Genomic DNA, 72,089 nt, shown 5'->3' with positions numbered 1-72,089 from the left:
GCAGGGTTTTCAAACTCACTTCTATTGCCCTCTTTGAAAAGGATAGTTGTTTGGACAGGGAGCTCCCTGGGCTGGGGTCTCACTTTTTTGTCCTTGTTTGTAGAGCACCTAGCACAGGAGTGCCCTTGCTACTGGCTTAGGAATCTTTGGGATTCTTCTACTATGCTTTGGCAGTGCTTGGGGAAGAAACTGTTCATGTAACAGAAATACCAAGAAGAATCTGCCCCAACACCTCTTCCCCTGTGAGAGATTCTTTGTGGGTTTTCTCATACCTCCAAGGCTTGTGAGCATGATTTTGTCCCATGTCAAGGGAAACTTGAACTTCCCAGTGCTGAAGTTTTTCTCCATTTTTGTCTGGGTCAGCTTCCCACACGTGTGAGTCTGAGTGGAGCCATTTCAAGGCTCAGTCTCCATAGGGTGCTAACCATGCTGAAGCTCTTACCACATCCAAATTCTAGTAGAGGGCTCTGAGATGGTCCCTCTTTCCCCAAGTTGCCTGCTTGTACTAAATACTGAGGCAGCTCTCTAAAATACTGAAGGAATAAAGCATGCAAGGCAGTAAAAAGAGGCAATTAAACCTATAAAACCAGGGTTTACAAGGGAATTTATAGTGTCAGAGGCTTTTTATAGCTTTTTTAGATTAGTTTAAATAAAAAAGGGGGAGAGAGAAAGAGGGAAAGGGAGAGGGAGAAAAAGAGGACCTGAAACTTGAGGAGACTTAAAAGTTCGGAGAGAGGCTTTTAGGAAGCACAGAGGGGTAATAATTAGAGGCACATTTTCCATTTCACTGTCTTTGCAAATTGACATTAAAGAAGAAGAAAAAAAAGCATGCATAGAACAACAGGCAGTTTACATTGCTCCCACTTCCTCCTAGTAGCATTTGATTTTTCTGTTGCTATTATTTTGTTTTCTGGCCAGATGAAAGCATCTTGTCATCTGGGCAAAGAGACTAAAGTGAAAGAGCAATCTCAGGTAAGGTGAAAGTTAGGTTTGGTTTTTTTCCCCCTTCTGTTGTGCTTACTTGCTGGTAAAGTTCACTGTGTGCCTTGCAAGTCTGGGAGCTTGTGTTCAAGAAGTGAAATGGAGCCAGCACCTGATTAAGGCAAATTTGGTCAGGTATTTGGTCATGTGAGATGATAGACCCTGTGTTTTAAACCTATTTCACTGGTTCATCCCGCTTCCTTTTGCATTGCATGTACACAATGTACACGCATTAGGCAAGTCAGCTTGAGATTGCCTTTTGTGTACCTAATTAGACCCATTCTTGGCTTTTATCTGTTTCTGTGTGGAACTAAGGAAAAGGAGATTCACATCTATGAAATCCTGCATCCTTCTCTGTGGAAGCATCTCCTTTATTTGGGCCTGATTTCTTCACCATCACTAGAACACACGGTGCTTTTAAAGTGGTGTTTTTCCTTTGCTCCATTCATACAATCATAGAATAGTTGAGGTTGGAAGGGACTGCTGGAGATCTTCGAGTCCAATGTGCTGCTCAGATGTGCTGGTCAGCTAGATGGAGTTGCTCACGACCTACCCATAGAGACTGAGGTGAAGAAGGCATGGAGTAACTTGGTCTTTTCCATGTCCTTTTTCAACATGACCCACATTTTCCCAGATGTTACTCTTGCTGCTGTACCTGTAGAAGCCCTTCTTGATGCTCATCAGTTCCCTCACGGTATTAAACTCTAGATGGGCTTTGACTTTACTATCCCAGCACATTCTGACAGTGCATCTACATGCCTTCTGGGTCACCTTACCCTGCTTCTACCTCTTGTATTCTTCCTTTGTATCTTCAGGTTTTGTCAGGAGCACCATGTTGATCCATGCAGGCTTCCTGCTGCCTTTGCTTGATTTCCTGATTGTCAGGATGGACCATTCTTGAGACTGGAGGAGGTGATCTTTGCAAATCAACCAGCCCTTCTAGACCCCTCTCTTCTGCAGGACTATATCCCCTGCAGTTCTTCCAAGTAGATCATTCAAAAGGCCTTAGTCTGCTGTCCTGAACTCCAGGGCTGTCATTCTGCTTTTTGCCTTCTTGTCGTCCAGCAGTTTTGGTCCCTTTAGCAATGCCCCAAAATCTGTGCTCTGTGCTGGCATGGACAGTAGTCTCACCTTGTACATGTGGCCACTTCTTCCTCACATGAAGGGAGAATGTCTGCTGGCAACCTTGTTGTCATTGCTATCTTATCTGCATTAGTAAAATTACCCTTTCCGTGGTGTTTCTAAGATCTTTCCCACTGCAGCATTGCTAGGGAGCTTTGAGTGCTAGCTTTGTGAAATACTTTGCTTCATTCCTTTACACTTCTGTCTTTTCCAGATAGTGTATGCTGTGTTCAGTGTGGTAGAGTATAGATCCTGGATGGTTGCTAGAATCTGCAATTAGTAAATTACTAATTTACCACAGCAATTCATCATCCTTCTGCTGTGTAGCTTTTTACATAAACCTACCTGTTCTCTAAGGCAATATAGATAAAGGACCTGTCCTTTGAAAAATAAACTTACAGCAAAATAGAAAGCAGCAGCCTGCCCATCAGATCAGCTTACAGAGCTTATGTGGGGACATGCTTGCTAACGGCGAGGGGGCTGTGAGGGAAGTGTTCCACCATCCTTGAGCAGAAGGGAAGGTTGCCCATGATAATCTCAGCTCATCTGAGTTGATGCGTTCCTTTTGTAACAAATAAAAAATACAGGGTGAAGGGCAAGCTGGAGGTACAAAACCTAAAATGATAAAAGAGAAGGTAGATAAAGAGGAAAAGACTGAGATTTGATACGGGGCCATGCAGGTCCAAAGAGTTACTCTTGCCAACTTGCAAAAGGTATGGACAGCTCTGAATTGTATCTCTACATGATTTCCCATCTGAAAAAAATGTGAAAAGAGGGGCGCAGTGAGACAAAATTGCCGGTGTCTGATCACATTTACATTGGGGTAATTATCTTATTTGGAGATGTTACCATTTTATAATGAGATTAGAATAAAGCTCAGTATTTTTGAAGCTGAGCTTCAGTTTTTAAAGTCTGCAAATGTGTGCTATTGCAGTCACATGATAAATAATTCTGAAATCAATATAGAAAGCTATTAAAAATGTGGTTTTGTCTCTGTCTAGTATGGTACATTAAGATACATGTATCATTGTACACTGTCTTTCCCTCTCTCTCTGTATATGTATGTATGGGCAGAAATTTTAAAAGTACTCAACGTTGGTCAAACTGTCCCCAATGGAAAATAAAACACTGACCTCAAATAGCATCACATTTTAGGTAAATGATGAGTGATTTTTAAAATGCTACCCTTAAGTATATATTTAAAGAGGAGTCACTAGAGCAGGAGTGAGTCTAACTTCCCTGATCCTAAAGTTCTGTTTGAGAAACGATGATGAGAGGCAGAAGATGGCTAGGCAGAGCTCACCATTTCGTTCGTCCCACTCCAGTACTGCTTTGGCATGTCTGTTGCAATCTCCCAGCAGGGATGGCTTTTTTTTTTTTTGCAGTCTGAAGAGCTGTTCAAGTAAGGAAGTAAGCCCACAGTGACTGTTTTATATCTTGCATGTTATCAAATACGTCAAGAAACAAAAAGCTGGCTGCATGAAGCTTTCAAAATAAAAGAAAAAAAAGCTTCACATTTGCTAGTTGCTAAATACGACTTTTGGTAAGCACTGAAGTCAAACAAACAATTGTTACGAGTGAGAAGATCCATCTGCTATCACTAATCTTATAGATTGTTCTGTACTCTGATACTTCAGTATTTTAAATAACATCTAATGGGCCAGAACGTACAAAGTAATCGATGTTATTCAAACTCCACAGTCATCAGCTGCAGGTGTATGCGATCCCAGCACAGTAGGCTTGGAGCCAGAGCCTTGGCTCATTTAAATCAATGTCAGCAGTTTACAACTTACTCAGAACCTGGCCCCATATCATTCCAAGAGAAAAGAAAATTCTTGGCCAGCAAGTAGTCTTGGGCTGTTCTAAAAAAAGATCCTTCATTGATACCATTGGGATGCAGAGCCAGGAGGCAAACATCATTATGCTACTTCAGTGCTTAGACACAAGGCTGCTCAGGCTCTTTAAAACTTGAGCGCACTCTTTCTGGGGTTTGTCAGACCTTAGGAGAGAGGTGACCCCACTCTAATAGACGAAAAAGCAACTAGCAAAGAAAAGGAAGCCTGTACTTCATGCGTGTTTATTCTCCGCTTCATGGTTGGCAACACCAGTGCTCCCAGAGACCTTTGCTGGCAATCCAAATTCTCCTGGCAGGCTGCAAGGTTCAGAACCCCTATGGTGTGCTGAGCCATGCGGTCCCACAAGCAGCATTGATCCTGAGTAGCACTCCCAAAAAAAAAGACATACCTGGCTGTGCTGAACGCCTGGCAGTCTGTCTCTCCCGTGCGCTGTTACCAGTCGTGGCTGCAGACTCATGGTGGCCAGGAGAGTACGTGGTTGGCCTGAGAGCCTGGCGGTCTGTCTCTGCCTGTCTCTCTCTCATTTTGTTGGCTCCATATATTATATCAAATATCTTTAAAGAGCACAGTTTGAATGATGGAGCTTATAATTCCATCTCGGGAGTTCTGATGACTTGAGCTTGGTTCTTGTGGTTTATGATGTCACCAGGACCCATCGATGGAGTCGTAGCCCCATAATTCACCGTTGCCCTGTTATTTACTCTGTGCAATAAATGGCTGCAGTTTAATCACCAGAGTAAATTGCTGAAGCATCTTTGTGGAAACTATAATGTTACTGTAGCAGTATCTATGGCAACAATGATTCAGTAGTGGTGGCTAATGCAGAGGGAACCATAACACTTAGCCCTGTGCACCCTGTGAGAAAGGAGTATGTACCAACCTCAGAAAGATGAGAACCTGAGGGCCAAATCCAGACATGCTGTAAGCGAGTCCATTAATTGCTATAATGGTACATGCACTGGATATTATATGTAGTCTCTGTGAAACTAGGATGTGGATCCAGACTTTACCAACCTTTACAGACTTGTGGCGCTGAGTTTATGCAAAGAGATTTTTAGGAAAAAACCCTGACTCATCTGTCGAGATGTAAAGCAACAACATCTTTTCTGCATAGTACTTGCGTTTTGCCTTTTCCAGCTCAGGTAGAAAAAAGAACTGAGGACACGTGAAACAAATGGGTCTGAACTTCATACAATTAATGTCTGTGTTTGGTTTCAGTATGGGTAAGAGAAACAGGAGGATTCTTATTTTATCTGAACTGTCTCAGCTCTTCTTGCCTGTCATAACCTTGTATCTGTCTCCTTAAAAGGCCTTGTAGGATCTTGTGTATCAGTGTTGGTGGGGTATAATGTTCCTTGAACTAAAAATGAAACACTTCTTTTTGGCAAAATACATTTGCCAACTTATTTAATGTCATCCAAAGATGCCTAGTGGTTGCGGATATGGAGTTGGCATTTGAATAAACAGAGGGCTGCAATGTAGTTATCATAACAAAACATTATTATTTATTGTTTCTTACTGAAGTGCTATTTATGACAAGGTTTTGCTTTCCAAATCTGAAGTTTCCATTCAAGCCCCAGATTTTCTGGGTTCTCTTATTTATTTATTCCCTCCCCCCTCCTTTTTTTCCTCAAAAAATCTAAGCTCTAACTAAAACCACTATGTTTTCTGATTCTAAGAAAATCTAATACTAAGAAAAGTAAGACACTTTTCAAATATCTCTCTCCTCCCCCCTCTCTTCTCCTTTACTTCTCCCCACTTTCTGTATTCATTAATTTTCTCTTTGGGAAAGAAATAGGAGAAAAAGTGTTCTCTGTTCATCCTCTTTCAATACCCTGTGAGTGCTTGAAATGCTCAGCTCTTTTTTTCTCATTTCCTCTGCCGAGCCGCCCTAGAGAAGTATTGCGGCACATGGTATCAGTGCCCTGACAGTCTGCTGCTCATGGTAAATGTCATTTTACAACGTAACTTTTTTTTTTTTTTTAACCAAAGGTTTATGATTTTCTACAAGGATCCATTGTTTTAAGCCATGAAACCAACATGTGTTTCTTGAGATATCACTTACCTTTCAAGCAAGTAGCAGTTGAGTTTTGGTCATCAGACTTGGCTGCCTCTGTAGGCATACAGTTATTCTGTTCTGGTAACCTGATACAGTACAATGAGTTAAGAACAGAAAGAAAAGCCTTTTAATTTATGGTGGGTCTCAGTTCTAATCATGTAGTTGCTTAGACTCTGGCTTTATCGTGAATCATTTTTAATGACAGTTGAAGAGAAAAGAGTTGAAAAGCAAATCTTACCTTTCTCATCACTGACAGCTTTTCATAACTTAAATCAGACTCTTTTATGGCATAGTCTTGCAGTACGGGTATTATGCAAATGAAGGGCTAAACTAAAGGGCTCTCCAGCGGGAGAGCGGAGAGGCTTTTCCTTCCTAGCACAAGTTATATCTTTACAACAGCAGTTTTCAGAGCTGCCTTTAAACAGAGAACAGTTTTTCAGTTTGTGGATTCCTAAACATTGTCCATGGAGTCCCTGATAGGAAACTTGTGTTTACTTATAGGAAATTTTACTTTCTTGGTCACCTTTCAGAAGACCATTAGAAATTCTCCAGGAACATCCCTTGTCTGTGTAGGCCAGAAGGTGAAAAACTTAAAAGTTGATGGAAAATGCCCGCATGAATTTTAATGTAGCCGGAATGTCACTCCTTCCCTCCACTGCGCCTGGTGGCGTCTGCGTGTAAAGAGCTCCGTCAGCAGGTTTGCAGGTCTCTGGTTAGTCATTTTCTTTGGGGCACATGCTGTTGGTGGCAGTCAGCAAAGAAAATTATCTGAGAAAATTGCTGGTTTGGCATTAGCCTGCCAAGAGACCTGGCTTAAGGGGTCATCCTTCTTCAGCAGAGCCCATGGCTGTGCATTCAGTAATCAAAAAGTAGAAGTTCAATGCTGATCCACTGAGTGTGGGCAGGAGAAGACACTGTCAGGGATGCTGATGTGGTGCCCAATGGAGTTAATAGAAAAGATGCTCTCATTGCAACCAGAATGTAATTGGATCCTGGCAGTATCCTGCAATGCATCTGCATGGCGAGTTCCCATCAGCACTAATGTGGCTTTCAAAAAGCTAATCTCTTTTCCTGGCATGGCCACTCTTCCCCTTGGTGGTGGTGTTAGCTCCCCCATCTTTTGTGTCCTTGGCCTAGCAAGTCTTAGAGTTGCTCTATTCTTAGTGTGCTTCTACTGGCTGTGGCAAGACCCTGTGCCAGGCTGAAGCTTTTCACAGTGTTACTGTGAAACAAAACCAATCCGTTTCATGGACCCTAAGGGAGCAGTGAGATGCCCTGCATAGTATTCTGCCTCCCACGATGCCACGGACTTCACATGGCTTCTGTCATTCTTGTGTTTTCTCCATGACCTCCAACTTTTTCCTGTTTGCAGATATGTCTCCAACTTAGGCTGGCTACATACTATGTTCTTTCTGACATATTTTGACAAATTCAGTTTGATGTTATCCTGGAGGTCTTTCTAGACTTAATTTTATGATTGTGGAAGGTCATCAAAAGGGCAGTGCTATTTAAAGACCAAATTGTGTCACATTTACTCATGGGGCTAGTACTCTTCTTGAAGATGTCCATTCATTTAAATGGAACTAAACATGGAGTAAATGGCATTCATTCTAAGCGAAGGCACTGAAGCCTGCCTTACTCATCTCGGTGGGCTACTCAGAGAGTAAAAGTCAAGTCCTTGTCCTTAACGTGGATTTTCCAGCCCCTGTTGCTACAAGGTGGCTTTCTGGCCCCCTCTAGTGACTGGCCACACAGAGTTTTATGAGCAAGATAAAACCTTTGCAATCAGAAACAGCCATTTTCACTCCAGCGGTAAATGGCTTGAAATTTAGAAGTGGCATTTAAAATCGTGACGTACTGAATTTGTTCCCCTTTGCTCACAACCCTCTCAGGAGCGTCATGTTTCCAACTTGGTGGGACTTAGGAAGTTAGAAACTGTTCACAGTGGTTAAGGGTAAAACAATACATACTGATATTAATATGGTGACATGGCCCCAGTTACACTCCCATTAGCCCAAAGGTTCATGTTCATTAAGAGAAGCTGGATGTTTTTGGTGTTACAGATACATTACCAAAGAAACAGCTGTGAGTTGAAGGGGATATCAAAAGGACCAAAGTGTGAATTGAGATATATAACCTTCTGTTGAATTACAGTGGAACCTGGAGTGAGAATTTGAGTTGGTATTGAAAAGGTGTTTTCAAAAGCCTTTCTTTTTCGTATTCTTTTCATACTACTGGAACTGCAAAAGGGCATCTCATTTAAAAGATGAATTAGAAATTTTATACTTTTTATGCCTCTGTATTTTTGAGAAGCAGGTACTTAGCACATGCCTGTTTCCTTGGGGAAGTGTGCAAGGAACTTGTGGAGCAGATTTTCTACTTTTTGGCTAATGAGGAGCCAGACAGTTATTTAATCTGAGAAGCTGGAGCAAGGTTGAGAGCCTGGGGGTAGACCTCAAAGTGCCATAACACTTTCAGCTTTAGATGCTCTGAGATCCTTTAGAAACAACTGCCTTGATCTTTTAGGGTCCTGGTAAATCATTTATTCTGATCAACCACTTACAAATTTCCCCTCACCCATCCTATCAGATTAAATGACTCATTATATGGCTCCCTGGCTTGTGTACATAGCTCACTGATCATAACCCAGCAGATAAACTGCAACAACACAGAACTTCAGCAGAGCTCCCAGAGCAGCCTGGTAAACCTCCTCAGTCAGGAGCAGCCTCAGTGAAGTCACAGCTGAAATTCAGATTCCTCTGACAAACAGGGTGTCTGGAGCTGGAGGTTTTGGATGGGATTCCACCCCCCCACCCCCCATGTTACTGCACGTTGCAGACTGCAATCAGGATGCATGCTGTTGAATGCACTGCAATCCGCTTTGCTTCTCCCTCCTCCCACAGTGCGCCTTTCTGCTCTTTGGCAATCTGTTTCAATTCTCCTTCACTTCAGCATGACCAGGGTCCCCCAGGTTACCCAGTGATTCATCTCTGTGGAATTTGGGAGTGCTGCTTCTGTGCTCCTACCCAGGTTGGCAAGAGGGTTATTAAAGCATTGGAGATTAACCGGAACCTCCTTTGGTGAATATTTAGGCTAAGAGCACTTGATGCCAAATGTGTTATTTCACATGTGCATTCTGAGGTTAATACTGCACCTCACATCTCTATGCGTGGTTTTGAACACCTTTTCCAACTATGATCATATTAGAGGATTCCTGATGCTTTGGGAATGTACATGAGGAATGACTTCAAGTGGAAGCGTATTTGGATTGTCCTATTTCTATTTCTGAAGCCCTCTCAAGGAAGCTCGCTCTCTCTTCTCACCCCATCGCTTCCAATGGGACCGAGTCATTGCATTCAGTGTGCGCACAATGACACCTCAGAGAGACTTGGACTGTTCTCTTGTCTCACTTCCACTCTCTTCCAGGCTGGATGCACACCCTGGAGGTATGTAGTTTGTCTCAAGATATAAGACTTCCCCCCTCAAAAACTACATTACTTCAACAAGCCACAAAGGGCTGGCACGAGGGAGAAGGATTCTCTTGTTAGTGCTGCTTTCCTCAGAGATCTTTTCTGTGAACTCCATGCAGCTGGAAACACACTCTCCCTCTCCTGAGCTCACATGTGTGCACGTACAGGTGTTCCCTCATGCAGCAGTTTAACTGATGTGTAAGTACACAGACACTTGCCTACAGATGCACAGATACTTTTCCTTTGTTGTACTCATGCATATATGTAGAGGCAGAAATCCTCTTATTTGAGTGCATACAATCACATCCATGCAAACTCCAACCTGATCTTTTATACATGCATATTAGCGCTGCACTATGCATGTGCCCTCTCTCTTGCAAACATGCATGGATGGATACAGGCCCGAAGGGACCTCTTGAGGTTTAGTTGAACCACCTGGTCCAAGCAGGCTCAACACTGAATTTAGAAAAGGTTGCCCAGGGCTTTGTCCAGTCAGATGTTTAAAGTCTCCTGGGTCAGAGATGTGATAGCCCGATTTCTTTTTCCCTTATATCCAGGCAGAACCTTCACTCCTTCAATTTTTGGCATTTCTTTTGACCTTTAATTTATGTCTTTTGCTCCCCTGCCACATACCTGAGCAAAGATCCTGAATCTGTCTTCCTATACCTGCAGTGTTATCAAGAAGGCTGCTATTAGGTGTCCCCAAAAACTTGTACAGGGTGGACAAACTCGCTTGCCTCAGCTTATCTTCATTGGTTCTGTGCTTCAGCCCCCTGGCCATCTTGGTGGCTCTCAGTTGGATTTGTTCAAGTTTATCAGCCTCTTCCTTGTACCTGTGGGCTCACAACTGGGTGTAGACCAGATGGGGTCTGAGAGCTTACAGAGGAATAATTGTTTCCTTTGATCTGCTGGCTGTACTCCGGTTGGTACAGCAGAGCATGCTGTTAGCTTTCATTGCTGCCAGATTCCTCTCACTGGGTGTCCATATGCTCTTGGCTGGAATTGGACTGATAACAAAACAGTAAATAATAAAACCAAACACTGATCTTCACTTTTTACTGGTCTGGACTAAAATATAGTGGATCTGAGGTCTCAAGGAGTTCCATGACCCTCTTCAGGAGATCGTAATCATTGATCCAGCTGTGGGAGAACAGGATGGATAAGGTGGCCTGGTAGATCTCTTGCATGTCTTCTATAATTCTATGATAGTGATTGTCTTTGCTCTTCTTTTTGGTCTTGAAGATCCATTGAACATTTTACCTTCCCCATATTTGGAGAGATTCAGCCATTTGAAATCGCTTCATTTCCCAGTGGCCACTATCCATACTGGTCACAACCATGTCTGCCTTGTCCAAGTCCCATCTTTCAGAAGGAATACGAGATAGACATCCACAGTCACTGACTGATGATCTGCCCAAGGACAAACAAGGCTCCCAGTGCTTTTATTAGTGCCAGTGCTCCTGCAGCAACATGGTTCCCAGTGGAGGTAACAGCTGTGCACTTAGAGGTTGTTGTTTGTGATTCATCCACATCATCTACAAATCACATGTTTAAAACCTTGCAGTACTTGATGTGTGGAAGAATTTCAGATTCTGCAGAGACTCCAACCTACCTATTACCTTGCGAGGCATGCGATGAAGGTAAAGGGTTTTGTTTTTTTCAGCTGACTCTTGCACCCCAGTTGGGAGAATCCCTATTTATACACTTTTCAACATCAAGCAGAGGGATCCTGAGCGGAGCCCCTCAGGTGGATGGAAAAATGGAAGAAACAACTGTAAGGTTTGCTTTTAAGAAAAAATCTAAAGGAAACTTTTACTTTTTCCGGCCTTTGCCCATTTTTTCACAGTCAAAAACATTTGCCAAATTCTGCAAATGCTGCAAGATAACCCAGATCTGAATAATACAGTATTCTCATGACTAAAATATTAAGCTAAAAAATTCACCCAATATCAGATTCTGTTCTGTTTCTGATGATTTCTCATAACGCTAACTATGGTAAAATCAGAACACTGGCAAGGCGGGCATTAAGTGATGTGGCTTTATGGCTGTCACAGTTGGTTCAGTTTCAAACCAGGAGAAAATCTGGAGCAGAGTGTAGGTTTTGGCATGGTGTTTTTGAGAGGTATTCTTGCTTCGTTAGTTCTTACTTTTTAGCTGGGGATCACAATAAAGGCTGAAGACCTGACTACTCCTCTTAGCCAACTCTTTGTGATGATTATTCTTTTTCTTTGCCCATAAATCAGCCTGCTTGGGAGAACTTATCCAGGAACTCTCCACTGTTGCTGAAGGAGCTAAAGGTTTAAGACTCTCATCTGTCCCAAAAAAGCAGGAAGCAGAGGAAGGCAGTTGCCATGTATGAGGTAAGCACAGCAGCCTGAAATGGCTTTCATTTTTTTACTCCACTCAGTGCAAGGGCCACTGGTGTGTACATGCGATACTGGTGGTTAACCAGAGGTTCATAGCACAGTGACCTGTGAAAGCTTTCAGACATGATCGTATGTGGATATGTATTTTTATACATCTTTTTTTTAGCTACCTGTGGCTCATTGTTAGGGAGGCTGGGCTCTGGTACTAATTATAGATTTGGTCAAGACCAGAATTTGATGGAATGGCTTAAGATTGATGATATCTTAACTAAAAATAGCAGTTGACCTCTGTTACGTGTTTCCACATCTGTTTACTTTTAGGACTTTAGTAATAATTATTTGTGAGTTACCTTCAAATATACACAGATGCAAACAACCTTCTATTATATGTTCATGTGTGCAGCCTCAGTGGGCATGCGCATAAGGACATAATGTATGTTTGAAGGGGGATTTCTTATTTGGTGTGTACATCCTCCCACTCAGCCAGCCCTGTGGAGGTGTTCATGGGCAGGGCTGCAGACCATGCTCATGTATGTCAGGATATGCCTCTGTCATGGCACAGTTTGTCCAGACTTTGGCATATGTACATTTTAGGACAGAGTGAGCACTGCCTGATTTGGGAAGTGACGCCTGTTTTGCATTAAGGGGCCAAATCCTGACTTTCATGGTGAAGCCAAAAGCGTAAGCAACACAGTTCCTACTGAGCATATTGCCTCTGACTGACAGCTTGGGTGCAGGGGGGATGACTGTCTGGCCTTGCTCTCTGTTGCTCTGAAAAGAGCAGTTGGTGCCCTTGACTAGCGAGTGATGCCAAGTGCAGCATGTGTGATAGTGGCCCGGTCACTCATCTCAGCCAACCCTCCGTGATTTTGTTTGTGGCCATTATCAACCAGATTGCTTTAGAGACAAGCTTCTTTATGAGATTTGTATTGCTGCCTTATAGGGACTTAAGGTTTAAATCTCTCATCTGTCTCCTATAAAGCATAGAGCACAGAGTTAGCGGTAATCCTGGGGATGTCTGCAGGTTCACATGTGGCAATTTGTGCTCCGTGCGCAGTGAAGGTAGTTTCATGCTTGTGCTGCCCGTTGGCCTGGGTGTATAGCTGGGAGGGGGAGTCTGGGTGCGTGGTTGTGTCGGTGCATCTGTTTGTGAATGTGCGTGTGTGTTTCTGAGCTGTCTGGGGAGGAGGGAATGTGCATGCGGCGCTGCAGAGGTGTGTGTTATTCTCACATCCTTGCTAGCAGCAAACAATGTCATGTCCCTACCTGGACTGCAACATGACATACACCTTAAAAACAACAGCGACAACAAGCTACAGAGCCACAGGAGAAGGCAGAGCTGCTCTTTAAGATCTTCGGTTAGGAAATCCTGCCAGCTCCAGCAAAGCATTCTGGGATCCAAACCGGCTTTTGGATTGGGACTGGGAGAGTGAAAGAGAAGCAGTAATTTGTTTGCCATTGCCCTCAAGCCAGGAAATCCAAACCCCAAGCATTTCCCAGGCCACAGCACATTCAAGCCGAAAGAGAGTGTCAGCGAATCGCTCACACGTACAGACAGAAACACACACCCGCCCGCACACGCGCACGCGTGCACGCACATGGGGAGAACATTAGGGGCAGAGAATTGTTCCAGCACCACTGTGGTTAAGATGCTGAGACCATCTCGAGTTTTCAGGCCATAGCTGTCAGGATGCTTTGGTATATTCATCACCCCCCACTCCATGGTGATAAAAATTTACACAGCCAACGAAACGAAGATTAATTTCATGTGAAAAGCTGACAGAATGGCCCATGTCATTGCTTTATTTGTGCCAGCACTCAGTAACTCGGTGCAAGTTCCATTGAGGTGGCAGACACCCCGTCCCCTTGAGCCATCTCTTCTCCTCTCTAATGATGCCACCGTTTTGACAAAACCAAGCAACACAGCCGGTATGTGCGAATTTAGAATTAATTTTCTTCAGAAAGGTCAAGTATGTTAATGAGCTTTTGGCTGCCTGTGTTTTCTTGCTTGTTTTTTTCCCCTCTTAATGGGGGAAGAGGAAAAAAGAAGGGGGAGAATAATAATTACAGAAATAAAAATGAAGGAAGGAGGAAAAGAAAGAAACTGTGAGCTTTTGGAAGAGGCAGGATTCAGTGTAGTTTTTCTTGGTTTCTCCTTTTCCAGGACTGAGGCAGACTAATTGTATCAGTGCAAGTCTGTGCAGTTTGCTTGAAGCTGTTGAGCAAGGCCAGGGATGTCATGGATAGCAGAATTGGAGTAACCTGGCACAGAGGAGGTGAATTGCACCTCCTTTGCACTCAGGAATTGACGGCAGCCCTGTGTGTTGGCAGCTGCCTTCGTTTTCCATCACAGAATGGCTGAGCTGTGCTCAACACGGGTCTGTGTGTGCTGGGGGAGCAGAGAGCAAACGAAGGTGAAGGAGAGAAAGGGTTCATGGGCTCAAGCTCTTGTGCCCATTAGTGAGAGGAAGCTGGGGAGAAAGCTCAGCTGCCCCGGGAGAAATGCCAGGGCCGGCTAATTCATCCAGCTTAGAAATGTGACAAATAGGCAGTTTAAAGAGAAATTGCCCCCATCTCACGAGACTGGCATGAGATGTTTGAAGTAACTGTGATGCCAACTACTTCTCATCCCTGTGTTCCCAAAATTCCTGCAATTTGCCACTCTCTGGCATCCTCATGTCAGGAGTTGCCTTGATTTCTCAAGGGGTTGGGTGGTGATCGACATGAGTAAAGGTGGCAGAAACAAGACGGTATGTCAGGGCACGAGGGAGTGAAGCTGCACTCCTGGCTCCATCGCTCACGTGTCACACTCGCCTGGGTAGGACTCACCTCACCTAATTTTAGCCTTATTAAGCAAAGTATCCAGACTTTCTTCTTAACAGAGAATGGTAAGGAGGAACACGTATCCCACCTAATTTAAGATGAGAGAAATTCCATTCTGGCAAGGAGTTTCTTTCTCCATTGAATATAAAGTGAACTTAAACAATTAGTTTGGACTGAATCCCTACCTTTTAGAGGATTAAAATTATGGGGCGTGATTTCCCCCTTATTCTCTTCTCCCTGCTCCCATTCTGGCTCTGATTTCCATACGTAGTCTAATCCAACAGGCAGAGGAAATCCAGCGGGTCTCACAGAGGCTATATTGGCAGTATAAAATCAATGTGTTTCACTCTGGCTTGCCCAGGCTGGCTCCATGCTTATCCACTGTTGTGGCAATACAACCTTTGGCTGTGATCTGGTCATTTCTCCCTAGGTTTGCTGGAGTAAGCCCAACTTACGGATTCTTGGGCATTGTCCAAAAAGCCTTTGTTGACTTTGGAGGGTATATGTGTTGCCATCCTGGCTACAGTGCAAGGAGAAATGAAGTGGAATGTAACACTGCCAGTGTCACACGTGACATATTTAAGGGTGTTCTTAATTAGATTTTTTTTTTTTTTTTTGGTTTACACCTTACACAGCTGGTTCTGTTGTATGAGTCCTTGTGCAGTATGGTCCTTACGTGCTCGCCACATGAGTCACTGCAGCAGGGCTGCCTCAGACTCATGTCTGGGGCATGAATTTCAAAAGCACTCAAGTGACCAAACTTAATGATTTTCAGCTGAGTCCTAGTATTGTCCTAAACATGGAATTCCTACCCATAAACCACCGTGCTGCCCACACTCTCCCCCCTCTTTCCCAGGCTCTGTAGTGTGCATGGAGGCACGTTCTTCTCTGCTGACCCTGCTACAAGGTAGAGTGCTCTGGCAGACAGGCGGGGTGGGGAGTTGGGGGTGCTAAGCACCAGAGGAGCTTGTGGGATGTCTCTCAAACATGCTTGCACACACTGTCTCAGAACATGCATGGGCATCATCAGCACTACAAAAAAATCAGTATGTATTTTTCCACTGTAGAAGTTGTGTTGTTAAGTGGTTACTTTATTCATCCTTGGAGATGGCTGCATTTCTGTGATGGAAGGAAACGATTTGCTAAACTCGGCTAATGTCTTTGTGTAAATTTAACAACAAATAATAAGTTGTACACAGGAAGACTGGGGTACAAGAGATATTTAAAATACTTCAGTGACAAATTATATTTTGAGTACTCAATTCTAGCAACAGAAAGAATATTTGAAGCATATTTGAAGAGATTGCCTCATTCATGAACATTGTGAAGTAGGGCATCCCTGTTCTTTCTGTCCTGTTGTTACCTGGGATGTCAGAAGAGGACAAGATTTATAAGAACTTGAGTTCTTAGGGGAACTTCTCACCCAGTAGCTCCCTGGGGCTTTAGCTAAACTGTGGGATATTCAGTGTTTCCCAACTCTTGTGTTGAGGACTGTCTTCTGTCTTCCCAGATGTGAGATGTGGCTGTGCACCATTTCTGTTTTCTCCCCTCCCACGCTCTGGTTTCCGTAGGAAGGAATCCTGGGCATGTGAGTCAGGGAGCTGTAGTGCTCTCTGGTCATGTCACTAGTCTGAATGATTCAGGACTGAGACTGCACAACACACCTACCCCATGATTTACATATAGCCCTTGGGACACTCAAAGCCATATTTTCTCAACATGCCAAGTTCTTGAGAAAATCCAACCACTCGTTTTGGTGCATAAATAGAAACTTAACCCTTAAGAACAGAAATGGAATCTATGAGGTGCATCAGGGTAGTGAGTCTGCTGTCCCCCTCCCGTGCTCCCCCTATGTTTATAGATATCATTACCAAATGACTGGAGTGTGGTGTCCCTTTCATCCCTGTGTTGCAGTGATTGCTTGGACCATTTTCTCTCAGCTTCTGTTTCTTTCTCTCCTTCTGTTTTTTTCCCCTGTGTGAGAGCACTGGCGCCTACGATGGAAGGTCACCAGTGAGGTTAGTCAACTGGCTCCAAGTATTAAGACTTCCTGCTCTGCTACAAAGAGCTGCCAAGTCCCCCCTCCCCGCTGCTTACCACAAAAACCAGTGTTTGTCTCCCTCTCTGCCCTTCTCGTTCCTCCTCCCTACCAAGAAATTCAGATGTCTATCCAGCAGACAGAGTGGGAGGGCAAGGCACCCAGACTACCTTCAGATGCATTTGCTTGAGTCCCCAAAAGCAGTAGGGCCGCAGGGTGATGTTGTCTGTGTGGCTTATCAATGTGCTTATCAACAGTGTCAGAAAGTGAGCTATCCCAGTCTACAGTAGAGATGTTCCTCCAGAGTCTGTGGCAGGTTCCTATGGGGAGCTGACCCAGTAGTTGGGCTGACAAAAGGCTTTTATTTCCACTGGAAAATTCCATCAAGCTTTTCTACCAGCAGACTGAGGGGATGATGGATATCTGGGAAAGAGTTCATTAGAAGTAATTAAGAACATGATTTCTGCCAGTAGATGTGAATCAGCTGTGCAAGGACTTGTGGCTTCCTTACAAAAGTAGTAGGGAGTTACAGATTGATAAGAGTTAAAAATCTCTGCCCTAGGCATGAACCTGGGGAAAGACAAGAAATCTCCTGTCCCAGATGAAGTAAAGTGGTGGCCCCAAGGCTGCCATTGTCCTCAGGGGCAATGTGGCGATCGATGGGTGAGCAGCTATGGAGCAAGAAAAGAGAACTGCCTTTCACGGCTCTGCACCTGGGCATGTGGGGAGGAAGCCAGAGAAGAGAAAGGGATAGAACAGGATCCCATCAGGAGGAGAAGAGATAAATATGGTGGGAATGGGAGAAGATGGGATGGCTGGGAGCTATTTTTGTAAAAATTGAGGGGGCAGGCATGGATACTGCTCCAAAAAGCACCATCAAGGTCAACCACATTCCAGTGAAAACATAATTTTCTTTAAGAATAATATGAAAGCCCTACATACTAATCATTCAACAGGATGAGAAAAAACTGCTTGCTCCACCCTAATACGTGCTGGGGTGAGGTTAAAACCTCAGCTCCTTGGGCAGGAGGCTGCCAGTGCTGCACACACAGCTTTGGACTCCCTTAACGTGATGAGCGCATGTGGGGTGCTCGACTTTGCAGGGATCCTGCTGTCGAACTAGAACAGAAGCAGCTGCTTTGAAGAACTGATTTTCATCCTTCCAGCCATGGCTGAGTCCCTGTAGCTCCTTCTTTCTGCTCATAACTCCCTTTTTTAAAGATGATGTAGGGGACTTCCTATGGTTGTGCAAGGCTGCCAGGGACACCAGCCATGAGCTCTTTGTCTTCTCCCTAGGAACTCTGAGGCTGCAGTAGGCATACCTTGAGGAGTTCTTTGTGAGCATCACGTGAATTAGTCCCACTCTGCCAGTTTATGCTAAATTGAGACCACAGAGACCTTATTTAATTACTCCATTTGTGTAGGTGTAAATATAGTTGAGTCCTCCATAAACATGGGTATTTATTCATTTAGATTAATTTTAATTTTCTTTAAGATGAATTCATTACCAGTGAGAAAGCCAAAGCCTCACTATTAAAAATCCAAGTCTGGCTTTTGTTTTGTTTTTTGTTGGTTGGGGTTTTTTTTATTACAAAATGAAACCAGTCTTAACTAATTTCTAATTATGGTCTTGGTGTTGGTCCTTCAGGGTGCCACCATCAGCACATTAGCAGATCTGTCTTCTGGGGACTCATGGCCAGACATCGACAAGGAAAAGGTGAGAAAAGCATTGAAATAGGAGGACTGAGGGGAAGCTATTGCCTTATTTGATGGCACCCTGTGTTAGCTGCTCCTTTGGTTATTGGGGTTGTCGCTTTCCAGGGACACATTGCTGCTGCTAAGGGTAAAGTGAGACAAGTGAGAGGGACAGAGGTTACATATGTGAGCTACAAGGATGTCCCCGTTTTTATGCTGGGTAGAAAATCAGACGGAGTGTATTTGCTCCTGCCCTGAGGCTAAGAGCAACAAAGGAAAAGAGCAGGGGATTTATCTAGCTACAGTCTAATATTCCTTTGGCTACAGCAAAGGCTGCAGCACTTCCCGACTATCGGCTGGCGCTTTCACTCACACACATCTGTGATTGATGGGCAGAGAGTATAAACACCTCATTAGTGCTATAATTCACTGGGTAGGGCTCAGACTGTGCTGTGGGAGGGAGGAAAAAAAAAAAATAGTTGAGAAAGTTTAATAAAGAAAAAAAAATGGAAGAAGGAGAAGAACGGATGTAAAGGCCACACAAATCATTCCAGAGAGTTATCTGACCTGCTTTGAAAACTTTAATTGCTGATAATGGACAACCTGTTGGGTGGTATTTTATTAACACTAATAGATTTTTACGGGATATTTCTCACATTGCTCTCCCAGAGCCTGAGGAATACATTAAATATTAAAAGTTAATGCTCTTGGTTGCTGTTTCAAGGATGCCCTGCTGATAACGAGCTTTCCCGCAAGTTAGAAACCAGGAGAAAACATGAGCTGCTTTTGCCACTTACGGCCTCTGCAATAATAATGAGGAAAATACTTGAATCTTGTGTGCACCTCACAGCTGAGTTGTTGAAGTCTGTCTGACCTAAACACTGTGTAATGGCGGTGCCCAGCCCAGAGGTGGTAGGTGTATCTAATATTCAATCATGAATGTGCAAGAGCTGGGTCCCTGAGTCCCATGCTGAAAGCAAATGCTTCTAACCCCCATATGCTGCTTTACATTTCAGTTATTCAAAGCAGAGGCCTGAACTGACAACCCATACCTGTTTCTCAAGAAAGCTTGTGTCTGAAATGGATGCTACATGATATTTTTCTTTAATATGCCTAATCTTTTTATGGAAGTGTTGTTTCCACACTGATTTGTTACAGAAATGACCCATCTACCTGGAACAAAACCAGAAGCACCCCCAGAAACAGCTGCAGAAGCTTACGAGAATGTGGGCAGCAAGGAGTTTCCTGGAGGAGGCTCTTGGCATCCCATACACACAGCAGAGAACCCTCAACATGTGGAAAAAAAGGTCAGTTATGTACTGTAAGGAGATGGATTCAAGCAGCAAAGAAGGAGAAGAAATTAACGTCAGTGTAGGGAAGTTTGCTGGAGGGAAAGTAAATTTGAAACAGTATAAGCAGTAACCAGCTTATGTGGTGAGTCAGAGTGAGGTCTTGCATTAGAATTGAAAAGTCATAAAACACATTTCTGCTCACGGAGGAAACCTGGACTTCCCCTTTAGTGCCTTCTTAGGACTCACCAGCCCTGTCAGCAGTCGTGGCCTGGACCTAGAAAGCAAACAAATTTGTTTTTGCCCTGCCTCAGTTAATTGCCCATGGCGGCCTGTCTCTTTTGTGTCATGCCATCTTCTCTTGTGGCAGCAATGGTCTTGGTTTTGGATCTCATTCTGACCGCTGTTTATGCAGCCACCTTCTTGTGCCAAACCAAGCTGGACTGGATGGCCACATCCATGCTCTCTGGAACAGCACTGGTACAATCTTGGTGAGCAACACTGCTTTCCAGGCCTGCTTGGCTGCGGAGCAGCTTCCCAGGTTTTTTTGTGCAGGCAGCCAGCTACATCCTACCAGGAGCCTGTATTCCAGCTACCAGCTCTATCTGTAGGCAGTCTACAAGAAGATGGATTTCTATAGTTACTTCCTCTGTCTGTAGTCATGCCATGAGCACTTTGAGCTGGATTATCTTTGTTTCTGAACTCTTCTCACCGATTTGTTTTTCCATACAAGTATTAAAAGCTATTGAAACTACCTACTCACCGTTGGCAGCCTTCCCCACCCTCCCTGCTGAAACAGGACACGTTCCTCTGTATTCCATGGCCTATTTCTATTGAAGTTTTTCAGGCTAAGCAAAGGGCTCAGCTGCTTTGGGGTGGTGCAGGCAGAACAGGGGGGACTCTAGTCTGCTAAGTCTGGCTTTAATTTCATCTTGGCATCTTGAACATGATCTGCTAGATCCAGTTTTCTGAGGAAGTCAGGCCTGATCACAGATACCAGTTGTCTTCTCTTATATATGGGGCTGACTTGGGTCAGAAACGCACATTGCAGGTTTCAGACTTGGCTAGGGAACATGTCATTAATCCTGTCTACACCAGAGGATGTTTTCCTTCAAGGAGTGGGTACAAGCTAGTCTAGGTCAGTTGGTTTAGATGCCATGATTTTTCCCTAGAACAATCCACAAGGAATCTTACAGCTTAAATATGAATATATAGTTACTGAGTAAAGCGTTTTGTCTTGCAGTAAATGACATCATAGCAGCCGCAAGGTAGGTGTGAATAAAACGGGGAACATCAGTTTCTGGAAGGCCTTACCTTTCAGGTTCCACAGGGTGCTGAAGCCATGGTGCAGGGCATGGGCAGGGCCTGTGTCATGCTTCCCTTGTACACAGGGCCCTTAGGTTGCTTGAACTGAGCTCTGTTCAGGTGGTTTAATGGTCTTTTCAACTGTGCATCTTCCATCTCTGAATGAAGGATTTGAATCTGGGTCCTAGCTGAATTTGGGAGGAGGGTAATGGGGAAGAAGGGACAGGAGCCTTGGTACAATAATTCTTTCCAAAGCAGTAGATCCTTTAGCTCACATGCTCCAGGATGTGCTTTGTTGCTAGACTGCTGTTTAGCAATAAAATGGTCTTAGTTACTTAACGGGAATTGACTGCTTGGTCACTTCTCCTCCCCCTGCCAGCCCATCCATTCTCCCTGTCTTCCCTCCCATCCAATAATGACAGCTTTTCCTGATTGACCCCACAGGCTTACGAAAAACCTTTTTACTTAAACGTATATTGACCTCAGTCTTGCTGCCCAGTGAATTATGTCACAGCTGGCAATCTGAAAATCATAAATTAGGCCTCAGACCCAGGGAGCTGTCTCGTAATGATACGGATCTGAGCCTTTATCAATGAAGGTTGTACCAGGTGCCTTCATGTCTCTGACAGCTGGGGAGGGATACCGTTTGTATGGGGTTTTCTATCATCATCCCATAGGCCCTGTGATTTTTTTTTCTTTCCTTTGATTTTTGGGGGGTTTTTATTTCCCTTCCCTGTCTTTGCACTGTGTATAAAATTTCATTACTTGCCTTAACCTACCTTCAAAGGGAAGGAAAAGGAAGCTGTCAAACTTGACATCTTGGGGAGTCTTAGTTCTTAGGTAGTGTTAGTATTATCAGCCTTTCCTTTCTCCCTTCCTATTTGATTTTGTGTTGATTTGTTGTTGTTGTTTTCCCTGATGTGATTCTTATGATCTGGACAAATGCACTGGATAAATGAGAAATTTAATGATACTGGAAACATTTCTCCCTTACTTTGTAATGCAACATAATTCCAATAGATTCCCTTTACATCCATCATCTTTTCCCCCATGATTTGGGATGTACTTGCTTGTTGTCACTTTTGTGGTTGAGGTATGGGGAATACCCCACGAAATGTGAAGCATCGCCATAAACTAAATCAACCCTTCTGTCTCTGTATGCGTATCCATTGAGTGGGAAGGAGGGAACTTACTCCATGACACAGTTTGTAAAAGGAAGATCCGTGTTCTGCTTGACTTAAATAGTAAAAATGCCACGAGTTTTCATGATTCACTGTTCTTTTGGAGTGGGGAGGGAGGCAGAGTTTGATCTTCCTCTTCTAACAGACAAGAGCAAGGCTCGAGTATCTGCATGTCTTGCGTGGCTGGCAGGTCTAGAAAAGGTGGGATATTTGCTTGCTTTCTGACATCTCAAAATGGGGCTACATAAACAATTTTTGCCTTTATTCTATCTATGCTGGAATGCACTGATAACAAAGCTGGGAAAGAAAAAAAGATATATTTTTTTTTAGTTCTTCTAGAGTTGGTGGTAATAGTTTGGTGACAGACCCATTTCTTGTTTGAGTTCTTGTAAGCCTGATTTTATATCTGTGGCATATTCCTTCAAGTGTGCCATGTGAATTCTTCAACTCAGGAATGTCTCAGGGTATGTTACCTCTTTCTCTGTGACTTGGCTTATTTTAGAAAATGCAGAAAGATATCTTTGGTGATAGCTACTGACAGTACACATGACACCGTGGCCAGACCTGGCAAGGATGAAATCTGTTCAGGCCTGCTGAGGTCTATTGGCTCAAAACATCACCAGTGAAGTTGTGAGGGCCCTCGGCACCTCAGTGGTGTTCAGTACTATGGATGGAGATCAGGCCCTAAGATAACAAGGTGATGAAAAGCACTTTCAGAAATACTGACACATAGACAGATAAAAGAAGATGCAGTAATAGTGTGTAGAAATAAATCCTTCTCGTTCTGCTTTTGATCTTCTGAGTTTCTTAAACATAAGAATTTTAATACGAGTTTCTTAAGTCATCAATGAGCTTGTGTCCTGAATTTTTAACAGACTTACAAAATGTTACTAAAAGAAATGGATTCATGCATTTATTTTAAAGATGCTGGATTAGACGCTATCTTTATTTACATTAAAATACTCCCCCACAATGTTTGCAATGTGGTACTGGCATGTGCAGCACTGCCCAGAGAATGAAATTGGCTGGAAATTCCCTCATCTGCTTTTGTTACTGGAGAGGACGTAAATGCAAATGACCTAGAAGTTGGACTGGTGGGAGGAAAAAGTAGTAGATTATGGATTTTATTCCTCTTTTACTAATGTAAATTGCAGGCACAGGTAATGACATTTCTGATTTTAATACAAGATTTTAAAGTAGATTGTGTCCCTTCAAAGAAACTATGAGCTCATAAATACTGCGAGATTAGAGGTACTGAGGCCTGATGTGGCAATGGCTCAGGGTTTATGGCATTCCTCAAGACATACAGGGTAAAACGTTCTGTGACCTGGCTTTTATGAAGATCAAAAGACTTAAAACTGTTGAGAATAAGATTTTCACATCATCCAGGGGGAGACACCAAGCTGTCAAATGGGAGGAGGCTCTTTGAAGTGTAGAGATAAGGACCTTTCTAGCCCTCAGTCATGTATGAAAGCCATTTCCAGCCGGCAGGGGAACGTGTCATTTGGTTGGACTCACTGCGCCAGGGTAATTCATAGGAACGGACCGGCTGAGTTCAGGTAAACAGCTGGCAGTATCTCAGCCAAATTATAAACAGGACCAAAAGTGAAAGTTTGAAGAGGATTGAAAGGACTGGGAAAATTTAAAAATTAATATATTGAGGAAAATAGGAATGATACTTCTGTGTCTTAGTATCTCCCTGTACTTCAGGACCAACCAGCCCAAGTCCAGCAAAGCACTTATTCTGGGGAGTTGGAATAACAAATATACTCCTACACATACTATCTCAACCTGGTATCTGAATGTGGAGGAGCAGGTGGGAATGCTTATAAAGAGCTTCTGGATGGGAAAAGAGTGAGGAGAGATAGAAAATAGCCTTACACCTCTGCTTTCTGGCCAAGGAGCTGAGCCAGTGCAAGGACAGGAGGGAGGAAGCAGTTCAGTGCTGCTGTAGGCCAGGAGTAGCTTGCCACTGGTAGGAAATAGCTGTGGAAGAAGCATTTTGTGAAGAAGCTCCTTCTAAAGGCAAGGCAGCTGCGCAGCACTGCTTTTCAAACTGTCCTGGAGCTGACCATCCAGCACGAACACTTACATGTTCATTCCCTTCTCAGATTCCTCAGGCTGGTTGGCACTGGCAGCTGGGTTATTATCGTGCCTTGAGAAAGTACTTCTGCACAGTATTTTTCATGTAAGCAAAAGCTGTTAGCACTGAAAATCTTCCCAAAAAAGGATCCTCCTGAGCTGGTAAGAATAATTTCTGGTCACATTTATAGAAGTTTAAATGACATCTACACAAGATAAATATCCTTTATGTTTTGTCATCTTTGTGCTGATGAAAACAGCTAAGCAAGACTGAATAAGAAAAGTTTCATGGCAGATGCTGTCTGATACATGTGTTTCCTCTATAATAAGCCCAGTATCTTGGCTGACAACAAAGTAGTATTTGTCCATAGCCAACATCTTGAAAGCTGAAGGTGAAAACAGAGTGGTAGGAGTCACATGGCCTTACAGTCCATATCCAAGCATTGAATTCTCTCACAGCTACATATTTTTAAAAATCTTGTCCTAATTATCACAGCTCACATAGATACTCTCTAGGAACTATTGTACATAGAATTGCTCAGAAATACTTTGATAGTCTGGTTCCCATTGGAAAGTGTCATTTTGGCAAAACTGAAATCGTTGATGAAATCACAATGATTTGGCTCTTTTTTTTGTCTTCAGAGGAATAGTAGGGGGGAGAACCTGACACAGTTGAAGCCACAGGTTTTACTTAGGTGTTCTTTATCTTTCCACATGAGTTCTTTGCTTATTGCTTCTTTTTCTAGTAGTATTTGGTTGTGTATAAGACATCTCCAACATATTTCAGTGGGTCCAAAATGAAACTGTGGATGAAATATTGGGATTTTGGGGGTTCTTTTCCAAAACAAAACACAAGTAATTAATGAAAGTACAAAATTATGTACCCAATGGAACTTCCATTCTTTTCCTCATCCCAACAGTGCTGTTAGAAACACACAGGCTGAGCCATGCATGGATTACAAATATTCTGGTAGTATTGCAGAAGCTCTCTGTTTCTCTCAGCAAGATTTTCTTTTTCTTTACTCCTGACTATTCAGTTTTCCTTTGTCATCCTTCTTAAAGCAACAATTTCCCAAATACCAGAGCAGAGAGTGCTATGTTGTCAACTTTCCATTCTCCAGCATAATGAATAGGATCCTGCGTTAACGGGCCCACAGGTCTGATTCAGCAAGGAAATTACTGCGTCCCTGTACCCTTTTAATTGGAGGTTTTAAAACCAAAGCATGGAGACGCACATAAATTATTACATTGTCATTTAATCTGGAGTCAGTCCAGTGTGAACCCTGAACGCCTGGAGCTGGTCCAGCTGAGTGGCAGGAACAAGGCTGAGAGTCCTAGTAAACACCACATGATTTCTGGTATTTGCAGGGCATCTGTTTTGCCTGCCCTTGCAGTACCTTTGTCTGGTCTGGAGAAGATCCTGAGTGACTGGTGATTTTATTATGGCCTGGCACATTTGAGGGTAAGCCATTCGGGTTGTCAGCATGCTCCCAGAAGAAAAGCTTCAGTGAAAAAACCTTGCTCTGGGCTTTGAAATCTGAACTGCAGCCAATTCCAGCTGAGGGATGTGACGATCGCCTTTTGCTGTGAAGTTGCCATCTGAACAATGACACTGTTGTGTGGTTTGAAAAGACAACAAGCAGTGAAAAGGATAAGTGTCTGTCATATATGTGACTGGGTAGATATCAGTTAGAAAGCAATCCAGGCCCTCGGCCCTTCCTTAAATGGTGCACCTCAAAATCCATGTTTAGAGTTGTTTCAAGGGGACACATATGCATCTCAAGTTTTCGTTTTTTACAAGATCTGTTTTGCTAGACCATCTGGTCATGCTTCTGCTCCTTTGAAAGCTATGCCTTATTAAATAGTCCTGGGAACTCAAGAAGGAAAGTCACAGGAGGGGAACAGGGACGGGGATTTCTAAGAGATGTGCTTTTCCTTAATAAAATAATAGTCTAAGAGGAGATCACAGCTTTTAACAACTAGTGAGATTCTGCTGCTAATACTCACTGCAAAGCTCTTCTTCTCAGGGCTGTGCTTCACACCCAGAATCCAGCTGCGTTGTGCATATGCTGCACAGCTCTCTTAAAGTCAAACAGGCCATGGCATGGGGGTGAATAATTCTATATTCATCCAGATTACAGCATCTCATCTTTTGTTCTCAATTTGCTGGGACAGACAGCTCCTCTCTTATTATTTATTATTTGCCACTCCAATAAGATCCCAGATGAAATCATTGCACTAGGTCTTAGCTAGTTAGTTCTGTGAAATGCCTGAATAAACAAGACAGTGAATGGTGAGAGGAGGAGGAGGAGAGAGAGAGAGACTTGTAGCTGCTCTGTCTCTTTTACAAATGGGGAGCTGAGGTCTGGAAATGGAACAATTAGCCCTGAGTCTAAAAAAGAGGCGGTGGCAGAATCAAGACAGCAGTTCAGCTCTTCTTCCATCAAGACAGAAACACCCTTTTTCGCCATTATTTTCTGTGACAGATGGAATACGTAGCCTGGAGGTTGGCTGAGAAATGTTTGTTTTAAAGATCAACAGTGTTTATGAAAGAAGTCCTGCTGTCCTTGGTTTGCTCCTGCGTAGTTTTATTGCAGGGTGAGGACTTCTGTTTTCCCACCCAGGAACTTCAGGGCACCTCAAGCATCTTGAATTTACAGAGTTTTTTGATGGACTCTTCATGCAGGTCCAAACACAGATACTGCTCCAACAAGCTTAAATCCTGGGGGAGTGTCTGAAGCATTGAAATCTCATGAGGACAGAACTATCAGCTGGACAAAGAGGGCATATCCAGGGATGCCAAACACAGGTAAAGCTCCAACAGAATTAGTTATCCAAACTTTCAGTTACAGATTTAGAGTAACTCTGGCTTTTGGGCTCCCCACCTGAGATGCATTAGGGCTGATATTTAGGTTTCCCATGGGAGGTGGGCATCTAAGGCATTTTTTTTTTGGTCTAGATGTTGTGAAACTTGTGGCCTCATAGTAGATCCTATATTGTCATCTTACCCTGTGAAAAGCAAGTTGACTAACAGACTTCAGGAATTTACCATGTGCTTTGTTCTAGTGTAAAATATGATCATACCCAAGCCAGGGACATAAAGCATGATGGTCCTTTGAGTTTTTCTGAGTAACAGGCCTTACATGGAGCGTAAGAAAATCCACAGTTACATTGGTGTTCTCATAAGAAACAAAAATCCTTTAAATCTGGGGACAGGGAAGTATAATTAGTGAAAAGGGTTGGGTTGCATTAGAGCTAGGTTAAACCAAAACTACAGCAAGGAGTTGCTTACATTTCCCTATGGGTGCAGATTTTGGATGAAGTGAACCAGCACTTTGCTTGTGGTGACAGCCTGGTATAACCCATTGGTGACCAACAGGTAGAAATAGAACATAAGTAGTCGTTCATATTTTCCCAAAAGAGTAAGAAAACATTCAGATAAATACATAACCGCAGACACAAAGACACCAGCTTCTCTTCTTCACTCTGCTGTCCATTTATTGTCTGGATGCAGCAAGCCTCTTTGCTAATCCTATCTGTTATGTGCTACAGAGATTTTCATCTGTCCAACACTGTGGTGCGGTAAGAAGCAATACAAATGCTATTTGCTATTTACTAGTAAAGAGTGCAGTGAAAGAGCTAGTGTTGCAAGATGAAGCATCCCTGTCAAGGCTACACCTCATTCCAAGAGGTTGTCCATACCCATTTCCCATGGGTTAGAAGTATGCTATTGCAATTCTTCATGAGATCTTTCTTACACAAGCTACAAACCTTGTAACATCTTTCATTCCCTTTGTCCAGACTAAGAGCAGATGTTGGGAGAGGATCCAGGCCTGTGTATTACACTTGGAAGAGGCCATATGTATAAATCCCCCTTCTTTCTACAGCTGTAATGTACAGGGTATGCACCTTATTATCAGAGAGATCCAGAGTACAGGGCAAAGTATGGGGTAACCAGAATAATGCAGTCTTGGGAGATTTCTCACTGTTCAGAAAAGCTGAAAGAATTTTATGTGGAAAGCCAGACTTGGGAGAAGAAGGACAGGGGTGAGGAAGGAGGAACCACTTCAAGTTTAAAAATGTCTGAAGGGAATAGGGAAGTGAGAGGTTTTAAGGCTATATGAGCTAGTGTCATATGCAAGGATAAGAGAGCCTTGATTTAGGCTAGAGATGAGCCAGCAGGCAAGGAATTTGCTCCAGAGCGAGCCCTTTGTAGATCCTGCATGCTACTATAGCTAACAATCATGTCAATAGGGTTTAAAAGGTGCTTCAGAAGAATTGGGAAGCAAAGACAAATAAGGTGGGTGGCTGAGGGAGGAATGGAAAGTCCAGTGGTTACTGAGTGAGGCTTGAGTGTGATGAAAATCCTGGCTGTGCTCCAGTACAAGATTTCCTATCACATTAATTATATTGCAACAGGCTCCAGAGCTTTCTGTGATACAGACTTTGTATATCAAAAATGCTACACAGACAGCAGTGGTGGAGGTAATAAGATAAGCTTGCTGTGTTGTCTCCAGGCCTTCCACTAGGATGCCTTCAAAGATGAAGCCTGAGACTCATTGGTGCTGTTCCCTTTTTGCACGTGGGCAAAAAGCAAATAATTTACGGGGAACGAGGAATAATTAGCTCTTGGAAATGTCATGTTTCTCTCAATAATTAACTCCATCCCCTTTCCTTTTGTTAAAATACATATGCCTTTGGATAGCGTTTTCGTGACACTAAAAGGTGTTATATGAAAAGTGTTTATTGCTTTCAAAATAATTACCTAAACCTAGAGGAAGATACTGGGAATACTGTGGTACTGTCACTGTTTTCTGTGGACAGAACTCTTGCCAGGTATCTCATGAAATTTTATCTGTTCAAACCAGTAAAAGTGACAGCTGCCACTAGTGATCAGGGTTTACTACCACCTGGCACCCCAAAACTGAAGAGAATAGCTGGCAGCATCCATCAGATTTAATCCTTAGCCTTGATTTGTGTTAAACCCCAAGTACCTCCTGTGTTCATTTCTTCTTCTGTCCTAGCCAAAAGGATTGGCTTGAAATTCCTTCCAGGACTGTCACCAGCTGTCTCCTGTATTCTTGTGGACCTTGTTTTCCTTGTTGGGCAGTGATATCAGCTGGTCTGAGGGACTCTTTTACAATGGATAGCTTCTTCTCTTCAGTCCTCCTCCTAGCCGTGGGAAAGGGACAGAAGTGAAGACTCTCTTTCCCCTCCAACAAAGAAGTGTTTCCTCTCCAGCTGGGTGTGCTGCATGACAAATGCCCTTGCAACCATGGAAGGATAGAAAATTGGCATGAAAAAAGTGTGGTCTGGGAAAGAGAAGTAGCAGCAGATCTAATACCATCCTGAACAGCAGTGAAACAACAGCAAAAGCCAGATAATACTGACAAAAAGAGAAGCAAAGAGGGAGGAGCTGTGCCAGCATGGTCTTGTGGTGGAGGAGAGTCTGATGCTGTGTTTTGCAGTCCTGACTATGCCATGGTGGTCTTCTGTCACCGGGATAAGAGGTAGATGAGGTAGAGTGTCTCCAAAGAATGCCTAAGGAACTTTGCTGGGTTTCTGTGATGGGGGAAGATGCAAGTGTAATAGCCACCCTTCTCTGGAGAGTGGGTAACGCGATGTGTGTAAGCCAGGCTTGCCTCAGACCTGGGATGTGGAGACTGTAAGACCTGTTTTTTACTGACAGCTGGGGCAGGAATGAGGTTGGGTTTTAAGCCTCCTCTGTCACTACAGCATGGAGGTGTAAGTTGAGGAGGACAGAAAACCACTGGAGCTCTGTTCATTGCCACCACACCACCGTTGTTCTCCTTTGTGCTAGAGGTGAAGACTAAAGCTTTGTGCTGGTCAAGGAGCTCCTTAAATCAGGAAATACACTGTGGAGGCCAATTCCAGATCCTTTTTTTCTAACCAGAAGTGTATCAAAGAGATGAGAATTGGGTCCATTCTGGAGTAGCCACCTGCCCCTCCCGGCCTTGTGACAAACTGGCTGTAAAGATTCGGAGCATCCTCTATTTCTGCCTCCTTCAGTATGGCCAAAGCAGAGTTAAGCCTCCTTGTCCCACTCTCCCCACCCCCCCCCGCCCCCCCCCCCCCCCAAAAAAACGTGCATTATGGGATTCTCTTTTCTGCCTCTCTCTCCTCTCTCTAGAGCTGTGTGTTTGAAATGATATCTATTTCTCTTTGTGACAGCACACCGTGACTGCTGCCTTGACATTCTCCCAAGCTGACATCCCGACCGGTATGACACTGATGCCTTTGGGCAGAAATCAGAGCCGGTTTGCTCCATGCCTCTGTGTAGCCACGATGCCTGTAGCGCCTCTGAGAGCCCCCAGTGCCCTGTTGGGGAAATGGAGCGAGCACGTGGGCCCCAAATGAACTCCAGAAAGAGAGCAGGCATTATCTACAGTGACCCAGCTACCCATTTTCAGTTTTAAGTGTTCGCATTGACATGGTTTTTTCCTTCTTTTTTTTTTTTTCCTTTTCTCTCCCTTCTTCCCTTGCCTGTGAGAGGGTTGGTTTCCCGTTTCTCCCCCGGTTGCAGAGTCCTTGGGGAGCTGGGCTTTCGTGAGCTGGAAAAGGAGCGCACAAGCATCTGATCAGTCCTTATTAGTGTTGAGAAGAATCTAATAGTTCCTGGCTTCTGGGACCATTACCTGTCATTTAGTTTTATTAAGTCAGTGATGAGAAAGTTTAAAATTAAAGGCTTTGTAAATTGGATTCCAGTTTGAAAGGGAGGCACCTACCAGGAAGTTAGTGCCAAAGCTTGCAGATGGGCCACTGGGAGCAATACCAGACTTGAGCATTTATCTTCAGCTCCTTTGACAAGGATCCTGTGCCAAGGCGTGGAGGGGAGGCAGTTTGTGGCAAAGCCTCAGGGTATTCAGGAGTCTTCAGCTATGTGAACCATATAATCCTTCCTTCGCCGGGCTACTCGCGCTCAGACCTCCAGCTACTGTTCAAGAGGAAGGGTGGTCTTCTGCTTGAATCATTACCCAGTGCTGTGAGTTCTGATTCAGCTGAAGTGATGCCGGGCGAGTCATTCCACCTCCTCATAGTTTGTTTCCGGATTTATAAGGAGGAGGAGCTAGTGTTAATACTGATTGGAGTTTTTTCTTACCTGTTGTCCGTTCTGGGCAGTCAGCTCTTTGGGACGGGTACTGTCCTTGACTCTTGTGCTTAGAAAAAAACCTCCAATTCCTTTGAGTATTCAAGGCAAAAATAAAGACTTTTGTTAATTCTGTAACAGAAAGCAAGCAAAATGGATGAGCCACCTAATTAAGAGAATCATCCACTGTAGTTTTCTCTGGTTTCAAGACTTTGAATTAGCCATCCAAATGCACTTGCGAATGAAATATCCAAATTGCAATAAAGCAATCCAGCTAAGTAATTACGGTGTGACAAGGGAAGCTTAGGGGCCAATCGCAACAAAGAGCTGCTGTCACTTCTGTTTTCTCAGTTGAATAAGAGTCTCATGGTGACATTGCTCTGATGAGAAGCAGCATGAACTAGTGGTTCTAAGTACAGTCTCAGAATCAGAATTCTTCGTTCTTGTGTCTCAATTTGTCTTTGACTTGAATGGCATGGGAGAAGTCAACTGAGGTCAGAATTTTAAGGTTGACTCCTGCTCATCTTTGCATCATTAAACACACAAATTGTATTTACACAGCTTTACATTAAGATTTAATGTTCACACTTTGTCTCTGGAAGGCAAGGTACAGCACTCCACCAAAGCACAGGGTTTATCCATTTAATAATAGATCACAAAATTGTTTGTCTCCTGAAGGCAGAATGTACAGATTCCCTTTAAAGTAATGGTTTCTTGGAAAAGTTTACCTCAGGCAGATCCTTCTCACATCCTTGGCATTTTTCATCTCCCAGTGCTTTGCCATTTTTATCTGGGATTAACAGAGGCAAGATCTGTTAACCTTTTAGACTGGAGGGGATGCCCTGTGACCATCCACCCTAGCACCCATATAGCCAAGCTTCAGACGTGAATCCTAACTTGAAGGAAGGTTCACCTCTATTGAAAGAACCAGGACTGCGAGCAAAGTCTCACACCATACAAACTGACAGTGAAGGATGGGTCTTCCACCTTCTTTCCTCAGAGAGCTTTCAAACCACCCGGGCAGAAGGTGGGATAATACACTCAGAGGAGACCGAGACACAGAGGGACAGATAAGGAGAGGCAACACTCATGCAGAAAGTAGACGCTGTGAGCAACTTAGGATCCAGAATTTGTGCAAAGTGAGACTAAGCATGTGTTAACTCCAAGCCATTCTTCCTGTCTCTCCATAGGCATAGCAGTTCCTTGACTTCAGCTAATTACCACGTTCCCTTGAAGAAGGAGTGACACCTCTCCCATGTTTCTCTGCTAGCATCATGAAAGAACTGATCTATGAGCTATTCAGTGGTTACTTACATCATTCTTGTGTTTCCAGCCACGTGACTTGACCGCAAGGCTTTCAGAAGGTAATCTGGGGAGATTTTATCAAATGCAAAATGTTCCTAGACATTACTGGAGCCATGATGTAATGAACCAAGGTTCTGTTCTTTAAATTCCACTTTGCTGAAAAACCACAGGCCCCAAAAAATTATTCCAGAGGAGCTGAGGAGTTTTAAGAAGGAGGCTGAGATGTTGTGCTGGGTTGAGCCATTGTGTGCTGCAGGGCTAGGAGAGAGGAAGTCCTGTGTCTCTGGCTTGGGAAGGTCTGGACTGAACCTCTGATATGGGGAATGGCCTCTTCGCAGCAGCCGCTCCTTTGTTTCTGCTGCTGTGATGGAAGGTGCTGCCAAAGGAAAAGGCAGCACGACCAGGCCTGCATTGTACCTCGCTGCTCCGAGTTTGTTGCATGTTTAGATCTTTGGTATTTGTTGTAATTGTGGCTGTTCCCATTTTTGTGAAGCACCATTCCAGCCCAAAGTCTTGCCTCAGCAAAACCAAAAATGTGGTCCCCCTCATGTAACACTGCTTTCTTAGTATCGTCTGTGCCGGAGCTGAGAACCTAGTTTGCAGTATCTCCACACTTTAAAACCCTTTTTACAGGGACAATGATTCCTGAGTCACATGTCTGTGAAAGTCATCCTGGCATATTTATATCTGCCAGACCAGAACAAGACTGTCCATGCTTTGATGCTTTGGATTTCAGTACCTGTTGAAATCCCCTGAACAAATGGTGCTATTAATTACAAGGCCTGGCTTTGATGAATGATGCATAGGGGACAACATTTCATTTTGTCTAGGGGGAGGTAAGTGGGATGGGGCATTTCTGAGTGTTCAGTGATGCAGGAGAGGTCCCGGGTGTTGCCTGATCAAGGGGAAGTTGCTTCCTTTCTCTAGAGTGCTGTAAAGTCAGTGTCAAGTCACTGTGGCATCTGGGTTATGTCACCCTCCGATGGGGCTACCTCTTTATATGTAAGATTTGCTCAAACAGAAACCAATTCAGCCGCTTACCTAAAAAGCTTTTAGAATTACAATGGCTTCTGCCTGCCTGAGGGACTGCCCCATCCCCAGGCCATTTTAACACCAAAGTGGTGAATTTGGGGTTCAGATTCTTACTCAGATACATGAGATGGAGGAAAGCCATGGGGTGTTTGCAGGGAAGGCCCCAGGATGTTACCACTGTTTCTTGCCCCACGTCCTTTGAAACTCCCAAATTAGTGAGCAGGAGTCTTACAGAAACTGTTTAGTTTACCCCTGAAGTGGTGAAAAAAACCTTTTTTCCAAAGATTTGATTTAGTAGTTAGTAAAGTTAATTGCTTATCTCTGTGTGTCGTTATGTTTTGGTGCTAGGAGATCATGTTTGTGCCAAAAATCTGAATTAATTTTGGGGGCACCTGAAACTTCTGTTCTGTGCAGACAACTCTACCTGTCATTTCAGTTTAATTACTCACAGCCAGCTGAGAACATCTCTAGCTGGTTTTCACAAAGGGGCTTCCGAACAGTGTAACACAGTGTTAGAATGCTTTTCTACTGGGACAAGACGACTGCTCTTGGTAGCAGGACTACTAGGTAGTAGGTTGGTGAGATATCAGCTGATGTGACTGGTAGGAAACAAGACCATTCAAAAGGAAGAGGAAAAGCAGGAGAGTCAGAAGACAGTGCCATTGAAACTAAGGATAATGGGAAGAGAGTATTCACTCCTTTTAAAGCACCCAAAATGACAAGGAACTAATTGGAGCATGTGATGTTCTTTTGTGGCCAAGAGGAGTCTTACCAAAGACAGAAGGCATGATTTCTTTTAACTGAGTTTAGGTGTTTACACTGTCATCCATATTTCAGTTTAGTGATTCACTTCAGGGTAATCTGAATCACACTCTGGAAATTTCTATTTCTTGTTATTGGCTGCAAAGGTTTCCTAATGGTACTCGCTCAGGTGAAGAAATCTATACTGCATCCATCTACCTTTGTCAGAATTAGACCCAGGGTGTCAGGGACAGAGAGTACGTGTCAGGATCTGAGTGAGGGAGACCTCAGTGCAGTAACAGGGTACATGCCTGCTCAACAGATAGGGAGGTACAGGGAAGAGGTAAGTTTGGGAAGTCAGGTAGATCTCTGCTGGAGCAGCAAAGGCACATTTGTGGAAGTAGGAGTTCAAGAGTAAAGGTCAAGTGAACAAGAAATGTGCAGAGAACTGAACTGGGATGCAGAAAGGGGTTTCATGTCTATCCTAGTTTAAAACAAGCATATGGTTACTCAAAACTAGAAGTTGTTAAATCACCCCAGAATAAACCAGTAATGATGGCATGTGGCTGTGGGATGGGAAACCAAAGCTCAGGTCTGTACCTTACGTCACGGACTAGAACCAGAGCCTTCCACGCTGTGTCTGAGTGTACTAGCTCAGGTACAATGGATGGTTGGGCCGCACTTTTGTAGCTTGCCTTCCTGGAAGCACTCAGTTTTGTATACATGGATTAAATACTTGCAAGTAGTGTGAAACTCTGGGTACCCCACATTACACACAGTAATCCTAAAAGCAGGATGTGGAGTGGAGTGGCAGAAGAGATTCCATGCAGGACCTGAGAACATATTCTTTTTGAAACTCTCATATTCTTTCTGTGGTAAATTTCAGTTTAACTTAACTGACCTTTCCCAATGAAATTGCACCGAAAAAACTCCTGAACAGCTCTCATGAGGGGGCTTTGGAGTCAGGAGGACCAGAAGAACCCTCTAGGTAGTAAGTTTTAAACAAATCAAAGGAAGTAAGTCATGACATGAGTGGCTAAATAGATTGCAGAAGTCATTGCCAAGGAATACAGCAGCCAAAGGCACAAAAATGTTCAAAGAACATTTAGATGTGTAAATGGAGAGTGGCTCCACCGATGGCTGTGCTAGCCACCTGATGTAGGAAGTCTTTAAGCAGATTACTAAAATGATAGCCAGGTATAACAGGGCAAAATCAGTCATAGGGGATGTGAGGTTTGTATTCTACCTTAAGCAGGCTGCCCATGCCTTCTGGTAGAGATCAGGTACTGAGCTAGGTTGGGTTTTGGTCTGAGACAGTATGGCATTTCTTATTCTTGTTCTAAGTACTTCTGCATCTTCTTGCCCTTGTGACAGTACTGGAAGAATACACTGGGGCTTGGTCGGTGTAGTGTGTGTGCCTGCTTTTGTGTGCTGTCTGCCTACACTGGCATGTAGGATATGCCTGTGATGCATCCCCATGTTAGTGGTCACACACCGTTTCTACATACATGTAAGATTAAGAGTAGTATATTGCCCTTGTGCCTTGTTTTTCATAGGGTGTGCAGTGGCGCAAACCAGGCAGTCTTGCTTTTGTTAGTGCTTCCCAGATTCCAGAAATGCAGAGCAGGGCATAAGCTCCAGGAATGCGTTTTCCAGATAGACTATGAAGCTGAGAATTAAAGACAAGTATGAATCTTCTTCCGGCTCCTTCTGTTATTTGGGCATGCTCATGCCACATGTCAATACAAACTGTTGAGACATCTGGAATGAGTTCATGTGAGTCCGTGGGTTTGGGGTCATGGTGTGTGGGAAATCCCTCAGTACTCTGCTCATTTCACTGACAGGCAGCTCATGCCTCTGCATGACAAAATAGAGACAGACCCTTTGCAAAGTGTAATGGAGGAGGATGTTCTGATTGTGATCCAAAATTGCTCTCACAATAACATCATCTGACTAGTTTAGCCCTCCAGATGGGACAGGCTCTTCTATCTAGCACAGGGATGTGATGTGTAAACATCTAGAAACCATTATTTTGTTAGTTCAAGGCAAAACCTGCTCCCATCCTCCTAAGTTTTACCTGTGTTTAATTCCAGTGATCCAGTTTCTGCATGGCGTTAACCATCACCACACTTGAGTCTTCCCAGCTGAGGATCTATTTCATACCCTTCAGCTGAAAGACATCTGCCTTAGGTGAGTACACACCTGCCGTCTCAGCCTGAGCAGGGCATTTAACCATATTCTTGGCTGAAACTGGGCTTAAGAGTCGGTGAAACTTGGCACTGAGGGGGCATGTGCAGTGAATGCCCTGTGAAAAACGTGTAAAAAGGAGGTAGGGTATAAACTTGAAGCCAGTGTTTACTACATTTTTATGTGGTTATAGGGCAGCTGTCTGACCTCCTCACCTAATTTGCAAATAATCTTGTCGGGACAAATTAGTCCATGCTGAGCCTGTGTTGTTGAGACTAGATGGTTATCAGGACCGGCACAAGTGGATTTTAAGGTAGTTCTGGTATCTCTGCAGTATAGTAGAGTCACAATGGTAATAACTGCAGTGCAGAGAGGTGTTTTTGTATTAAACAAAATATATACAGAAAACCTCGTCTACACAGGTCTTCCTATCTGGTTTCTTTCAGGCCATTTTTGCTACGGGGATGAGTGTTGAAAATAAAAAATTAAACTACATTAGAAACTGCAGCTCTGAACACTGTGAATTGCTTAATTCATCTTAATAGAGGTGTTCACTTTGAACCCGAAAAGCTTTTAGTTGAGATTTAGCCTGTGGTTTGATATTACAAATTGCTTGGTGGTAACATTGGTTTAAGACATTGTTGTCTCCCAGCCTCTTGTTCTTGCTGCTATGCTGGCACAACTACTCCTGTGGTTGGGAACCAGATGGGAGGAGCCAGGCAACTTGGCAAAAAAAAAAAAAAAAAAAAGTTTAGTGTGTTTGTTTATTTAAAGCAGGAAAAGTTCCTCCGTCTGGTTCAGTGCCTGGTCACACAGAGTTTTCCTGGCACAAATGAGTGGAAAGAGCATTTTGGCATGGAAGGGAAATGAGCAACAGAGGGTGAAAGGTGAGCAGCGATTACTGATTCTGGTAATGCCACAGTGTACTTTTTAATATCAGACCATGATGAGAACTGATCTTGACATGTGAGAAATACTCAAATACCTTTAAAATTGTTGGTCTTAATCTTTGCTTTTAGGTGTCTTGGCAGACACTTCCAATTTGTGTCCTTATCTCACGGTCTCAAGCCATCTTCAAAGGTTTTGCAGCTTCTTGTGTTTTCCAAGTTCAAAACCTTGCAGCCCACTGGTATTGAAAATGTGTGAATGAACAAAATAATTGGAGCTGAATGACAGTGTAAGTATCAGCTGTCACTGCAAGGGGCGTTTTCTTCATTTCCATAATGAGTTCATTGAGAAAGAACCTGGTTTAATATAAATGAAAGCAGGGTTTCCACGGTCACTTTCTCAAATTTAGAAGATCTTGTCATTTAAATCCAGTTTGCCATGGAACATAAAGATCATTTGCTACATACCACATTAAACCATCTGAGTCCAGAGGTACCATGAAGAATATGGTGAGGTGCCTGGAAAAACAGAAGCCAAAATCTATAAAAAGAACAGATTTTCAAGGCACTAGAAAGTGGGAAATTAAATCCCATTGAAAGTTTGCCACCGCACTCCCAGAAATGGAGTTGTCTAATAAATAAATTCCCTGCAAACATTAAAAAAAGAAGCAAACCCAGAACAGTGGAATACCCAGATGATCTGGTTATGAAATGTTTGCTTTGTTTAATGAATTATGATGGTTTTGATGAAATTTCCATTTGAAAATTTAAGCTGTACTTGACAGCAGAAAATTTGTACCTCCAAAGCCTGTGAAAAAATGTCTGTCTGCCTTCTGTCTGTCTGTCTGTCCATCCACAGAACAATATTCAAATAGTTCCCAAACAGTGTCTGGCGTACATGTTGAAAGTGAAACTTCACAAAGTCTCTTTGGCTATAAATAGCTGTATATCCAAATATTATAGTGCACTGACACAGCTTGAGATCTCAGATCTGTCCGTTGATTAACATATCTCATTAATGGAACTGCTGGGCCCTAAAGTGTGGAGTTTGCTGCTGAGTTCACTGGGAAACTCGTGCTAGCAGCCGGTGTCTTTGTGTGACGAGCTGGGAACCCCTCTTTCCATCCTTTTACTGCACTGCCCGATACTGTGAAAAGAGAGGGAGAAGGGAATTTCTGCTTTGATTTCTTTGCAGCAACATGCAGACAGAAGCAGCTCAAGGGAATCCTGCACAGCAGAGGTTAATGTGACCCACATATAATTGTGTGAAAAGATGCCACTCTGCGCCTTTGTCAAAGAGGCTTCTTGTTACAACCCAAGCTATCTAGTCCCCGGCCCCTTCAGCAAAGCAGTTTTCTTGCATTAAATCACCACTGCCCTCTTGCCAGCTGCTTAGAGTTTGCACATTATACAGAGGAGATATGTAATATATATTTATATATTTTTAAAATGTGACAGATTGTCTTGGAACATATGTAGTATTGCCTTGAAATGAACTACGTGCATGTGATGGCCGAGCCAGCAGACATAGTGTGTGTGTGTGCGCGCGTGTGGTTTGTATTTTTTTCCTTCTGTTGGAAATCTGAGAGGCTGGGACACTCGAGCTTTTCATGTTGCTTCTCTCTGAAATATTCATGACGAGTTGATGACCTTGATTCTTTGATACCTGCCATTTATTTATGTGCCACTGACGATAACTGCTGCTAAGTACATATGTCAGTGACATGGTTGAGTGAGTTGGATGATAAGGAGAGGGAGGGCATCTGAGGGATGTGTGTGCTGGAATAAGATTACTTTATAAACTCTGAGGGCATTTTAGGATACTGCCATGCCATCTTATTCACCCCACTTTGTTTTTATGACTAAAGCCTGTTTTCTTTGCTTCTTCTCTAGCTTTTTCTTCCAACTTGGAAATCTTCTAGTTCATTGCTGCTTTTCCTAAAGGCGATCATTGTCTCATTATCAAGTGAAATGCTAATGAATTAGCCAGTTACACTTACATTTTACAAAACAAGATGCAAGTCTGGGGAGACCCAAGGAATTCTTTCAAGTGAGAAATAGATCCTCATTGAAACGTACTCCAGGGAGTTGGTTAGATGATCAGGGGCATTTTGGTGCTCTGTAAAGGCAAGGAAAGATGAGGCTAGAGGAAAGGAAGATAAAAAGAAGAGTAGGTGAGCACCAGTATCACATATAACCTTGTAATCATGAAACTTAAGCAGGCAAATCTCATTGCTTTTGAGAGATACCATTCTTTGAAAGGATTGTAACCTGCAAGGCACCAGGCTTAAGGTTTTGAGGGTGGGGGTAAATACATTAACAGGAATGGTAACAGCAGTGATGAAATAATGAAATATATGGGGAAAGATTTCCTGAGTGAAAATTAAATGTAGTCCAACATGAACCAGTCTTCACAGTGGTTGGCGAAGTGTAAAGGCATAGAGAATTAAAGAGACATTGCTGGATCAAGGAGTCAGTGTGGTTCATTTTGGCTGCAAGTTACTCCACAGGCTTTCGGAGACATAACTAGTGTCAGGACCTGGATTCAGCCTACTTAAGTTGTTCAACTGAAGGATGTGAGTAGGAGCCTTGTTGTCCTGGGCTGACTTAGTTGCTGGAGGTGTTTTCCATAGTGGTGACCTGGGGAGTGAAGGGTGGTGCTTTCCTGACCCAGATAGCCTAGTTCAAGCTGGACTTTGGGTGGGAATTGGAAAGGTCGGATGGAGATAGTTGGTCCACTTCTGTTGGATGCTGAAGAAAGGACTCTGACAGGTAGATGTATTGACAGAGTTTGCCTTCACCTAAACTGTGAAGTGAGGGAAGCCAGAGCGAGGGAGATGATGGAGCAGAACATCTCCCATGGATTCTCTACTCACTATATTTCATGTAGAATCTTGCAGCACTGTCTCTTTTTTGGGCTATCATTTTTCCCTTTCAGAAGTCACAGTAAGCGCACATCTATATGGCAGTGTACATTCCTCTGAAGATAATTTCCTTCTCTGTAAGAAAATATGGGGAAAAGAAAGAAGACACAAGGGTGGAATGAAAATTAAAAAGTCTTAAGAGGCTTCTGCATATGCTTCTTGAACTGCAGCCATTCTAGAGGGGCAGGAGATAAGGTGGCTTAGGGAATGCAGCTGAGTCCAGAGAAGCATTTATTTAAGATTGATATCAAACCTTGGAATTGTGAGTGGGAGGTTTTTTGAGGAAGGAACAGGATGTTGCCAGGAGGGAGAGAGGCTGGCTGGGATGATTTATTGTAAGAGGTCAGTGGCAGGAAGTCACTGGAGATAGGCGATGGTCTAAAATGCAGGCCAAGGAGCCCGGGTGAGGACACTGTTTTATGCTCTGAGATTCTACCTCCTCGAAATAGGACGAACACAGTGACTGGGTGGTCTAAATTAGGGTCATCCTTGGTGGTCCTGCATACATGTGTTTTGGTCAGCTTTCTTGTCCGCATGTGTGTGTCTGTGCACAATGACCCGTCCTGCTCTAGGGTCTGTTACGCAGGCTTGTACCATTAAAAAGAAATTCACTGCACTTGGAAAAGAGATGATAGGCCTTTCTTAGAGCAAGGAGTCATTTGATGCTTACACAGATAATTGTGCACATGGGGACATGAAGTAGTCATATTTATCATTAGGCTCCCCTCCCCCCAGTAGGAAAATTCCCTGACACAAGAAATGAAAAAATTGGGAAGAGAAGAAAAGTCACGGCTGGGAATGACCTTTCGGGCCACAAACAGGATTGGAAAGTTCAGCTGGATGTAAAGCTTTAACTAGTTGTCAATCTGAAATCTGCAGCCCCACGTCACTGTAATGGCCCATTTATCTCGAAGAGGACTACTGCAGGCATCACTGCTTTTTGAGAGTGATGACTATAAATAAATTATTGATTATTAGGCACAGCGACCTTCTGTCTAACCTACTTTTGAGTGTCATTTATGTGTATTTTGCTGTCCTGTCTTCTGACACAGCCAAACTTGGAATCCTCTTGTGTCAGGAACAGTTGTCTTTCCTAAGAAGACAGACATTGTCACAGAGAACACTCAAGTCAAACAGGCAGAAGCATGGAAGAAGGGGTTTGGCTCCCTGGGAAACGCAGCATGGCTGAGAAGGCAGCAGTGCTTTGAAGTGAATGGGAGGATGCCCTTTGACTTCAGATGACCTTAAGTAACTTATCGAAGGTCACAAAGAAAATACAGTGCTTGGGTAAAGGACCAGGTTCTTATCGTCTTCGTAGGGGTGAATATCTAGACAATTCTCCGGTATCCCTGTTCAGCATCCCATTATTGCAAACTTGGCTGTGTTGTGATTTTTTTCAGTGTATTCAAACCCTGCTGCTGTGCTTTTTGTTTCTTTCTGCAGCTATTCAGCTATTTCTGCAGGCTGTCCCTGCTGATAATAGCTCAGATTAGATCTACACAAGGGGGTAACATCTGAGCTTTTAATGCTGTCCTTTTATCTAATGTCCTCCAGCTCGTGGTCCTGTTGTCCCTGCACAGCTTGGTATGTGGTGATGTTCACTCTCCTGCTTACACTCAGTGAATGATTTATCATGTGTTATCAGTAGGACTCTGTACAGTGTCCAGGGACAATGTTTTCTTCCATCTGGTTCCAAGCTGGTGGAACACCCTTCCATATGGTTTTCACATGTGGTTCTCCTAGTGCCTCCTTTCTATTTTTTCCCTCTGGATTCATCATTATGCAGTTTGTCTAACAAGTATACTTTGTTTCACTTTATAAATTAATCACATGCGTGAATTAAAACTTCAGCAAGTGTGGATATTTCTTAAAAAACAGAGGAAACCTTCACAGCTGGGTGAATCTATATTCTAGAAGAAATATCCTGTCCCACAACATACTGGAAATTAACTGCTGCAGTGTTTCATGCCCCTCTTCATTCAGATATTAGCCTATGACTTGTTCTGGAAGAGTCTTATCTTATGATTTGTGGGACAGTCTTTTAGTTCTGTATTATGAAGGTGCTGGTTGCAGTTATAGGTTCATGACATGGGCAGAATAGAGACCATGAAAACGTCTTTTTATATAAATCGTCTTGAGACACCAGACAGTGATTCACAATGACTTGATATTGGGCACTCTGAGAGACAAACAGCTTCTTCCAAGTGATCCAACCTGCAAAAGGGCTCCTCCATCAGAATCACTTGCTGCTGGATTTGCTGGTCTTTTCAGATAACTTTTTTTCTGTGGTCTTTGTTGATTTTATGTTGTTAGACCTGGTAACACACTTTTATCTTATCTGGCTTTTTCTCTTCTTTGCTCTCTGTGTTGTTTGCTATTCCAGAATAAATATGCAGACCACCTGCCCCTGGAGGCCAGTGCACTGTGTTCCTCCTGCAAGAGCATGCAAATATTTGCACCACACCAGCCTCTGAGCCTGAGACGTGAGCAGCAACACAAGGAGGTGCAGCAGAGGGCAGGGGTGGAAGGCCAGAGGGTGTGAAACCAGCACACGGCGGCCGGTGCAATTGCCTTGGAGCATTTAGCAAGTAATTGCCTTGTCTTCAGAGCAGCAGGAAAAAGGGGACTTGACTTGGGGGTGCACATGTCCACACTGGTGTTTTTGGTGAGGTCTGTGTGCATGACACTGGTGGACTTCAGCTAGTGAATGTACATGTGTAGCAGGTTCTCAGGAGCAGCAGCAGGGATGGTACTCCAAGCTGAGTGCCATTTTCTGGCTTTATCCATTTTGCTTCCAGGCTCCTGCATTTCAAAGTAGCACGTATATCATCTGTGTAGGAATTTGTGGGTTTGTGTGTTTGTAATGTGTGTGGGCATGTTGGTGTGCAGGGTGCAGGTACTATCTGTGTGAATCAGCGAGATTAAACACTTCATCTGGAGTTTTCTACCCTTGCAGATGCACCTTGTATACGTTGAGGATTCAGACCTTATCCCTTCACTGAAGGAATGATGGAGACAGAAAAGTAGTGTCTTTAGGTCTTTCTATCCCATTTAGTTTCTCACTGGAAAGAAGCAGTCCTTCCTCAGTTTTGCAAGAGGACACTTACCATTTGAATCCTTCTTCCCACTGCCTGTGATGTGCTCGTGTGTTTCAGAAACTGTTTCATCTTCATAAAGTCCTGCTTCTGAGGTGTCTGGCGTCTTAGAGCTGCTTCATACTGCAGAGTTATGTGGAATGTCACCCCTACTTCGTGCCCCATTCATAAGCAGAGGCTCTTGCGTAGCTTGCTGTGATGGTGCCTGTCTGAAGAGAAATAAGGCACTGCTAGAGCTAGTGCAGCTGCCACACCATGGAGCATGTTAAGCAGTAATTTTGTAAACTGTTGAGGCCAGTGTAAGCCAGTGTTCTCACCAGAAAAAGATATTTCCACTTTTCCTCCTTTCTTTAAGCTGCTACTTTTCCATGCTTTCTCCTCCCTTGATGGCACAGATGTTCTTACAGCTCCATGATGAAGTCCCCAAAAACCTCAGAAAGGAGTTATAGTTGTTTTTACCTTAGATCTGTTCCCTAATTTACCACTGTTGATAGCATGTTTGGGCAACTGCGGTGTTCATTTGTGGTGGTGTCACTCTTTACCTGTGAGGATGTGCTGGAGAAGTGGGAGGGTGTGTGCTACTGGTTGAGATGTGCTATTTCGTCCTTTAAGGGCACCTCCCTACTGGTTCCCTTGTTGACTCCCTGCACCGTCCTCCTCTCTCACCTCACTTAGATTCTTTGATTTGGAACCGCAGCTGGGTTAGCCGAGGTGGTTTCTTTTTGTTGGTTTGGGGGGTTTTGTTGTTTGCTCTCTGTTGCCTTTTTCCAGTTTGAAGTTTGCCGCCTTCTGGCCTCTGGGCCAGTGACCCTTCTGCGAGCTGTCGGGCCATGCAGTGCACACGGCGTTATCATCAGGGAGGCTGTTTCATTTCCATCTGGGGCTTTTGGTCTGGATTGGATCCATCGTGCCGGCAGGTCTGATGGATGGCCTTATTGACAATCAGGTTGACCCTTGTTCGGCAGGCTGACATGCTCCATATTTCACGGGCCGGTATTTGATGTGTATCAAAGAGGTGGTCAGGTCATCAGAACAGCCAATTAAAACGATAAAGAGGGAGGAGTGGAAGATGAGCTTTTAACTCTTTCCAGCCCATCATAAACATCTTTATGAAGTGGAGGTATTTTTTTCAGGCAAAACAAGGGGTGGGAGGGAGGTAAAACCAAAGGTCTATCTCTATAAAATTTATCTGTGGGAACTCTTCAAAAATTGACTAAGCAGAGATCAGGAAACAATTAGCTGTCTATATAGTTGTCAGTTATGTAGAGCCTGGAAGGAGACTGGATCAATTGCCTTCCTCTCAGTTTGGGGTTGGGGTTTTTTTCTGAACAGCATATTATAAGGGAGACTGTGAAATTCAGCGTAGGTTAATAAACATAAAATAATTATCTCAAACTCAGACACTGCTTGGAAGATAAGAATTTGTGTCATCGCTGTTGATACCTGAAAAGGAGAAAGGCATTCCCATTACAGTTGCTGGTAGCTGACAGCTGGCAGAAGGTAATAAATCTAGGAGTTATTTAGCATCAGCTTCTGAATAACGGTATCAGAACATGCTCTTCACATGAGGAACCTGATAAGGGAGAAGTGCTAGAGCCAGGAATTAAGAGTACCACTGGGATCGCAGATAGTAAAAGGTCTATCATCTGTCAACGGCTGATGTTCATACCAGCGCAGGGTCAGTCCCAGTTGCTTCAGTGTTACTTTGGGGGCTGTGTTTTAAGATAATGCTGCCTTTCCTAAGATGGCAGCAAAAATGTGCTAGAACCCAGGTTTTTCTGCCTGCTGAGCTCTAATGCACATTTGCATTGAAGTTTCCAGGTATCTTTTTAAATGGAAATGCTAACAGAGTAATTCTTGGGGTGAGAGTTAGGTGTAGAAATAGTAGTTTTTGAACAGATCACCACATCCAGACTCAGTTCCTTGTTCAGACACAGAATTTCAGGGAAGCTTCATCTGTGCAGTACTTGAGTTTCCAGCCTATAAAAGGGGGAAGAACAACCTGATTTTCCCAAGAAGTTAAAATCTATGAAACACAACAATGCCAAAAACTTATCTTGGTATCTGAATAAGGGAAGAAAAAAAGTCTCCCTACTCCCTGGAAAAGATACTATGCTATACTCGCAGCACAGCACAGACTCGAAGATCTTCCTTCACCTGCTTGTACTCCTTCAGTTTTTGCTTTAATATCGTAATCTAACTAATGCAAAGGCATTGAATCCATTTTCTAACTGTTGGGTAAATGATGGTTAAGTGTCAGGAGATTTATTTAATTGTCTAGCTATTAAAAAAAAAAAGGTAGGTTTGCTGAGTGAAAGCTTTTATGCTTTTAAATGAGGTATTGTTGTGATTAGAGTTTAAACAGCAATGATTTCCTCAAAAATGCATTGGCAATAATCACTGGCTTGTTTGATTGTCCGTGTAACTGTACCACCCTCACTGCCAAGAAACTCATCTGAACCACCAATGATAATAATAGCCTTTTTTTTCCATTAAGTGTGCAGCAGATATAATATTCAGGGACAGGAACATCTTCATTAGGCAGTACGGAAAGTGAACACATTGTTCACAAATCAGCCGCAAGAATAATGGACTAGAGATACTTCAGAGGTGAGGGAATGGAGGTTGTGGGGTGGGAAAGGGGCTTAAAGCTTCATGAACCACATACAGAGAGGATTTTAGTGGGATACAGGCAATTGATTCCCATAAGTGTCTTTGAAGAGGCCGGTCTAGAGGTGAAGAAACTCCAGATGACTCATTATAATACTACTTAGTCTCATCACAGTGTCTCAATGATCATTTTACTCTTTTCTATTTCTTTAATTAAAAAAGCCAAGAATACAAAGCTAATTCATCTGGCATAATCAAAAACAACAACACAATGATGACAGGTTCTGAAGTGAGTTGATGACCTGCAGGTGAGAAAACAGCTGCCCTTCAGTATGCGGGTGTCTCAGGGACTGCTGAAAATCTGAGACATTTGCAAAATGCAAACAAGCCAAATGCCTTCTTTGTGATTTTTTTCCATGGAAAATCCATTTCCCAAGTGAATGCCACTTCCCTGCTAGCTCTTGTCCCAGAAATCCATCCTGTGCTGGGAGTGCAGCTCAGGGTGAGTCTTTGCTGGAGCATTTGCTGCTGCAGGGCTGTGAAGGGCCTGGCCTCTAGAAAAACACCTGTACCCGAGGGCAGAGAGGGATACACTTCTGTCCTTCTTCGTGTCTTCCCTTTCATAATGTCACATTTGGTAATACATTTAGGCACAAGGAGCTACTGGTTTCAGGTGTTATGCTTGTGTAGGATTAAGGCTGACACTTGCCCTGAGACTCAAGCAGGAATATTAGTTTCCCATTTTTCTTTGGGAAATCACAGGCAGGGCCAGCAAGGAGATCCAGTTTGTATCTCCGTCAACACACTGCGCCAGCAAGAGGAGGGCTATGTGTGAGCAGGGCTAAGCTCCTTTTTCCTCCTCCTTGCCCTCATCAGTCCTAAGTGCCATTTAGCAACGTTAGCTGCCTGCTCCTCTCAGTTGGACACCGATTACTCCCTGTTGGAGAGCTGTCAGTAAGGGGAAAGCCATACATTGCGGTGGGAAGTAATCTCACCCGGCAGGGGGGCACCTCTTTCCAGCCAAAACAATGTGGCTTTGACAGGCTTGATGTATTTATTATCTTCTTGGTGCAGAAATGCTGCCACAGCAGGCAGGAGAGCGGGGGGGGGGGGGGGGGTGGGGGGGTGGGGGTGGGGGGGGTGGGGAAGGGATGCTACTGGTGACTTGGAAGAGAAAGCCAGGAGAAGTATGAAGTGCCAAGGAGTTGTCTGCAGACAGCTGATGGCAGGGTGCAGGAATGGATAAGGGGAAAGGAGGGTATGAAAGAAAGGAAACGACTCATAAAAAAGGCAATTCCTTTTGCTCATGTGCTTAACTCATCTCCTGAACTCAAGGGACTCAAGAGGGCTGAGAAAAAGCAAACAGCAAGTGAAAAACCAGAGGTTACAGCGCAGATGAGGCATGGTATCCCAGCAAGGCTGAGCCATTTGAGGGTGGGTTGTGAGAGCTGTCACCTTAGTGAGGAACACGAATCACTGGCTCTTGTGCTCCTTGTCCTCCTGGACTTGGCTCCCCTTTGGTTTTATACTGCAATCTGGAAGGGTTTCACACAAGTGCCATCTGTCAGGTGGTTTTGCCAGCTCCAGTTTGTGTCCATTTTGCCTCTGCAAAGTGCCAAAGGACATTTTGACTATAAGGAAAAGCAGTCAGGATCTTTCAGGGGCAGAATTGTGTTACATCCTCAGCAGCTTCATCAAATTTAAACTCAGCGTAGCTACCTGGTTTGAGCTCCTGGTTAGCAGTGAGGGTAGATCAAGAGCCTGTGCTTTTGAAAGACAGCCAGCTGATCTGGTTTTTGAATGACAGACAATCCATTTCTTTTACTCTGGTGTTCTAAGGGTGAAATCCTCTTACAGAAATCTAGAAATTTCTCTAGGTAGAAGTTCCCTGGGCATGTCCAGATGTCTTCAATTGGCAGTAATTAATTAAAAATTGCCAGGGCCTGAGTGTACCAGCAGGGCTTTATTGCTCTGAACAGCCTCACCTGGCCCCTGGCACAGCCTCTGCTCGCTGGTCCAGGAGCTGCATTTGAGTTCAGTTCCTCACCCCCACTCTCATTTGGGGTCTGAGGCCACCTTTGGATCTTCCCTTCAGGGTTCACATGGAGGATTCACATTTGAATCCTGTTGTTCTACAACTGGGGCATGTTATCTGGTGTCTGTGCTGTTTTGAGAAAAGGAAAAGAAGCCAACCTGTGCCAATAAGTGAAAAGTGAACTCTTTGTTGTTCTCAGTCTGAATGCAATATTCTAAGTGGGAAGCGTGCGAGTGGCTGCAGAGTCTCCTTAAAGCATGAGAACAGTGTTTTTTGTGTTGCGAGGAAGACTCACTGTGGGATGAGGTTGCTTTTACTGAAGTCTACTGATTGACTGGCTGAAATACACCACCTGCTTCAAAGCCACCTTTGCTGCAAAGGACCCGGCAAAAAACAGGGATGACCAGAAGATATGAAAGGAAAGCTGCTATCTGCTCCTGACTGAGTAAGTAAACTTGATGTGTGATTGGGAATATGGTATGCAGTGACTGATATAAGAAGAAACGTATGTCGTGGGTAGCAGGGTGCAGAATGGTGCCTCATCAGAGGGGTGTTTGGGTTTCCCAGGTGGATTGGGCAGTGGATGTGTTAAGAGCCAGTTGGCTCTTCTTAGAAAATTCAGAAAAATGTTGAAGCTTGGTAGCTTGTAAGTATTGAAAAATGTACACCTGACTCTGGTTTTAGTTCATGGCTGAAGAGAAGGTGCACACAGAGCTCTTTTGTCTATGTTGAGCTTTTATTTCTGTCAGTTTTGAAGTTGGCTGTTTGCTTGGTTTTCTGGACAAATGTGGAGCGTGGCTCAAGTGTTTTCTTGGCTCAAGACAGGCCAGATATGCTAATGCCTGTATGTTAGACTTCTCAAAAATTACTTTTAGGTGATGAGATTCTTTTGGTAGTTCACCAAATCATGCTCAGGTGGAGAGCTGATTATGACCTTGCTCAGACTGACTGAATAACAGTAATTGGACTAAAGACTATGCTACAGTGAACAACTAGTCTCTCTTTATCTAGTTCTTTCTCCTTAACTAAGCAAGCATATCAGTTCTAATGGTATGATCTTTGTAACAACAAAACATTACTGTTATTGTTGCAGCCAGAAGTTTTTAATATGGGTTGTTTAATGAATGCCATCATTCTGTGTTGCATGACATGAACATGTGGATTGCTATAGTGCTAGTGAGCATCCTTTGTGCAGGTGAACTTTGATCTTGAAGAGAAGGCTGCATCTGTGTTACTAAGGGCTTTCTAGATGCTTTGCAGCAGCTATTTATGGTATATCGTGAACATTATCCATATGTATTGCATATAAAGACTTCATGTAGCTGTTCCTTAACACCTTCTTCCCCCATGCACTTCTGTGTACGCTTGCCTTCTTACTAATGCACTCTGTGTGGCAGACCTTGCACTGGTTTCTCCCTTCCAAGTGACCCAGGTTCCTATACAAGCACTAAGGGGCTTCCCTGGTTATTGATTATCCCAGTTGTGGTGGCATGCTTTGGAAAGCTAAAGCCTGGTAAGGCCACAGTAGTCAGATGCATTAGCGGTATAAACTCTGCAATTCCCTGCAAAGTATCTCCTCTTCTTCTTGGTTTCCAATGATACAGGGGAAACGCTATTCGGTCTGTTTTAGGGCTTTCTATCATCTGCAGAAGTGTACTGTCTGATAGAAGTACTGAGTTCCTTCTGGGATTTCTTTAACTATTCAACTCTTATATTGGGAGGTAGAAACTGTGGTAAGGGTGAAGTGTGATGTACTGGTTTAGCTTATTAAAAATACTTGGATTTTGGTTTTTTTAATTGATGTTGAATATACTGAAAGGAGGGCTAAATGTGGTCCTTCAGGGTAACAGAGAGTATGCATATAAATTTTTTTCTCATAAAATAGTCTTTAGGAGGACGAAAGCTTTGCAGTGCGCCCTCAGGGCAGTGAGGTACTCGACTGCCATGCTACCTTCCTCTGGAGGTCTGTTCCACAGCCAGATTGTTTTCTTTGGAAACATTTTGTCACTGTTGTGATCTGTGCTGGGCTTTGTGACCTGTGAGTTTCTACAAAAACATCTGCATTGGTAGAGCTCTTGGTGAGAGAGGCAAGGCTGCTTTAGCATGACTGCTGGTCCTTCACCAGTTCACATCACCTTGGTTATAGCAGAGGCAGAAGTTCAAGTAGGGAATTTGCAGAGATTTACTCATGTAGCTGTTATGTGCATAAATTAAGGGTTTGTTTCCCTCCGCTAGCCCTTCTAAGCTGTCAGCCCTGTAACTTCCTAACCCCTGAAGTCAGGCAGATGTAAAGAGGGACTCCTTGCTAAGCACAGATTTTCTTGTGCAACTCCAGCCTTGACGCAGGCATTGGCTCTGTCCTGCTCTGATTTGATCCTTCCCTGATTTGATCAGATGTAAGCATGCCCTTCCTTGCACACCCCCGTGGACCTCTGTGCTCCGGCAGCTCCGCCATGTGCTGCTGTTAATAGCTTGTCCAGTCCTGCAGTGTGAGTGTGAGGCCATGCTGTTGGTTTCCTGTCGTATTTCATGGCTCTTGATGGCAGCTCAGCTGAGAAGTTATGAAATTCATATCCTCCCTGCCTAGGAGAAAATGGCAAGCAGAAGATTTAATATCCCGGAGGGTTAGTGTAGGAAGTTGTACCAGAGGGAAGAAGGTGGGGGTTAAAGCTTCAGGTCCTCCACAAATCTGTATAAGTCGAGGTTTCCAAAGGTTGGAAAGCTGTGAATTAAACCAGCTGAATTACGTTCACAGCACAGTGTTATAGCACTCTTACTGAATTCCCTTCCTCACCAGTAATTCTAGGATTTACGTTTGGAGGAAATGGCCTTGTTTCAGTTGGTGATGGATTTCACTTAACAACACAGAACGTTTGGTGATCAGGAAAGACAAAGCCATGCTAAAATCTGTTGTTATTCCTCGGTGTTGCTTTGGGGTCAACACCTAGGATCAGGTCTTGGTATCAACAGCAAGCATTGCATACTGGGATTTCCAGGGGGAGCTGTGTTTGACCCTTCTCTACAACGTGTCAGATGAAAGCTTGTTCTTTGTCTTGGGCTGACAACATATGGAGATCTCCAGGTCCTTCAAAGATGAATGCTGTGCTCAAGGTACTCCTTGCAGTGGAAGGGGCCAATGGCACAGATGAAGATTTGATGTGATTTTCTGGCTAGCCTGTGCTCAAAAGGCCATAAATGCAGCAAAAGTCACATATATGGTGGTGTGTCAGTGGCACCGTACAGTATCAGGACTGTGTAGGTGCCTCAGCGTGGCCTGCATCCCAGCGCAGATCACTACTCTGTGCTTAAGCAAGGCATGAAGTGGGAGTCACACAGGGTGGAGGAAAATGATAGCTTAAGGGTGTCTTAAAGTCTTAAATCTCCTTCAGTCTAGAGCAACGCAGTGATTTTTTGCATGAGGCATGCTGGCTAGAAGCCTCCTGCAGGTCAGGCAGGAGAGGTGATGACTTGGTACTGCTTGAGGAACACACCAGGCAACTTCTGGGGGAAAGCAGGAGCTCTGAGCTAAAAACTGCCAGGGAACAGATGAAAGCAGCAAGGCTCCCTAGCCCTGGTTGTTCACATGCTATGTGTGGAGGCAAGTGGTGTGTGGTAGTGGCATGGCTGGACTCAGAGCAGAGATACTTATTGTTCAATTCCTTCTCTAGAGGCAGTCCTTTAAAGAGGAAGAAGGTTGATGGGGGGGGGTGGGGGGGGGGGGTTCTTCTTTTCTTTTCCTTTCAATTGTACCGTCTCTCTAAAAATCTCACCATTTATGTTGCCTAAATCCCAGAGCTGCACCCTGGGAATTTTATTTTTAAAAAAAAAGGGGTAAAAACCTTGTTCATTTTTACAATGAGCAGTAATAAAACAGTAGTTTAAAAAGATTTCTTTATTTTTCTTCCTTAAAAAATCAAAAGCTTCATCTGCATTCCAAACTCGCCCAAAATATTTCAGCAGTGAAGTACTTTGAAATCCACAGAAATGGAAAAAGAATTTAGAAGAGATGGAAAAGATAACTGAAACACTGTGTAGGTGGAAGATTTCATGCAGTAAATGAAAACAGTTTAGCGAAAGTCAACAAAAACTCCGAAACCAAAATAAAAAAAAAAATGTGATGGTCAGATGGCAAATATTTTTGGACAAACAAACAAATTCAGTCCTAAAAGGATAACAATTGTTGTCTGGCTTTCAGGAACCTTTGTTTTTAACTCGTGGATGTGTCTGATATGGAGCTGTCTGGTTGCTAGTTACCAGACTGTCTTTAGTGAAGCTGTTTTTCTGTCACATTGTCCTTTTTCATCTGCCCCCTCTGACATGAGACATCAGAAGTAGGAGCAGAAGCTATTCAATCATAGTGACAGAACTCCCTTTTTTGGATGGTAAAATGTTCTGTTGGTTCCTTATATATAATCTCATGTTTGTCTTTATGCTTGCATCCAGCATATTTGATGAAATACAGCATGAAGGGTTGTTCTGTGAGATTCCTGCCCCGTTCTGCAGGGCTTAAAGGAAAGAATCCAAACCCTCCCCCCGCCCCCCGAGTGCTTATTCTGGCTGAAGAGCAAGCAAGGAATAGGTAGGTTGTTGGCAGACACTAGGGGTTGTCCTAAATTTTTGTCTGTTTGTCACTAGTGGGAATGCTGTACATGCCACCTGAAACTCTGTGGTAAACCCATCAGGTAGATGGTGGAGAAAATGTAACTGGCAATACCTACAGATTTTGTCAACTCTCCACCAAGTATATCTTCCCAAAAGCATCACAAGTTAGTCTTATGAGCATGATGTCACCCTGGCTGGTGGTGTGGAGGACCTGGCGCTGGCTTGATTCCCAAATCAGGCACTGGCCTGCAAAGTGGCCTCAGCCAAGTCACTTCACTGCTTTGTGCTTCATTTCCCCGGCCACAAAATGGGGTTGATAACCAGCTCAGCTGATGACAAGTGTGAAAGGAGAAATAAGCATTCTCATTTGATGTTTGTCAGGATGCGGGATGCTGACCTAGATCTGCACAATCAAACTGCATATAAGCTACATTGTGTGGTTTCATAGGACAGCATCTAAGCAGATTTAGTCTGGCTGGCAATTCACTGCCATCCATGAAGGTTACAAGCATCAATAAAAGGCAGACAGAGCATCTGATGCTCCCTATTTAAAAGGGAAGAAGTATGACTTTTCAGGCAGCAAATTCCCTGGAAGAGTAAAAGGAAACTTGTAAAGGTCCAAATCTATTGGTGGCAGTATGTGGCTTTATTTATGTTCAACACAGGGTTCTAACAGATGGTCTTCCTTCTTTGGTACCATTTAAATCTCTTGCACTGTATTGGCTAAGGTCGCTGCAGTAGAGACTTGAAATACTAGTCCAATACAATTAAGTCCTGGGTCCTTAAAATCCTGTAAGGTCCTGTCTTCCTGTGGAACAGCTTGATTCCTGCCCTGGCTCAGCTCAGAACAAGTTGGTTGTGTCTAGTTTAGGATGATACAGACTTTGTACTCCTTTGACTTCACCTCTGGGCTTTTCCTCTTTCTCCTCTGTCCCAGATTAAGAGGACTCCTCCTGGTGCCCTGCACAGGGACCAGGGCAAGATCTTAGAAGGGTCTTTCATCAGGACCCTGTCACTCCAAGGGTACTGGCAGTTATGCCACTGCTGCTGTGTCTGCGTTGTGCGGGCCAGTCCTCTGATTCCTGACATCTAACTTATCCAGGAGGGGGATGAAATCCAAGTGGCAGGGCAGGCACCTCTGAGGAGATAGCTCCTAACTGTTCCCACAGACCTTGAAGAAAAAGATTTGACGGATTTACAGAGGAAAATGGCTGAGAAGGGATTGATAAACACACAGAGAGATCTAACTAGTGTGTCCCATCACTCTGAATAGCTGATCATAGCGAAAGTGCTTCAGGGCAGTGTCGGGAAGAATTTGCTGATGTGAGCTCGTGTCTCCCTGAGAGAATCATGCTGTTTCAGGGAAGGGACCATCCAGAGAAGGTTGTCGTGAAGAAGAATGCAACAACAGTGGGGTGGGCATCTGTGTCAGGAGGAGCTGGAGAAATGATCAGTGCATTCTGAAGGCAGAGCTGTGAGGATGCCAGCTAGGACTTGATAGCTGAGCTTCCTCTCAGCAGCATCAGTGCGAACTTCATTCCCCTTGGTGCAAGCATTAGCAACAATAAGGTCTCGATGCCAGCTGGGATCCCAGGCATGAGAAATCCTGTGCTGTAGTTGGGAATCTCTTATAGCTCTCATGCTGAGGGCTACCCTAACGTGACCATCTGCACAACAGTCAGCAGTGTGAACAGGCTTAACTGATCGTATCTGAACTTTGGTCAACTACTTCTTATAGTCCCTTCAGTGCTGGCAGTAGCTCAGGAAAGGAGAACAGATATGCTTTCTGCAGTAACCTCTTGAGAGGTCAATCTGCTCTTGTCGTAAGTAATCAGAAAGGCTTGGGCAAGTCTTGCTTTGGAAGATCTCAGGGTAATGTCCGTTCCTAGGTAGTAATACTGAAGAAGGACTGTGTGTCACAAAAACCCGGTGTTTGAAAACTTGATGAGCTGAAGTGGAGATTCAATTTGAGCTCAGTGTGAGCATTTGAAGGGGAGGTGTGTTGGGTGTATCCTGCCTAAGAGAACAAACATGCAAAACTGCAGTAAATATTCCCTAAACTGCTGCTTTGGCTTGCTATGGTTCACATAAACCATTGGATGCATCACTGGGGAAGCTTTTTGCTAGAATCTGCCCAGGTGGGAAACTGACCAAAATGACTGTGCGTACCCTTGTGAAGTCTTCCCTTATGTGGAAAACACCACTGTTGGGGGAGCTGTATCATCTTTTAAAGCTGAGTTCAGTTTCACCTTGACTGAGATGTTTGGGCACCTAATGGGTTGAAAATTGAGATGTTCCCAGCAGGGCACAATGTTTAGAGGGATGCATCAGACATTTCATTAGTAGATACCGTACGCTTACTGGTTTGGTTTTTATATTTTATTTTACCTTTGCATTCAATTATTCTGCATGAGAGCAATCATCAGAGTTAGTATCTGGTTTTTTCAGTAAGGGAAAAGATCCAAAGTTGCCATGCTAATGGAAGCATCCAGACAAATACTTGTACCGTGCTTTGATGCTCAAAACCAGAAAATTATATCCAAGTGCAAGAGAAAATAAGATACACTAAGACTGAAACTTTGATAAGTGTGAGTATTTTACATTGGCTTTGGTAGGAGAGAAGTGTCTAGCTCTTCGAAAGCTTTGTCCTAAAAACACAGCTGAATTGAGCTGAACACAAGATTACCAGTGATATTTGCATGCATTGAAGAAGTGCTCTAATTGTCTAATAATTTCCACAAATAGGAAGGCAGGTAGCATGGACACTGCATCCCTTAGCTTTGGAAGGCTAAAGTTAGTCCGTTCTTTGTAACAGTATTTTCAAAAGCTTTTGTGAACAAGATGTGTGTGTGTGTCTCTTACACTTTAGGTAAGGCTAACAAACTGAGATGAGCCGCAGCAGCTCTGTGAAGGCTGGGTATGCATACACAAGGGCCTGAGTTGATTTATCTTGATGTTTGGTTGAATTCTTAGCATTTTGGGTCCCTTCTGTAACCTTTTCACCTCGTTCTTTTTTAAGGTGGCTGCCTGGCTGTTACAATTTATCATGAATGCATCTCACTTCACTTTTGGCTCCTCTGACGGAAGGAACAGCCGGTCTCCGGGAGGTCAAAGACATTATTTTCCCCTCGTCTTTCTCAGTTTCCAGCACATATTTGTCACTTTGAAAAAGCATGAATTCTGGATTTGATGCACTTTAATTGATTTCACCCTCAACAAGTCCAACTGTCTGTCAACCTTTCCTTTTTCTTTCCCCCTTCCCCTTCTTTATTTCTTTCCTCTGTCCCTTTACTTTGAGAATGATGTTTTCACCCGCCTGCATGTTAAAGCTGTTGCAAAGCGCATGACCCTATCGAGGCTTACTGTCACTAGCCATTTCTCTCGTTTTCCTTATCCTCCAAGCTGAACTCTGGATACTGAGTGAGAATGAAGCTGCCTTATGGGAGTACTGGTCTTGTAGAGTATCTTAGTGATGTCAAAGTAGAAGTGACTACTGGTAGCTGGCTAAACCTGGCTGATGGTCCACTTGTTTTGAGGCAGCTGTGTAGAATTGGAAATGTGAGGGAATTAATAATTAGTTCTTGATATAATGGCATTGGTATTTTAAAATGTTTGCAAAAGTACTATGGCAGAGGTGAATGTACTGTTTCTCCTTTCTTCCTGGAAGGATGTATGTATGCAGGGATGTATATGCATACAGCATTGCATGCTTGTAAATTCAGTTGTGTGAAATGGCATTGACGCCTCATAAAATGAGATGCCATCACACTGTCTCTTGCTTGTATGGTGAATTCATGTGGCATAAGCGGAGATATGGACTGAATAGCGTATGTGGGTGTGTAACAACTTGGCCTTTGCACAGAAGTCCTTTAAGTGTGTCTTGGAAGCCAAGGCCACTTTAACAGTGGAACCTGGAAGGTAGGTTCATAGATGTTCCTCTGAATGCTGTCATGACATCCTAGTTGTTGTCAGGACAAGGGCTGGTGAAGAGGCTTCTGTTTACAACAGCACAGAGAGATGTAAAGTTTTCCGCGCTGCTCTAAGGTTCCCCAGAACCCAGCAGAGTTAATGGCATTCTTTGGGCTAATGCGCGCGCACTGAAGACCTCCAGCGCTCGGGATGAGCAGAAACGGTTGGCGATGCTTTCTGTGAGTGTTTTCAGCCTGTAGTCCGGGGTAGGTGAGCAAAGCCAGCCTCTCGCGGAGCCGGTGCCGCCGCGAGCCCCGGGCGGAGGGAGCCGGGCGCACGGCGCGCTGCCGGCCGGCGGTGGGAGCCGCTGTCCATGGTGCTGGGTGGCCGCAGGTGCGGGGCTGGGCTGGGGGCGCGGGGCCAGGCGCTTCCTCCCCCTGCCCGGGGCCGCCCAGCGCCAGCCGCCTCTGCAGACCAAGCTCCGTACTTGCCAGCATGCCTGGGTAGGGATCGGTGCTCCTCACGGAGCTACAAAGGGCCCCGGCTAGGACTGGGGGGCCTCCTACTAACCCTTTCATTCCACGGTTCATTGCTGGGAGGGTTGTTGTAGCCTTGGGAAGGCTCTTCGTGGCCAGTGAGGCTGGGCGGTCAAATATTGGATCATCTTCTGAATGTTATGTGAATCTTTGGAGGGGAAAATCCTGGACAGTTGTTACCAGTGACGGGTGGGATTCCTCACTGGTAAACCTGCAGTCTATTTCTAGCACAGGAATTCTTGCTCAAAATGTTAGTTTGAGGCAAAGCTTGTTCTTTTTCTGTTTGTAGGTTATTTTGATCCCTGTATCGGCTGGAATTTTTTTTTTTGTTGCGTGGTGGTGATTTATTTTTCTGAGAGGCATAGTGAGAAAAAACACTGCAGCTTTCTGGTGGCCAGAGCTGTGACATGAGAGGAGCTAAACAGTGTTCTGTACTAGCGTGAATTGCTGTTAGTAGCTCTCTGCAATGCTGGGGAACCCAGGGCTCAGAATAACACGTGTTATTAATATGACGTTAGAATGTTTCAAAAGATATACAATGATTTATTTTCTTTTTGTGAGTGGGTACTATCCCCCTTAAATTTAGTGCAATGTCTGCAGGAAGAACCCATGGAGAGCTCTGGAAAAAGTTCACTGAGCTACTCTAGGCACTGTACTGAACAGGAAGATCAGATTACCCAGTGTGGTGAGGTGAACTGCTGGTTTACTGCACTCTGAAGTGTCTTTTCTGTGGCTTTTGGTTCCAGCTTAGAGTTCCAGGAGATACTGATGGGACATGAGGTTTCACATGTGCATTGGGAAACCAGAGAGCTATTAAAAAAAAAAGACTTTACGTATCTGAAAGACCTCCTCTAGAAGTGGTTCTCCTGAAGAAGAAATTGGAGCCCTTTCCCCTCATCTATAAAGTAATCACTTCTACTATGATTAAAAAGGTTTGAGGGAAAAAATTCAGATGTTTTCAGGTCATTGGACTACAGCATTCTCATCTTTCTAGCAGAGGACCTGGGAAGAAGATTTTGTGATTCTGTTGTTCAGTAGGATAGGGAAACCATACCAAGAGTGGTATGTAGGGCCACTCGGATTCCCCCTTTCTCTTTTGTGCAGCTATGGCCAGCCAGGCAGTGGTACATGGGGCTGATTAGATCAGTCAAACCCTGTGTGTGTTCACACTACAAGGACTAATGAAAATTTCATGCTCATATCAGTTCTGTATTGCCATCAGATGTAAGTGCACATTATATAGGCTGGCTGCAGAGCTGGGCTTGGAAGATGGGGAGTGCTGACCCCACGGTAGTTTTTTCACACTTCATTTGTGGTAACATCAAAAAGATTTTAATGTGCTGGCTTTTTTGCGCTAGGTAGGTAGATTCTCTTGGGGAGCGGGATGTGGAAGGACTATCATTTATTGGAAGCAAGAATGTAAATTTTTGTAGAACTGCAGTAGTGACTTAAGATTTCTGCTTGGTTTTACCTTCAAATAGTGGCATACAATTCAGCCAAATTATTCAGTATCTCATAGGCTTTCAGTTTCATTTAGCAACCCGTGTATCGAGCCTTTCAACATTCCGAGAAAGCATGTTTTATTCAGAGACACCTAGAACTAATCGGTATCTGTGCTTTGAATGTTATCAGTCTTACTGCCTTAGAGATAAGGAAACTGAGGCACTGTTGAAGTGAAGCAACTTGTTCAAATCCTCTTGCTGGACATTAGTAGTTTCAGGATTGGCAATCTAGGCCCACATACCATAATACCTACTCTGTATATGTGGTTTAGGCATTGTGATACCTGGAGTAGATGTTTGCTCCAAGGGAATAATGAGATGGGAGTGCCCAGACGCTTAGTGGAGTTAACCAAGAGCTGGTGCCTCCAGGGGCATCATGGTGCCCTCTGTGCTGAGCTGGGAATCTGGTAAGAATGTTTTAGCTGGTTTGGCCCCAGGAACCGAGGATGACCCTCTGGATCTGGACTGAGGTCAAATAGGAGATGGTGCCTGTAGCTTAGCTATGCAGAGGAGCTTCTGCACAGCTCAGGGGAGAGTATTGCAGCCTGAAGTAGCTGTCAATGAGATCTGAGCCTCTTCTGCATTAGGCAAGTTTTGAGAGTAAATGTTGGGAGTGCTTGAACAGTGTCGTCATTGAGGTACCTGATGAGGTAATCTTGAATCCTGCTAGAAGTTTCCTAAATCCCAGGCCAGTGTGTTCTCCAGTAGGCTAACCTGCCTAGGAGTCAGTTTTATTTTACAGCCAGCAAGTTGTATGATAATCTGATGTGAAGGCCAAAATTGCATTCTTCAGAGCCTTGCTAACCCAGCTAAGAATTTCCCAAACCATGCACAAAGTCACTTCTGTGTCTCTTCTAGTGATTGTCCCCCTGTACTCGGCACTGGTGAGGCTGTACCTGGAATACTGTGTTCACTTTTGGGCCCCTCGCTACTAGAAGGGCACTGAGGTGCTGGACCTTGTCCAAAGAAGGGCAGCAAAGCAGGTGAAGGATCTAAAGAATAAGTCTTATGAGGAGCAACTGAGGGAAATGGGGTCATTTAGCCTGGAGAAAAGGAGGTTCAGGGGAGACCTTATCACTCTCTACAACTACATGAAAGGAGGTTGTAATGAGGTGAGCGCTGGTCTCTTCTCCCATGTAACAAGTAATAGGACAAAAAGAAATTGCCAGGGGAGGTTTAGGTTGGATATTAGGAAGAATTTCTTTACCAAAAGGGTTGTCAAGCATTGGAACAGACTGCCTGGGGAAGTAGTGGAGTCACCACCCCTTGGAGGTATTTAAGAGATGTGTAGATGTGGCACTTAGGAACATGGTTTAGTGGCGGACTTGGCAGTGCTGGGTTAATGGTTGGACTTAATGATCTTAAAGGTCTTTTCCAACCTAAAAGATTCTGTGATTCTGTCAGGAAGAGTACAAGCTGGGGAAACTACTGTGCTAAAGTTACTCAGCATGGCATTACTGGAGCTTGGGACACCTTAGGCCCAAGCCTTCCAGTCTCTAGGATGTACTTTAGGAAAGTAGCAAACACTAGCACTCCATCATGGTTGCTTACAGCAACTTCCGAATAATGTGAGGGGAGTGGGAATGTTCAGCTAATGCTAGAATTATTTTAAGATGCAGATTCAGGCTTGATGCTTGGATCAGGATTTAATGCTAAGATCATCTTTAAAATTCAGTCCAGTTCAAGTCTAGTGTTCAGAGCATCCATCCCTAAGAATCCCTTTGCATGCTGGAGGCTTGGAGTTTTTAAGCAGCTTCTGTGTTCCTCTCCACTGTGTCAGACAGGCATTTGAAGCAGCACTTGCTACGGATCAGCTCCACATTCTTGAACAGAGACACTTTCCTGTCCCCGGCCCAAATCCAGAAGAGTGTGATGTGAATTTACCCGGGTATCTTCAGGGGAGGCTACACAAGCCATGGTTTGGCAAAGATGTGGGAGTATTCATACCACCTGTTTTTAATAGATAGTCAAAAGGAGTGAGGGAAATGGAGATACTGAAAAGGAAATGCAGAACAATTGCATTAGGCTGTTGATAATTTCAGTCTGAAGAGCTCTGAATTCCCCTCTGAAATCTCCTCTTGGGAGTCTTAGTTCTTAAGTTAAATGACTAATTAGAGCATGTTCACACCACAGATTAGCCCAGCAAGGCAAACTCGTAAGAGCTAATGCTGCTTACTTGCTCCCAGTGGAAGCTGAAGACCTCAGGAGCTTACAGAGGCATTTGCCCCCCTGGAAATCTATGCCTGTTACCAGGACATTGGAGAATTTATGGCGGGGGGAAGCAAAGAAAAATTCTCCCCATCCAGACAGAGCCTGTATCAGTCCTTTCCTCAAGCCAATTTCTTTGCCTTGTTCTTCCTCTGCTCCAACATCGTTTAGCAAGAGAACAAATTTGAAACTAAGTGCCTCAAGCTGAGAGATGTACAGCATCCAGCAGGACCCTGACCTTCCTTGTAGGTGACAAATGAAGAGGGAGGGAGGCAGGTGACTTGAAGGGGAGTTAAAATTACAAAGCCAACAGCTGCTGCTGAGGGTATGGGAGGGTATGGGCTGCAGTAGTCTGCTATTCCCCTCGGCAAATGGGGCTGGCTTCAAGAAGGCACCAGGGTCACCAGAGGACAGAAGCAGGAATGGGCACAGCGAGTGTTTCTGAGGGGCTGTAGGAATAGGTGTAAATACATAGAGTAGATCCTGAGGTGGTAGTTGCAGAGGGGTATAAGATGGAGAATGACACTTAAGAAGGAGGAATGATATGTCATCTGTGGAGGTTTTGCCAACATACAAAGTCTGGGTTTGGTTTTTCTTATCTCAGGGCCCCCACAGGAATTAGTCATCTCTGAGTAATGGAGGGAGGCGTAGCCATTGTTCATCTCTCTCCCAGTTACTAAAAGTCCTTCCTTTGATAATTTCCTAGCCTCTTTGATCAGTCTCTAACTTCAGTCTTCCTTGCTATTTAGCACCATGAGCTACTGCAAAAAAAATTAGGACTGGCAGTCTCGAGTCATCTGGAGAGATGTTGGGCCCCAGCTTCCGTGGAGGAACCAGAAAGCCTGGGCAATGGCATCTCTCTTGCATACAGCTGTGAGATTTTGCCCCAAATGCTTTCTGTCATCTCAGCAGACCCCATCCTTTTTGCTTTAATTGATTATGTCTGGCTTTAATTTGATGTGAGAATAGACCTCCCACTGTGAGCAGTCAAGAGTCTGTTTTGTGCAAGGGGAGTTGGAGGCTGGGTGTAGCTGTGATCAGGGCAGGGTTATTTTATCATAATAGGGAGACAAGGATGTTTTGGGGAGGACCGCTGAATTCTGTAATCCCATTAACAATTGAAATGAGGCTTTTCACTTCCATACTGGGTTTGTGGGAAGTGTTTGTACAACAACTTGAACATAGAGACTGTAATAGTAATTTTTCATTATAGCCATGTGTTAGGATTTCCTGAAGAAGTCTACAGCCCTGTTGTGTTAGCTCCATGCAAGCGTGCAGTGGAAGACGATCCAGGGGGACTGGCCATCTGAATGGGCAGGGAGGGGATTCAGGGAAAAGGAGAAGGGACTAGATCTGGCTATGGTCACCTAACTGCATGATGGCAGAGATGAGAATAACTAGGGAAGTGGAAAAGGAAACCTCCATTGTGAGTCTGGTCAGCCAAAGTCTAAACAGTTGTTGAGTTTGTTTTATCAAATCAAAATATTTTGGTTCAGTGATGTGTTGACTTGAGTCAGTGTTTGTCTAGGCTGACGCAGTGTTGTAGAAACATGCAGGTTTGAGGGTATCCCCTGTCACTGGAAGGGTCAGGAGCTCTGCTGTCTGTCCTGAGACAGGGGAGAGGGGTGTGCAGCTTACTGTGGCGAGGGAAGGCTGGATAGGAGCAATCCTATTTCTGATGACTTCATTTCATACTCCTCAGATATTTTAAGGCCTCTTCAAAGCTGCTCTACAACCCTGTTCAGTCTGACAAAGTGTGCTGCTGGTTGGACCACAAATAGGGTTTTAAGTCAAATGCGAAGATTTTTGAGGGAAAATAGATAATTAAGTATTCAGAGTTAATTATCTGTGGATTTCTGAAATGGCTTGAGTAATAGATATGTACACACTTATTCATATCATGCCATTAGTGGTCTCTGCTTCTGTGTCAGGTGATGAGTGCGGTGAAAGGTTGCAATGCATAGAAGCAAAATGATACTCCAAAATACAAAATTATTGCCTGCCATCACTGAAGGCTCAGGTCTTTGAAGATAAGATCTGGTTGAGGTGGTCTTCCAAAAGTTTCTTGCCCAAAAACATCAGGGGTGTGGTGAGGTGCTAAGAACAAAACAAGTAAAACAGTTGAGGTTAAGCTAGAATAGATCCCATATAGCTCCCTACCTCACCCACATCTCTCCCAGACTCAGTTCCTAGTGGTGGCTGAGACTCGTTTTTCCTTAGATCTGTTCCTATCTGGTAGTTCTTTTTAGAATTTGACAGAAACCGTAGAAGAGATTATAATGTAGTTGCTTTTGCTTGAAATATTTCCTCCTTTGCTTTCCCCTGTACCAGAAACCTTCCTATCTTTTAACTTATTTTTCGACATTCCACGTGATCCTTCAATATTTCTATATTTCAAGGAGATTTAGCCAAATGGCATGTTTCCATGGCTGATATGCAGCCATAATGCAGGGTTAATACCTAATTAGTTCCCGGGGACATTGAGCTTTTCATGGATATTCAGTAACAAAAGCAACAACAAACAAGCTGAATTCCTAGGTCTTAATTCATTGGGGAGGAGGAAATAGGAACCTAAAAATGCAGGAATTATTCAGTGCAGTATGAAAGCTTAGTTCTTTCTCTCATGAAGCTCAGAGGATGCTATAGCAGCTGACAGGGGAAATATAACCACCTCCTCCTCCTTCCCTCCCTCCCTTCAGGGGGACTGTGTATGTGTCTGGGTTTGCAGCCCTGACATCTCCAAACAGGAAAATTCCCAGTTTTGCAACACGCTTTAAATAGCTCCTTGCTGATTCCCCTCCCTGCCACAACCCCCAGTCAGCCTGACCCTGCTTTTTTGACATTCAGCCATACCTGATCAGTTGTACCCTGAGCAGCTGGATGTGATCAGAGCTGGCCTTCCACCTCACAGGATGGCGAGCATATGGGCCCACGGGCTCCAGCCATTATGTTCCTGAGCACTAAGCTTGTCTGCCTGTGGCTACTGAGGTTTTTCTTCCCCTCTCAAGCAATTGCAAATAAACCTTTCTGATAAGTAACAGGAAAACAAACAGGCCCTTTGGCTCTGTAGGCAGTGAGAAGGAGAGAGGGGAAAAAAACAAACCCAATAACAAAGTCTTTGCTGTGTTTAGGCAGTGCACAGAGCACTTCAGAGTGCCTTCAGGAAGGAGGAACAGTGTCTGCCCTCAGCCAGAGACTGAACTTTTCTCGGAGCAGAAATGGCTCATTTCAGGATGATTAGCCCTCAGTGCTTTACAGCCAGGCCCTGGTGTGGGAGCTCCAGGGGATGGAGATGGTTTGACTCGGAGGAGAACAGCCCTGGAGATCATCTAGACCGACAAAATGGAGACTTTGAGCTGACCCATATGGGCAGTCTGGTATTAGCATTGAAATTGTAGGGACCTGAAGGCTGAAAATGGCTGTTGTGAACATAACCAGCCCTCAGCCGTGGCAGAAAGGGACGAGCAGGGAAGACAGTACAGTGCAGGCATTCAGAGCAGTTGAGGGAAGATGCTGTGGACAATCCCAGACAGCTCCTTTGTGTCCTTTGCCATTTCCAAAAAGGGGTCTCAGTTTCTGGAAGGATTCATAGGAAGCCTCTGGCACTGTGCACTGTATGTGGCAAAAAAAAGCCAAGCAGAAGTGTAACAAACCAAAGCAAAAGCCTGTGTCCTGGGGGCTCGCTGTAGTGCTTGGAGAGCTGAGATGGGGTCCCTGAGTGCCCCTGCCGCCTTAGTGTGACCTGAGCCCTGATCACTGTGGAAATCTTGGGACAACCAAAGAGATTTTTGCAAAGAATGTGTTATAGAAATTATAGGTCTTGCCTCCCTTGTATTTTCCTTTCCTGTATGCCAAGGAAATAAGGCTTCAGCCTTCCCAGACAACCCTGACTTCCCAAAACTATGTAGCTCAAGCAGCAGCAGTTAGAGGTACACCCCAGGGCATCCCAATGGGACCTGGCACTACCTTAGAATTATGGTCTAAACCTAAGGATGGAAAAAAACCCCTTGTTTTCCCCTCTGCACCCTGTCAGTACAACACAGACTATTGCTGCTGCGTGTGTGTATGGTACTTGAATACACCAGAGCCACAAGAACCTTCTACACATGCAAACTGGTGGGGCGGTGGGGGGAGGGAGGAGCTTGCTCTGAGTTGTTCAAGAAATAGATGGTGAAAGCTGCTGTGTTTTGCTGCCTTCATAGGCTGGGAGACAGCTACCAACACCACAGAGACATGCTGCTATGCCAAGGGGTGAACTAAAAAGCTGCCTGCTAACACAACACCTTTTAGGGCAGGAGTCTGCCTTCTGGGGAGATGTACAGTTTTTCAGGGTGCCTTGAATGACAGCCTCTTGAGCACGCGCCCAGCTGGTAATGACCTCGTTCCAAGTCGATAAATGATGGACTCTCTCAACTTGGAAGTTAGACCCATGAGGAGCCTTTGAAACCTTTGCCTCAGCAGATATGGCCAAGGTTATCATCCTGGCATGTCTGCAGTGAACTTGGACGCTATCTTGAAGTGCTGCCAGGCTCTGCAACATGCTTATGCTGAAATGCTGAAACCACATGAAGGGCCCTGTGGCCCTGTCACCTCAGCCTCCTCCTGGCTGAAAGGAGCCAGAGCGCTAACGTCACCACCAAGTTACAACAGATGGTACCAGGTACAAGTTGTATCTTTGCCAACGCATCTTCTCTGAGGGCTTCAACGGGAATTGCTCCTATAGAGTGATGTAGTTCTGTGGCCCTAAATACTTAAAACTGCAGAGAGAAGTGAGAAATTCCTGTGGGAAATTCATTCAGAGAGGGGGAAAATGAGAGCATAAGCCATGGGATCAGCACCAAGTGGGCCAAACACTGCTGTCAGTTACTTCTCAAGCAACTCCATTGAAGGAAACAGCATTAACTGTAGATTTATGCCAGCATTTCTGAGAGTCACTCTTGGGACAGAGCCAGTTCTGGTAGAGGATTAATCTTGCTGGAAAACTCTCTTGTGCGTTGCTTGGTCTCTGACACTCGCACATGCACACAAACAAATCTCGGTGACCCTACGACAACCCAGTTAGCTAGCAGGGAATTAAAGGATGTGAAACCCTAGCTTCCCCTTTAGCACAGCCCTGCATCTGCCACAGCCCATTCGGAAGGCAGGACTAGCCACCTGCTAGTTGTTTTGCTCAAAGAGAAAATGTCTGTTGGACACATAGGAAACAACTAATCCAGTCTCCTGGGAGGGACTAGCCATTTGTCATTCCCACAGTCTCCAGCACAGGTACCCAGCACCTTCCAGGACTGGGGCACTGGCTTTTCTCTGGTTGTTTTTCCACCTGGCAGTAGTTCTGCATTTTGCTTTTATCTAATAGTAGTATTTCTCAGACATTTACATTTGACCATCCACTTCAGGACAGTGAAAAATATGATATGCCCTATTCCCACACATGTAGCCCTTCTTCTCAGCTTAAAAATTAATGGAGAAAGCCATGTATTGCCTGTGCTGGATGCATGTCTCCTTTATGTGTGTATACTTGCTTTCTGCTGGTACATTTGTGCAGTTTAAGACCTTTGAGAAACATGGATCTTCTCTAATTACTTCATCTGTGTGCCTTAAGCACAGGTTAGTGGCATCCTCTCAGCACTACTTCCAGTGTCACTGCCTTCAACGTGCCACTGAAGTGTGAGATTTTATTTTTTTTTTTGTGACCCAAATTTGCCAGTGTACTGGAAGTGCAACAGATGCTTCCCTGGAGTCTGTCTCAACAGTAGAAGGGATAGTTTAATGGTCTTGAGCAGCAGGCTAGGAATGCCTCCGTTCCTCGGGAACAGCAGGCTCAGCTCCACAGTCTGCTCAGCCTTTCCCCCTTCTGAAGGCAATAAATTGAATAACGTGCAGTTTACTGCCTGCCCACAAGTTTTAAGTTGGAAGGGGGGGGAGTGGTGAAAAACCCTGAGGTCAGCCACTTAGTGGGTGCAAATCAGTACGCATTTGCTAGCTTACACCAGCTGTAGAACTGGCCCCGAAGTTTTGTGTTCACATTATCCTGGGGCTCATATTGCAAGAATGCAGGGTTGGCCAGATGTGCTAGCTCCAGTATCCCCTCCCCTCCTTAACTGACAGGGTACCAGCTGCCACTCCCTGCCCTCGGAGCAGCCAGGCTTCCCTGGTGCTCTCTGCGTTCAGCTTGGAAGGTACGTTGGGATCCTTGGGAATGGCTACCAGCACATAAATATTATCCCTGTTCCAGGACACAACAGTAAGAGGGTAAAAGCAGCCAAGGAAGTTTTTCCCCTTGGAAGTGATGTTCATCTCCTCCCCCAACCCAGCATATGGAATTCTGGATCACATTTCTCTCTCTTGCCAATAAATATTGCAGATTTATTGCTCTATACCTGGTGGGTAGTAAATTGCATTCCACCTCTGTTATAAGGCTCTTTGCTATGACACAGTCTTGCAGCTCCATTAAACCTTAATTACAGCAACACTTCATTGGGTTGCTGTGATGGTCTGAGTGCCATTGCAGTAGGGAGGATGTATGGCCAAAACAGGCTGATGCAGAGAGGCTTTGTTTTGTTTTGTTTCCTCCCTTTTTAAGGATTATGGAGAGTTGAGCCCAGCAAGGGGAATAGATGGAGACTCGGTCTCTTGCTCTCTGCTCATTTTCCACAACAGCTGGCTTCACCTGCCGCAGCCCCAGCAGCTCTTCTGCTCCCTGATGAAGTGCTCGACAAACAGTGTTGCCTCTATTAAATGTCTTAATTACATTTGTGCTTAGGAGATACATCCTAGATTCAGTGTTACCTGTGCATTTGATGGCATGTGGAGTGTGGGGTTTAGTCAAACAGAATACTAGGAGGAAACCAGGGCTTGGATTTCTACAGAGTGTAGCGAGACACATTTTTTTTTTAAGAACAATTTCACTGGGATGCGGTCAGTCCAGGCTCAGTAGGCAGATTGCTTCTGTGTCAGCTACAGGTACTGTCTCTGGTGCCATCCCTGCCAGCTTGTCACTGTCCTCCCCTGTAGCCTCTGAGAAGGAGTAAGGCTTCACTTCAGCAGCTGCTGACTGTTGTAGCAGCTCCTTGGAGGTCAGCATCTGAGGTTTTCACCATGCTTCTCTAACCTCTGCTGCCTGAGGACTGACTGAGGCCACGGTGAAGACTGGGAGAGGGTGGAGGTCTCGGTACCAGTGGATGTTGAATCGTGAATAGATGATTCTCGTTCCCCACACCCAGCCAGGCATGGAAGAAGCACAGCTTAGAGCTCCAGGAGAGGCTGGCCAGTGCCTGCGCTCCCTCTGGACCGAAGGTGTTCTGCTTGGCCTTATTGGAGATCACTCCTGGTCTAGGATGAGTCCCCTGGCCCCTCGCACAGACTCGGGTCAGTACTAGTATGCATTGTACAGACATCCCTTCTTCAGTCGATGCTCAGGTCATGCTGCATTATGATGAGCTAACCAGAGAGCACTAATGGCTACACCAGCCACTTGGATTCGTTGCACCGTTTCATAGGTGAGCCCTGTGCTGTCAGATCTGGCCAGGAGAAGGACTGTTTCATTCCCAGTTTGGAAATTATTGGCCGCCTCAGTCATACTGGTGCCATACCAAGTATTAAACGTGGCGTAGCTATGACAGTAACAAGCTGCTGCAGGTTATCCTCAGGATTATCTTCTATTAGCATGATGCCTGTGCTTCAGCGATAATTTTGACTGTTGTGGTCACTTTGTGTAACGCTCGTCATCCTTGTAAGTCCACTCATATAAGGAAGGATATTTGACTCTTTTACACATCTATAATTTTATCTAGCCAAACATCCATATAGCATGTACCCTGTTTTCCACAGGTATTTACAAATAGGCAGCACAGAAATCTCTCTACACCACTGCTACTGCAAAAAGCAGCTACCAGAAAGCTACTAAAATCTTCCTACAAATTCGGTTGCTGAACTCCTTAACGAATAACTAACACATGGGAAATACTTTTCTTTGGAGGGCTTGTTATAGAGCCTTGTTTGTCCTTATTCTCCCCTTCTGCAGCAACCTTGAGATGTCAGACGTAGGAAATGTGGCCACAGCTGTTTATGCACTTAGAGGTTTTTTTCCAAGGCCACATCCTTCTATTCTCCCGTAGATTACTTGAAAAGATGCTACAGGGACTCTAGAAAGCCAAGGTCTATGTGCCATGTGCAGGTGTTGCCAGGAGATTGACATTTTGAACATTCAAAAACTATTGGAGAACTAATTTGGTGGTGGATGTTTTTTTCCTTTCCTCCTTCCTTCCCTCTTCCACTGCGTGTGAGAAGACTCTCGCTGTAGATTGATATTCCTAACAGAGCCACATTGTTCAAGCAATAGTCCAACATGGTAGCACGTACTGAGGAAGATGGGTACCTTGTCATTCGCTGCTAGTAAAAGCAAACAGTGTTCAGCTTCTCTGCATCCTGGACTGGGACAAATTGTCACTTGTTAAAGCCCTGTCCAGCCATTGACTTACCTTCCTCGATAGGGTGGTTAAGTCATGCCAACCCCAAGTTGTTCAGAAAATGCTGCTGTACCAGTTTCTTCTAAGAAAATGCCATCACTCTGATGAAAACTGATTATTTTTCTGTGTGCAAATGGCTATGTTTTCAGGAATTCTTGTTTTAAATAATGTAAGAGGGAAATAATGTCAGAGGTCTGGCTTCAGTAGTTGCAAACCGAAGGAGTTTATTCTTCCTCCTTGGGGGAAAAGTTTTAATTTTTCAAATGCAGTTTATATTCAGACAAATTAAAGAGGTGTAAAATTAAATGGGAATGCTTTGAGGGGACTGAAAATACATATTTTGATTAACTCAAAGGAATTTTAAAATAAATCATGGGGAAAATGAAAGGTTGGTGGGATTTTTTTGGCCCTCATTTGAAATGAAAAATAATTTGCAATCTTGACACTTTTTGTGGAATGAAAAGTCCATTTGCTGATTAAGGCCCAGATTCATCCTGGTTAATTTCAGGCACTATTGAACTGCTTAGTGCCAAAGGGCACTTTAATCCACCTAAGGTTTAAATTGCCCTCCGGAGGTACCTGTTTCTTTCATTGATAAGCCAGGGGCAATGTGACTTCTCACATGTGTGTGTGTGTCTGAGATTACTGCCTGAAGCCGGGTGGATGCCACAGGGCACGGTGCTCTTCCTTTTCTCTTCTGCTTTTGTATTCATACACCCTTTCCATCTCTCCCCCAAAAGTTGGGGGAGTTGGGTTGGGATTGGGTTTGGCTTTTTTTCTGAAGGGGAAGGAGATTTCCACTACAATACAAGTTTTTATCTACTTGTTTCCTGTTGGTGGAAAAAATGCTGGAGGACTGGCAGGGTCATATCCTATGAGAAGCAAAGAAACAAGATTTGTAGTGAAGCTTGAGGGAATCTGCGGTCAGGTTTTTTGTTCTCTTTTAATCGCCACGTACCACGACTCTCAGCTCTCACATCTGGTTGGCAGAAGGCAGGTCCTCTTCAACAGCTCCTCCACAATGTGCTGAACACTCTGCTCCATCTTCAGTACTCCTTGACCCGGAACAAAAGTGAAAATATTTGGCATGCCAGAAAAGGTTAACAAATAAAGTGATGCACAGCCTTCTCCTCCCCATGACATCACCTCGCTGTGAGTGAACAGTCTTTGTGTCACACCTGACAGTCCAGTGACAGCAAAGGGACATATCTGTTATAGGTATTTTCCCATGCTGTTGTCCCACAGCACTGTCTTGCCTGGCTGAGTTTTCCACTCTTCTCCAGATTGAGGAGGTGGTGTTCCAAGGTCCATGGCCCACTTCTATGCCACGGTCCCAACTAACATCATCTTGACATATTTGTGAGAGCTTTGGTCATCTGTCTGGTCAGCCAGATGGATTTGCTTTAGGTAGCTGGACATTTGGGAAGTGTTATTTCTTTTAAATATGTAGCCTGTATTGTTCTTATTTGGGGCTCATAAAACATAACGATATATGGGTCAACATTTAAATCCTGTGGAAAATTACATCCTGGAAGACTTTGTGGAGCCGAAGGCTTAGCTGGTATTAACTCTAATTATACTCCATCGAACTGTGCAGCAGCAACTCTGGCCTTTGCCTAAGACCTTGTTCTCCTTGCTAGAAAGCTCACCACTACCATTGCATCTGGATATGCGTTGGGACACAAGCCCATGCGAATGAGCACCATTCCTTCTCTGCTGCATTTTGGTGGGAATGGAGCACCTCACTGTGTCAAGCTCCTTTCTTGCCCACGATGGAGCATTTTATTTGCCTTTTTAAGTTTCCAGCAACTATTGCAAACTTCTTGCAGCAGCTACTTGGCAAAGCACGCAGGATACATCCTACTTGTGCTTGAGTCTAAATATCGCAAGTTGAGCGTGTGGTTTTGCAGGCAACATAGGAGGGTGGAGGAAGGAGATTAAAATACAGTTGTTGGCTGATATGAAAAAAAAAAAAAAAGAAAAAATAACTTAAATAAACCACAAATTACAAAAAAAAAAAAATCCTGTGAGAAAGAAAGAAAGTAACAAGTCTGTGGAGGATGGATGTTTGGAACTGTTCAGCCTAATGCATGCCAGATTCCTTCTCTCTTCTCTCCCCCCGCCCCCTCCCACTGCCTTCCCCTTACTGAATGCTGTCTGCTAAACTTCTGAAACACCCTTTGCCTTTTTGACCCTTCAACTCATCTTGAACTTAGGAAAAATTGGGGAGGCGGGAAGGAATAGTTGCCTCTATAATGCATGTGGCTGCTCCAGGGTGGGGGCTGTGTGCTGGGGGTCTGTAAGCAGGGGGGGATGACATGAGTTTGTGTGGTTGATGCTCCCCTGAAAACAATTTGTATCCTGTTAATAGAATTAGTAAATATTTGTAGCTCACTTTGAAGCCTGTGTCCCCAGGGGATGTTTTGGGGGGGGGGGGGGGGGTTGGGCAGAGAAATTAAAGAGACAAGTTACTGATTTAGTCATCCTGTCCCCTTCCCCCAGCCTCTTTCTTTCATTTTCTACCTCCTTTATGAAGACACTAAACAGACAAATTGGAGGTTTGAAACAAGGCTTGTGCTGCTGCCTGCGGAAGTGACAGGGGTGGCACATGGGGTGGGGGGTGGAGGAGCAAGCATGAGAACTGCTGATGCAAAAGCTGTTGACATCTAGCGA

At 44.2% G+C, this 72,089-nt stretch overlaps 1 long non-coding RNA gene across 1 annotated transcript; it reads left to right on the top strand.

Annotated features, from left to right (window-relative positions):
• The first annotated feature begins 15,531 nt into the window (after positions 1–15,531).
• LOC114011028 (uncharacterized) lies at positions 15,532–37,879 on the top strand. The gene is made up of 8 exons (XR_008745910.1): positions 15,532–15,584; positions 18,364–18,432; positions 19,569–19,717; positions 24,297–24,429; positions 26,954–27,076; positions 32,566–32,739; positions 36,547–36,643; positions 37,660–37,879. It is a non-coding gene; the product is annotated as an uncharacterized LOC114011028 (long non-coding RNA).
• Positions 37,880–72,089: the final 34,210 nt, after the last annotated feature.

This window comes from Falco peregrinus, chromosome 2 (assembly GCF_023634155.1).
Source record: "Falco peregrinus isolate bFalPer1 chromosome 2, bFalPer1.pri, whole genome shotgun sequence".
Classification (NCBI taxonomy): domain Eukaryota; kingdom Metazoa; phylum Chordata; class Aves; order Falconiformes; family Falconidae; genus Falco; species Falco peregrinus.
The sequence above is the reverse complement of the archived record's forward strand: the minus strand, read 5'-3'. Positions and strand labels throughout refer to the sequence as shown.